At 44.0% G+C, this 72,089-nt stretch overlaps 1 protein-coding gene across 1 annotated transcript; it reads right to left on the bottom strand.

The window, feature by feature from the left end:
* Positions 1 to 54,264: 54,264 nt before the first annotated feature.
* Positions 54,265 to 68,492, bottom strand: LOC138284439 (dispanin subfamily A member 2b-like). Its single transcript, XM_069223204.1, has 2 exons — positions 67,899 to 68,492; positions 54,265 to 55,144 (listed from the first exon to the last, which is right to left on the bottom strand). Exons 1-2 carry the CDS (start codon positions 68,187 to 68,189, stop codon positions 54,998 to 55,000), a joined length of 438 nt encoding a protein of 145 aa, XP_069079305.1. The 5' UTR covers positions 68,190 to 68,492; the 3' UTR covers positions 54,265 to 54,997.
* Positions 68,493 to 72,089: the final 3,597 nt, after the last annotated feature.

Here is a 72,089-nt window from a genome sequence, read left to right as displayed (position 1 = left end):
CCACTGCCAACTAGAGACCCCATTTTTAACACCTCCCTTTACCTCTAAGCGCACATAAAAAAATTAGGTTATTTACAAAAATACTGACCTGCGTGATAAAGTACTGTGTGACAAATGTAGAAATACTTACCCGCGTTGTAAATGGATTCATGTAATGGATGCGTGGTAAATGCTGGTTCCTTGTTTTATATTCTGTTAAAAGTGTGGTATATTAATTTTAGCTAATTCATTTTAGTCCATATCATACCCTTTCAGAATATGTAATAATAATTTCAATATGTAATTTTACTTTTAAAGCAAATCAGCATAAGTTCAGTGCAAGCCATATTCATTTAAACAGGGGTCATATTAATTTAAACATGGCTTTTGATCATTTCGGTATTTGCTTAGTTCATTTTAAAGCATGCTACATTTATCTCACAGCTTCATATTCATTTCAAAAAGTGTCATGTTCATGTTACAGAATGTCATATTAATTTTGATGTGGCCCATATTAATATCACCGGGTGTCATATTCATTTCAAAGTGGCTCATATTCCTTTTTATGAATGTCATTCATTTCATATTTACCTTAACACCTGTCATAATAATTTTAACATGGATCATATCCATTTCAACATAGGTCATATTCATTTCAATATATGCAATATTTATTTTGCTGTGCATCATATCAATTTCAAAGCATAACATACTCATTTTGACAAGTTTCATTTTAATTTCAGCATTGGTCATATTCAGTTTAACACATGCTGAATTCATTTTAGCGGAGCTCATTTTTGTTTTAATGCATGTAATATTCATCTTAGCCTGTGTCATATTTCTTTCAATGGATGTCTCATTCACATTAGCACATCTTAATTTTAACACGAATCATATCCATTGCATCAAATATCATAATCATGTCAATGTATATCATATTACTTTTAATGCAAGCCGTATTCATTGTGATAAAAATCATGTTCATGTTAACATTACTCATATTCATTTCAAAACGTCAAATTAATGTCATTGAAGGTCATATTCATTTCAACTCATGTCATATTCATTTGTAACATGTGTTATTTTCCTTTCAATCAATGTTATATTTATTTCAAAGGATGCCACCTTCATATTAACGCTAGTCATATTAATTTTAAGATGCAACTTATCCATTTTAACATATATCATACTCATTTGAATAAACATCGTATTCATTTCAAGACGTGCCATATTAATTTTAACTAATTTCATGAGAATTTCAGCTTTGGTCATACTCATTTGAAGGCATGTCATCTTCAATTCAATGGGGTTATAAAAATTTCAACACAGCCATATTCATCTTCAATCATCTCCTATTCATTCTATATGTCTCATATTCATTGCCACCTGGGTAATATTCATTTAAACGCAATTCAAATTAATTGCAACATGTTTAATGTTCATGACAGTGCACATTATATTATTTTCAATGTGCATTATTTCTTTTCAGAATATGATATATTAATTTCAGTACCTTATATTCATCTCAATCTGTCATATTCATTTCAATGTTGCCATATTCCTCTTGGCATATGTCAATCATTTCAAGAAATGTCTTATTCTTTTTGATGAAAATTGTGTTTGTTTCAGTGACTGCTTTATTGTTTACAGAACCGGGCCATATTAATATCAGTATTAGTGATATATGTTTCAGTATATCTCTTATTCAATTTGGAGGGTGTGTTATTCATATTAATCTCTAAGTAGCATATTCGCTCTGCCAGGTTTCATATTTGTTTTGGTTCAATTAAGATTCACTCTGCCAGGTATTGTAATTATTTTGGCACAAGTACATTCCTTCTAGTGTGTGTCATATTCATTTTGCAGCATGCTATGCATTTCACAAGGTGTCCTATATGGGGAGCTGTAATTTTCACATGAACGGCTTCCCATACATTACCTTACAGTTGTATGATAAAATAAAATATTGTTACTGGTATATGCTTTATTATGACATAATGTTTAGAGTTAAAAAGCTTTTAGCTCTCCACCTGAAATGACAACTCAAATGTGGTTCGACATGCTAAAAGTTCTGTTTTGTATGTTTATATGTTTACAAAAATTAATAAGACACGTTTTAAAAAGTGGTACAAGATGTATCCCTAAAGTCACAATAGTGGGAGCAGGTGATTGAGATGTACCAAATGAATCATCTTGGGTCTGACTTAATTAAAGCAGAACACAAAGGGGTTGGCTTGTCAAATGCAGGAGTTTTGGCTTCTTAGCACATATTGCAAGAATGCTCTTTGGTGGCTGTTCCAAATCAACTCAGCAGTATGTAGGACCTTGTGAAATCTGCCAACGGACAATGACATGGAAGGAAATATTGCAGTGCTCAAGGACACTAAGTTCTGCTTCTCTCTCCTGTAGTTTATTCCGCTCTTAATGATGCAATTGTTACACCACCACGTCCTCTGACTGTATGTAAGGAAAACAAGTAATGATAGCTTTCTGAAATATCCGCCTTTTGCTCTTTAAACAAACACCCCGCCCACCACCACTTTCCTTAAAAGTAGCAATGCCTACTGTCAGGGAACTGCAAGTGCATTGCTGTTTGTTGCCAACCCCCCCCCCACCCCAACACACACGCAACCTTTTTCGTATTTTCTCATTCCCTTTATGAAATAAGGTTTTATTTCTTAGTGTCATCATTTTTGGATGGACTTAAAAACTAGCAGCTTTAAATCTGGCCACAATCCAGCACCAAGATGACTGAATTTGACTGAATTTGTTTGTAGCGGATAGATCCCTGCATACTTCAAAAGCGTGCTATGAATTTAATACCAATACTTTCACTCACATGGCTGCACACATGCAATTGTGCGTACCAACATACATCAAAAATACAAATTTAACGGACACTATTGACTTATGAAGTTAGACAGGTGTGGCCAAAGTAAATACATTTGGCCTGACACATAAAAGGTGCTTAAAGTAGAATGTTAAAGTAGAATTCCATTAGGTCTACTGTATATACTACAAAAATACAATTGACATACCTACTGCCATGAATCTCCTCCTGTCTTATCTTTTCTGTGCAGTAACCCGCACACATAGGTGAACATTTTAGTAGGAAATGTGGGAGGAACAAGGGGTAGTGGTGGGAAAATATGGAATAATTGTTACTAAATGGAAGTGGTTTAGGGAAACCTAGAACGCATTATTGTAATATAAAACACACACCTACATAAGAGTAAGACCATTGTAATTCACAAAATACACTTGTAACTATAATAAAGCCCTAGAAGTGATACGACAGCAGGCTTAAGTGTACTCTTTCCAAGCCTAGCGTAAGTCAAGCACTACACATGGCCAAACACTAGTACTGCAACACACTCCCATAGAAAACAGCCTGGTAAGATATAATACGAACACCCCACAGGAAATAATGCAAAATAAATCAAATAAATTATAAATTTAATAGCTATGCATATAACGTGTTAAGTTAAAAAACCTAAGAACAACTAATGTTAAAGTTTATTGCTTTTTATTTATTAATTCACTTACATAAAAATTATATTGTTAACATCCTAAAAGGTCTAAAAATTCAATTTAAATTAATTTACAATTTAATGCAAAGTACATTTTATAGGAGGTAGTGTGTTGTATCCTTTTCTTTAAGCACCCAGACGTTAATATTATTTGTTTACACTTATTTTACATTTTTGTTTCACAATACAATTATTGTATTTATTTAATGCTACAGATGGTAACTTCAAGCTAGTAAAGTCAGCTGCAGGGTGTGTCACCCCTCTCATCTGAGAGGCTAATGCCTCTTAAGTCTAGATGTAGGTGTAAATCTCCACTTGGAAAAGGTGAATAGCAAAACAATGGAGATTTACATTAGGTGTAGGAGAAGATCTCTACATGAGTAGATCTAACCAATAAATCTGATTAACAAAGAGATCGTACATTATGGGTATTCCCAGACCCATGTATAGATGACTCATGCAGTATTCAACAATCTTAACAGAATGGCATTCACAAAGCTATATAATTCAGGGCTAGGAAAATCTACTCAACCACCAGTTGTATTTTACAAGGTTGAGCTATTTTTAGATTCCAAGCCCTTATGGCTGGCAAGTGAACAAAGAACAGGTGTTCTGTTCAGTCAGAAACTGAATTAGCAATTAAGAGGCATTTAAATCTTATTCTGTTCACATTTGCTCTCTGTTCAGACACAGAGGTCAAAAGTCAGTTTGTCTTCTTGCAATGCAAATACTTTTCCTTGTGACTGCAGAGTTCCAGGATTTTGTAAGGTGAACTGTTTGACCTATGTGAAGTGAAAGGCATTTGGTATCAGGTTTTTCCTAGCTCACAACATTTCTATAACTAAATCAAATTTACAAACATGTCAAAATATATTTCTGTAGCTGTGAAAGACCATTTTTTGTACTTCTGTGTGATGAACAAAATATTTTAATAGGATGAAAAAAGACAAAACACTTTACTTGGCGATGGGCAAATGATAAATGTTTTCTGAAACCCAATTTTCACAGATCATTGTTACTACACTAAATAGTTTTATGAGTGAAGCTGCAAGTTAGTAGGAAGGTTTTTGGACATTTCTTGGACATTTACTGACTGTAAATGACAGTGTGCTACCACATCATGCTTTAGTAATATATTTATTAAAAGTGAGTGTTTAAACATAAACTGAGAAACACTCCTGCCCTGATGACAAAGCTATTAGTAAACTAAGAGGCAAGTCATGCATGGATCATGTGTACCCTATATGTGGGCTAGATTTACTGTACATGGCAAACGTTTTATTTATTTAATCAAACAAAAGAGGATTTTTTTTTACAGCAGAAATGTTGAACTCGCAAATTTAAAGGTGCACTCAAATGTGAGAATGAAGAAAAAGGCGACTGTAAAATACAATATTTGCCTAGGATCACACAATTTGAGACCCGTTTCTAGGTCAAGTACATTACAATTAGGTCGAGGAGATTATTCAAGCCACTCGGTCTAGTAACTTTTTATGATTTTTCGAGGCCTGCAATTTATGCTATTTTTAACTATTCCTAGATTTGAGGACTTGACATGTGTATTACAGTAACCCCAAGAGTTCAGGAGTAGCTCACATTAACAAAACCTGAAATGTCAGAGAAATAGAATAGGACCATATATAGGGCGCAGCTCAAAATTAATTAGCTTATGATGTTCAGTGTTGTGTGTTATTATCACTCACCCCATTAGCACTCACTTTATCAAACTGATAAGGAAAAAAAGCAAAATCAGTCTTACCAGGATAAAAAAAAATGTCTTACAGGTTACAAACATATCTCTGCAACAGGTGCATTAACCTCCTGTGCTATCTTGCTAGGATTGGAAAATGAACTACGAAGGTTACACAGAGATCTATGCAGCAGATGCTGTGCCTACTGAGCATTCCTGTCAACAATTGCACCCATTCCAAACAGATTATTCTAATTCCGACACTCCCTCTGAGACTGTTCTCACATCCGCATCATCAAAGCAAGAATATGTGACAGAACACTGCTACTCCACCCTCCAATAATTCATAAACTTCCCTTAGAGCTTTACGATCAGTTTTAACTGCTCTATCTACCCTATCCATATTTTAAATGGATGTCCAAATGTGAGCTTTAGGGTCCTTAGCCACCTTCACCTACATCAGCCTGAGTAACAGGGTCTTACTGATTCTCTGCATGGGATTTGTAACCCTTTGCAAAACCCTTGGTGAAGTGACTCCTGTTCCTTTGTCCTGGATCCATCACGTTTGTGTAACAGTTTGTTCCTTACCGCAGTGGTGTCATAAACTCCCAGCTTTGTCCGCTGGAGTGGGGGTGTTATTAGGACCTATTAGGCAAATGAGATTAGTGCAAAGGTTGTCAGACTCACCAGTTCTTTCCAAAGTTCACTCCAACACTAAGCAGTGGCTGTTTGCACAAGGCACAGATGCTCCTTGGGGGATGTAGTCCACAATGTTTTTATTAGGATTTGCCTGCACAGCAATTGTGCTTGCACTGTGCTTGTGATTAGGTTTCGCCTGCACAGCGCTTGTACTGTGTGTGTAAAATCTTTTGTGTTTAAAAAAAAATCTTAAAGGGGATTTAGAACCTACCCATTAATTACCTTGACTTACCGCTGGTTGGCTCCCATGTGGCTCCTACATCACATTACTTAACATTCACTGGCTCACATTTGGTCTCTCCATCGCTCTACTTACCATTGTCTGGCTCCCACATGGCTCTTTGCTGGTCAACGCCTCCATCGTCGTACAGAGAAGACTCACTGCAGACCCATGTACTGCTCTAGGTACCGTCACCTTCCACTTGCGGCATCTAAGTACTTCTTATGGTATTTTTGTTAAAATTCTTCCCCACCCTCGCATTCTTTTATTTTATTATGTACACAGCACTCCATATGAGTGTGTCTGCAGGCCGTGTGAATGAATGTTTCTTATGAAAAAAAAGATGAATGTAAGCATTGTTGCCTTCTTATTATTGTCAACATACAGGTAAACGAAATGCTGCATTTCTTGCTTCAAGAGTAAGGACTTCACAATATGAAATAGTGAATAATCTTTTAAAAATACGCCTTTGTTTTTATTATACAGAACCCAAATTAGCTTTGCAGTTTGCTATTTTGTGGCACCTGGTTGTTCATTCAGTAACAAAGGAGACCCCCTCAGCGCTGAGCCCTTTTTTGGCTATTTGGGGTAGTTCAAGCTTAGGGCTCCATAACGTTTTTTTCCATATAAGCAATCCACACCAAATTTGCGTCCTTTTTTTCTAACTTCCGAGGGATTATAAAGGTCCCCAGAGTTTATGGATTCTGTTTTTTTCCCTGCAAATGACATCAATGAAGGGTTTGCGGTGCTAAAATTACCATCTTCCCAACTTTCAAGAACAGGCAGACTAGAATCAGAAATCCTAATTTTACAACACAGTTTTGGCATTAGACTGGGACATACCCCCTTTTTCCTATTTTTTGTGCTTTCAACCTCCTTTCAGTTAGTGACAGAAATGGGTGTGAAACCAATGGTAGATCCCAGACAGCTATACATTTCTGAAAAGTAGACAACATTCTGAGTTCAGGAACAGTCATTTGTGCATATCCTTCCAGGTTTTCCTGTAGAAAGTAACAGTTGAAATAACAAATATTGAAATGGAGGTGAAAACAACAGCCATTTCTGCCTACATTTTCATCTGTAACTTTTTCCAGCTATGGCAGATTTTCAAAAGCAATATACTGTTACGTCCACTGGACCCTTCTGGTTGTGGGGATATATAGGGCTTGTAGGTTCACCAAGAACCTAAGGTACCAATAGCCAATAAATGAGCTGCATATTGCAAAGGGTTTTCATTGTGTACAGGGTATACAGCAATTCATTTGGTAAAATAGGTATCAAGGAAACCTATGGATTTCTGAAATGGGCACAAGATAGGGAGTTTAGAAGCAGTGGTTATTTGCACATCTCTGAATTGGGGGTCCAAATACTAGCATGTAAATTACAGGGCATTTCCCAAAAGTCTTCTTACACACTGTCTAACATTTGGAAGGCGCAAATGCAAAGAAAGACAATTGGTAATACCTCTGTGTTCTACTATTCTGTGTTTCCCCAAGTCTCCCAATAAAAATGGCACATCACTTGTAGGGTAGACCTAGCGCCTGTGACAGGAAACAAACCAAAATGCAACGTGGACACATCACATTTTACAAATGAAAACTGGTGTGTTTTGTGCAAAGTATCTAGCTGTGGAGTTTGGGCTAAGTTCAGTAAGCACTTAGGGAAACCTAGCAAATCTGTACATTTTTGACACCTAGGGGAATCCAGGATGGGGAGACTTGTGTAACTCTCACCACATACTTCTACCCAGAATCCTTTGCAAACCTCAAGATTTGTCAACAAAACACATTTTCCTCACATTTCGATGAAGCCAAGGTCTGGAATCTGAGGAAAGCCACAAACTTTCTTCCACCAAGCATTCACCCAGCCCCCGTTAAAAATAGTATCTCACTTGTGTGGGTAGGGCAAGTGCCTGCAACAAGGAAGGGCCCAAAATGTATTGTGGTGATAATGATAACTAAGGTGAGTGTACTAGTTAGTCTTGGGATCGGGAAACATTTAGGGACTGCTATCAAACACACACATTTCTGAAAAGTAGATATCAAGGCGAGACCAGGGGGGTATTGCTTGTGTGGATCCCCCAAAGTTTTTTTTTAACCCAAAATACCCTACAAAGGTAAAACATTGAATAAAAATACTATTTTCCTTGCATTTCTGTGACATAAACTACAGGAATTTGCAGTGATCCATAAACTTCTTACCACCCAGTATTCCCCAATTTTCCCCAATAAAAATGCTACCCCACTGGTGTGAGTGAGCCTACTGCCTGTGACAGGAATGGATCACACAAGGTTCAATGGTAGTCCTTGCATGAGGGCAACTGTTGATCCTAAGGTGATCCATTCTTGACGCGGACACTAGGCACACGCACACTATGGGGTAGCGTTTTTATAAGGACAAGTGGGGAAACTCTGGGTGGTAGGAATTTTGTGAATCCCTGCACATTCCAGTAGTTTAGGTGACACAAATGGAAGGAAAAATTGCAGGGTATTCTGGGTAAGAAAACTCTGGGGAATTCACAAAAGCCACACCTCCAAGGACTCCCCCCGGCTGTCTAGTTGACAGATAATCCTGATGTCTCCACAACACATTTTGGGTCCTTTCCTGTTGTGGCCACTTGCCCACCCACAAAAGTTTTTCTCAGGAGTCTTAGGCTAATGCTGGGTGGTAGGGAATCTGTGGCTGCCTGCAGATTCCAGTACTTTCCCTCATGAAAATGCAAAGAAATGTGCTTTTTTAGGCAAAGTTTGTGATTTGCAGGGGATTCTGGGTGAAGAAAAACTGGTGAGAGCCACAAAGTCCTGTACCCTTGGACTCCCCTGATACTAGTATGCTTTTAAATAAGGAATAGCTCTGATGCCTTTTCACCACTCTGTTTGTAATGTAACTTTATTTACTTGCTTTTCGACATGCACTCCAAGAGAGCATATCTCTGCAGTCTCTCTCAATCCTGACTATCCAGTTCCGTCCTCAATAGAATAGTCTTTGACAACCACTCTGCCTTGATGGGCAGGCATAGCTCTATGACAAGATATTATCAGCAGGCTCTCCCCTCTACACTGTATATTTATTTGTATGCTTGAGGTGGCAAGTGAATGTGTTTAAATCAACATTATGCAAAGAATATTTTTTCAGTGATCCATTATGTCTTACACCATGTGAAATCCTGGATCTGCAAATGCTGTGGTCTTGAAAGGATGAGAGTGCAAACTTTGAGAGGAGTGGATATGGCATAACAGCCAGAGGTGCCAGCTTTGTAGCTGTGGAACCAGGTTCAAGCTTTATCTTTGGCTCCCTTGATTCTGGTCAAAGCACTTAGGCCCATATTTATACTTTTTTAGTGCTGCATTTGCGTCGTTTTTTTGATGCAAAATCGGCACAAACTTACAAAATCCAATGGTATTTTGTAAGTTTGCGCAGTTTTTGCGTCAAAAAATGACGCAAATGCGGCGCTAAAAAAGTATAAATATGGGCCTTAATCTCACTGTGCCCAACAGAAAATGAAAGTTTTTTGGTAATGCAACTGTGGCACATGTAAAGTGCTTCAATAACTTTGGGTCGAGGTTGCACTGTTTAAAACTGCAAATAAAGATATACATATTTCTGCATAAAATGCATTATGAGAAAAGCTTGCAATTATGCCACTGTGCCGCTCTCCTTTGCTTCCTTCACACACACCCTCCTTCCACTCTCTGCTGTTTCCTACCGTCCTTCCTCATATTTCTTAAAATCTCTGTGCTGTTTTTTACATATTTCACAGCATGGGTGGCTGCTGTACAACATGCCTTTAGAGGGAAAAAGCGCTATGACACAGTGAGTGCTAGCCGCTTCATAGTGCTTTTTTTAACCCTAAGCCATGTTGCACAGTGGCTTAGGATGCTGTGCAACATGTAAAAAACATACCAGTAATTTACACCAGTTCCCACTTGCTATCTGGAAGAAAGTCCACTTATCGGCCAGCATGAGACAATAATAGGACTATCCATCAGAGCAAAAGACAGCTTTATTAGGACAGGGAAGCAGTTGAACCTCATTAAACATTACATCAATAATCCCCTCCTCTTTAACACACTGAAATAACTATACCCTTTACCCTTATGCCTCAACATGAACCATCCCCTTAACCGCAACAATCCACCATTTAGCACCACCCCTTTCTTCTCACCCATAGCCTTCAACATGTGACACCAGCTGCTCTCATCCATTCCCTGTGCCAAGGTCCCCTCCTCAACAAGGCCCCAAACCCTTTTGGGGTCACTGCTGGAGCCCTATGAATGCCTGCTACCCAGGAAAACCCAGTTACATCAATTTTCCTACCCCACCATTGTACTGCCACTGCAAAAAGGCTATTGCCCAAACAGCCAAAACCCAACTCTAAACAACCAGCAGTGTCTGGGGCTAACCACTCAAATAGCCATACCAGATTAACACCATGGTCTGCCCCTACCCAACTTTGTGGCCAAGCATTCATGCAGCTCCAACGGACAGTACTCATTGCCCAGAAAAGATAGATCTACTCCATCTTGTCTAAACAACACAAACTCTTCTTCCAAGCTGTTCTGATGCTGGATCAACCCAAGACCTTTTCAGAGACAAAAACACTGCATTGCTCTGTTCACCTTATAGCTGGACCTTTCAACCACTCTATGCTTAATCAAGCCTCTCAACTCTATGGGGAACTAACTCAGTCACAAATACATGGGTCTGCAAACACGAACTACTTAACAACAGCAGATCACTCTTCATAGCCTTAATTAAGCTCAACCTAGTCATCTGGATCAAATCATTCTGTGCAAGATATATAACCAAGATGTTCGAGCATGCTCTTTCTTGCTCTAGTTCATTTAAGCAGGGTAAGAGCTGACTGCATTTCATGCCTTTCCATCCCCACCATTCAATACAAATTTCCAATGAAAGAAAACCCAAATTCTTACCAAATGCTCTTTTTCACCTGTTTTGCTGCCCATTTTGTGAACAAATAGCCAATGATCCAAATCTATAAGATTGCCACAGATGGACCTGCCACACATCCTGAAGAGAAGGATGGACAAAAGTAACCAACTCTACCTGCCTGATATATCTTAAACAACACTCTAAAGACCACCTTCCCAGCTTCATGATATCTCCCAAAGAGAAACCCAATCTGTTTGCTTCTGTCGCTTCACCTGTTTGAAAGGAATGCATCCCAAAACACTTCACCTGGGATGCTAATAAAGCCTCATCATTTTCGTGACAGAAGACCAACGCACCTTGTCCACTTCCTGTTCACCTGAACTTAATCCAAGCCTCCAACAGACACAACCCACCTATCCTCTTCAGCAACACTCTTGTACTTTTGCCTGTCATCCATTTTTGTTTGCTGTATCCACAGCCCCAGCCAACTGCTTTCACAGTGAACCTCCTTTGACAGAATACCAACAGTGGTTTTGGTCCCTAACTGCTCAGAAATGTGAAACATGCCAAGGAAAAGTCACAACATACAAAGCTGAAACAGCAAGGCCTCACAAGAAGACCAACATGCTCCTTTAAATACCTTATGATTAGTACCAAATGGGACATCAACAATATGTCACAGGTCCTATTCTTCCTCACTTTTTCTCTAGCCCAACCTTGCAAAAACATCTTTCTAAGTTCACCCTCCAAAGGCTCGTACCCTGAGAAACATTTTTCATTAAAGGTGATACCAGACAATTTACTGCTATCATTGTAGCAGCCATAATGTTTTCAAAATTCTGTATAATTAAACATGTTAAATCATCACTATTTGTGACCCTGTAGTCTATAGTGAACTCCACTCTCTTTAAACTCTTTCCACGCCTGATGATATGCCTCTCTGGCACTGTCAGGTAATGAGTGTTCCACCAATTCAGCCAACCTTATCCACCAAGCTCCCAGAAAGCCTTTGGTACCTCTGTTTTCTGCATATGGGCTCCGGGTGCCAAACCACAGAATCTCTGTCACTGTGAACAAAACAAAGCATCCGCTATATCATTGTTCACACTTGTCACAAGCTGGGCTTTGAATGTGATGTCAAACATCAGACAATCCAACATAAACAATTTTAATAGTGTTTTATCATGCTCTCTCTGACCATTCCCTGAAACAACCACAGTTGTATTGTCCACCTTAAAAACAACAGTCCTGTTGGCTAGCTCCTGCCCCCATAAAGATAACGCCACCAAAAGTGGAAAAAACTCGAGAAAGGCAATACTTCTATCTTCTTCCAGCCAGGCAGCTGGCCAGCACTCTGAGCACCATCTGCCCACCCAAAACAGACCGAATCTGCCTGCACTCGCAGCATCTGAAAATATTTCAATCTTCTAATTAAAATCCTCATCCAAGGACCACTTTCTTATGCCATTGGAATGTTGGAGAAACAAAAGGTCCTACCCGCTCGCACTACTTTGCTTGTAAAGTTCAAATGACCAAGTAAGCACTAGGCCTTTCTCAACTCAACGTTTTGTGCATTAAAGTATTTTCCAACAACTATATAAATTCTTCCATTTTGCTACAAGGAAGTCTTGCTTCCATCATCTCTGTGCCCAAATCAATTCCAAGGAAGACTAACTGTGAATTCAGGCTGTCATTTTTCGTCTGGAACATGTGGCACACCCAATTTCTCATCCAGACTATCAAAATTCTGTAGTGCATCTGCACACATAACTGAGTCTTCCTCCCCAGTGAACAAGTAATCATGTAGGTAGTGCATAACCAAATAATGACCAAATTTAGCAGTAAAACACTGCTGCAAAAAAGTGCTAAACGTTTCAGTTTTCAAGAAATTGCACAGCTCATAGGCAGTACTTTAGCTACAAAAATGTCACCTTCAAAGTGAGTGCCCCAAAATGCAAAATCTGTGGGTGAACTGTCAGTATACGAAGCGCAGACTTTTTGTCGCCTTTTGCCAACAGAGTACCTACATCACAATCTCTAATCAACTTAAAGGCAACATCAATTGAAGCAAATTGCACTGTTGTGTTCTCCTTTTCAATGAAATCATTCACCAAGTGACCTTCAAGGAATTGGAGATGGTGAATCATGAGAAAATCCCCCTGCCTTTTTGGGAACACCTACTGGCGATATCATGACGTTGGCAATGGGTCAATATCTGGTGCTTGTTTGTATGATGTGAGGCATCTCTTCAGGTGATTTTAAATTGTCTGCAAAACGTCAAATTCTAGGACATTGGTAACCTATCTCGAGGCCATCTCATAAACCCCAACATAAAAGCAATGCATCCTCTTTATTGGGATAAATGTCCAACCAAAAATTAAACTGTGACAAATTAATAGATGAAAAAGCTTTTGGGGCAGATTTATGACTTTTTGGCGCAGGGCAGAGCATCAATTCACCTTGCTGTTCTGCTTCAAAGGGAAAGGGCAGGAATGTCCCGCACCTAACCAGTACAGTGCATTCCAGTCGTTTCCCTCTGCTTTGCGCCATTTTAGCTGTCTAGCAGCAATGCAGGCACCCTTGTACCATGGTGCAAGGGTGTATTTGTTGCATGCAGGATTGTGTTTGTGCAGGAAGAGGCACCTTCTTGCACAAAAACAATCCTGAGAGGCTTTTTCTTCTTTCTATATGTGCTGCAGAATTCAGCACACATAGAAAGAGGAAAAAAAGAGGAGAAATAAAGATATTTCTCCTAGTTTCACCTCCCTTGGGGAGTCATAAGGATTTGGCACATCTTCAGCTGTACATGGCCTTGCATATCTGGGGATGCATCAAAATCCATGGGTATTGCATGGGAACACCCACTGCAATGTGCATGGATCGCCTCCTTAACGCAGAGTAAGGCAACGCAGTGATTTGCACTGCCTTGCTTTACTCCATATCTATAAGGTCATTCAAAGCCACACTAAGTGTGGTTGAGTGGGCACTCTACTCCTTCCACTGGCAGGTTGACTGCTGGCAGGCACTTCCCCAAAGCACTGGTATATGGCATGTCTATCCACACATTTGTCAAATTTATGTTTGTACTTACATGGATTTTTGCTGCAGTATCCTCGGTGAATCTCCAACATGCCTGGGACTAAGGGCTTGACCTCTGCCCCATGACACCAACACCCCAAGAGTGGGTCTCCACTGAAATGGCCAGAGCTGTACTGGTAACCCACTAGCATTGTGCAAGGGGGGGAGGGGTGGTCAAGTCGGATACCTCCATTGGAGCAATAATTCATTATCCACTTCACCCAAAGGCTTATCCGGCTTTAAACCCTATCTGTGGCTGCCACCCCAGTCGCTGCTTCTCTGTGAGGTCTTTCAAAACCCATCCAGGCCTGTTCTACTATACCGGGCGTCAAAAGAATCTCCCTGCCTCCCTCCAATAATGGCTACAGGGCTTCCCTCACATAATCAGCCGATCAAGACATTGTGCTTACCCAGCTCTACACAACCTCAGCCCACAACTCAGTACCATTTATAGAACCACTGCCTTTTTTACCCTAATGAAAACCTCACCAGCCTGCACAAAACTACTCACAAAAAACTTCAGCCGCCTAACAGAACCACAGAGCACCTCAACTGTCACCTTGGAGTGTCCCCTACTGTCATTTTTCTCCTGCCCCACTACCTGAACTAACCAATCAAGGACCCACTGAGTCCTTGGATTGTACCAATGGCCGAAGCACCCTAGGGGGGTACACCTTGGAGACTGCTTGACCCCTGGTGCCCCAATATTTGTTGTATGGCCTCTGGTCTGGCAGTTCTTTTCTGTACACTTTGGACCAGATGCACAAAGCCCTTTTGCACTTTTAATGGTCTGAATCGGTATTTCGGGCAATGAAGAAATGCAAAATGGCCTTTTCTTGTGTACAAAGGCCTTTAATAAATCGCAATTGCGATTCCTATCCTGTAGAAATCACAATTTGATATTCCCAGAATAGGAAAACTCAAATAGGGATTTTGTATTTGTGATTCCTATTCTGATGTACAAAGCATTTCCTAAATGTGACTTGGGTCTTTAGTAAATGAATTACCACCGACTCCCAGGTGCAGTTTAAAAAACACACCTCAAGGTGCTATTTTAAATTGCACTAGAACACACACATGGCCCTTGGGCATATGTGTGCTCTACAGGTGCATCCCTATTTTTGGGGTGCACCAAGGGGGGCCTTTTGCCCTTTGCCAACCCTGGTTTTGCATTTCCTAAATAGCAATTACTTAATAAGAAATAGCTATTTACAAAATGCAAACCCGGGCCATTGACTAAAATACAACGGGCTTTCTTAATACCGACTTCCTAATAGCGATTGTAGGAATCGCTATTAGGAAATCTGTATCTCTGTACATAGCATTTTGCATTTCTTAAATTGTGATTTCTATGAAGTCGCTATTTAAGAAATGCAAAATTGCATTTTTGTACATCTATCCCTTTATCTCAGCTGTTAAAGGAGCCTGCTGGAATCTTGGTACGATTTTGTATAAAATCTATTCAATAACACCACAGGAAATCTGGTCGAAGGAACTACATAAATGGGGCCCTGCAGTATATAGGTAAGTACTGTGCAAGAAATATTTAACCTACTGTGAAAAGAAAAATATTGTACAACACCACTATCTACGCAACTCATTCTAGTGAACAGAAATGAGCAAGTGATTACTTCCTTTACTATATTTATTTACTCCCATTTATGCTGCATTTAATATAAGAAATGTGGCAAATTGATTCTGAGTCAAGCATAATTTTATATGTATTAATGGAGAACCTTCTATCTGTTCTACTTTTGCCACAGGTTTGCAACTATTTATAGGTAATTTGCACTGGAACAAACACTGTTCTCTATTCTCTTCTACACAAGGAGGACAAAAAGGGTGAAGAGCTTTTATTCATTTTGTGCATTAATGCCACTGTATGTTTTATAGCTCTGAGGCTCTTGTTTAGAGTAGTGTGGGTAATATAGGTAATATGACAATGCATTAATTAAGTTACTCTGTTTGGGCTCTGTGGTATTAACCCTGATTTATTCTTCTATGAACATTTGCTTATTTACTGCCTGCTTACTACAAGTTTTCTTGTTCATGTTGAAATTACTTACCACATATTTTTGTGATGTTTACTGCCAAAGGTTTGTTCCTCCTATTACCCTGAAAGCCCTGAACTACCACAATAAGGCCCTCATTATGACTTTGGCGGTGTTTTCACAAGACCGCCAAAGCCACGGGTGCCAGAAGACCACCAGTGCTGGTGGTCTTCCGACCACCATATTACGAGTACTGAAGGATTTTCACCACAATTTGGGCAGAAATCCTGCAGTAGTCATGGTGCCAGTCGGAGGCGCTAGGGCGGTTCCACCACCGGCCCCTCCCAGCCAAAAGGACTCCGCCAGCTGTATTACAACCTGTAATATGAACTGACGGTGTCCTGATGGCGGGGCACTGCTGGCGGTAGAAGCGTCTGTTCCCGTTCCCCGCAGGACGACTTCCTCACCAGACAATGTAAGTTGATCGTCTGACAGGGGAGGGGATAGGGGGTGTTGTGTGTGTGTGTGAGGGTGTTGTCTGAGTGTGTGAATGTAAGTGTGTATGCGTGGTTGAATGCATGTGTGTATGCATGTGTGTATGAGTGAATGCGTGTATGATTGTTGAAGTGAGTGTGTGTTGGAATGTTTGTGTGAATGCATGTTGGAATGCTTGTGTGAATGCGTGTATGGATGCATGTGTGTGAATGCATGTATGGATGCGTGTCAGTGAATGCGTGTGTGTAAGTGTTGGTGAATGAGTGTATGTGGGATGCGTGTGGGTGTGTGTGTATGTGGGGGTACTGTTCTGTAAAGGGGGGTGGGAAAGGTGGGTGCTGTTCTGGAAGGGGGTTGGGGTGTTGGTATGGAGGGGGGTTGGGGAGTCATCTGCCAGTGACAGGAAAGAAATTTCCTGTCACCAGTAGCCTTTCTGCCAGGGTTTTCACGACGGTGCTACCGCTGCTGAAACCCTGGCGGAAAGCCAACTCGTGATGCCACCAGCAGTCTTCAGTGGACCACCGGATCAGGGATGCTGATTTCCGGCCCGGCTGTCCAACCGCCCTGGCGGGACAAGCGGGGATGTGGCGGATTGGCAGAGGCCAAACCGTCACACTCATATTGTGGCGGCCGGCGGTGAGACCGCCACCGCGGCCCTGGCGGTCTTTGGACCACCAGGGTCAAAATGAGTGCCATAGTGTTTACTGTCTAAGGGTAAAACTGGCAATGTTGAATGACATTACAATCATCTTTGTGGAATTCAAATGCATATACCTTACATTGTGTTATAAGCAACATTACCAATGATCAATCTTCCATAGCCCCATCAGTTTGCATCTCCGCTGCTGACCCCACCTCCTGCTGTAATATAATCTCTGACCTGTCCCTGATCTTCCTTCCTCCCTGCCCTGTTTCAGTGGTTGTTAATCTGTGTCTCACCCCACATTCCTCATGCATCCACCTCCCAAATTTGTATAGCCAGTGTTTACATTTTGGTAGGCAAGCAATTATCCATTGTACAGCTATACATTTCCTCGCCACCGTTAAACCAGATTCTCATAGTTTGTTCTGCATTTTAGTCTGTTTATTCTTGTTAACCAGACCCAGTAAGCATAGCTGGATCATCAGCCTCAGCGTAAGGTCAGTTACTTCCTTAAGTACCTTCACCACTTTCTCCCAGTAACCCTTTAGCCCAGGAGAAACCACCACATGTGTTTATATTTACCCAGTGATGTCTTACATTTGGGGCAACATTCAGGCTTAGTTTGGTCCACCTGTGAAGCCAGCTTGGTGTAACATAGTCTCTGTGAACACATTTGTAATGGATCAGTTTCAGTTTACCGTTACATGTCACCTTTCTTCAATTACTCAGTATTGACAGCCATTCACTGTCACGTATTTCTTCCCCCATGTCACATTCACATTGTAGTTTCAGTGCATCCATGTGTGAGGCGGTTTGTGGCAATAGCAGGGCATATAGTCGTAAGATCAATTTGCCCTCCCCCCCACATAACTGGTAAAGTCTGATTTAATATGTGTATTTCTAGTTCATGAGGGAACCCCGCACAGGCTTTACGTATCACCGCCGCTAATCCTGCACAGGTCAGAAAGCATCCTCCATCAGCGCCCATTTAGAACGGAATGTTGCATAACCCATACAGATCCCCCAGTGTCTGCGGAGTAGCGCCATCCTCCCTGTGACGCAAGAAGAGTGGCAGCACCTGGCTAATCCCTGTATGCCATATCAATAGGTGTAAGTAAATATAATAATCTCCCGCTCTCCAACTCCACACATCCAGCGCTGTCCTAAACTGTAGTAGCAACCACGCATGTTTTCTTGTGGACGAGGGGTAATGCCAATAGTTTACATGGTGCAAATGGTCCGGCCAAAAGTTCAGTGACTAGGTCAGTGACCGCCTCTCCAAACCACTGCGCCACATGCTGCAGCTGGGAGGCCCTGCAGTATGTTTGAAAACGTGGAGCCTGCAACCCTCCTCCAGTCCAAGGTAAGCGAAGTAACTCCAAGCTGATGCGCGACCTTGCCTCTCCCCAGTAGAGCAGCCGGAGTAACTCATCCAAGAGCTGAAAACAGGCATCTGATATACGCATTGGCATATATTGCAATGTGTACAGGACTGTAGGTAACACAATCATTTTACTTAGCGTTATGCATCCCATTAGAGACATCAGGAGCTTCAACCACCTAGGTATACTTTTCTCCAATGCTGTAATCATGTTCCCCACGTTAAACTCATATACCTCCTTTATATCTGAGCTCAAATATATGCTTAAGTATTTAATTTGGTCATGTGGAAATTTATGTTAGCGAAGTCGCCACCTCTTGCCTGGTCGCACCCCATAGGGTATAACACTGACTTGTCCACATTAAGCCTAAACCTTGAATACATCCCCATTTTTGCAATAATAATATAGACTTTTGGCCAAGTGGTCTCTGGGTTTCAGATGGTCAGCAATATATCATCCGTGTGGAAAGATATAATTTCCCTTTTGACTCCCATTCTCACCCTATCAGCTGCATTCTTAGCTCTGATTATGCGGGCCAGTGGTTCAATAACCAAAGCGAAAATGAGCAGGGAGTGGGGGCATCCCTGTCGGGTGCTCCACTCCACCAGCCAGCAATCAGACACCCTACTTCCCACTTTAACTCTTGCCTTGCTACCGGTGTACTGAAGATGGACCCATTTCAAGTAATCCGTCCCTAGTTCCTGTCGCCGCAACACTTGATTCATGAACAGCCAGTCCACGGTGTCAAAAGCTTTACATGCATCTAGGCTGGCCAAAGTGTAGGGCTCCCCATCCATTCTGGTCTGTTCCACAATTAGAAACGCTCTCCTAATGTTAGTAGTAATGGTACGACCTCCAACAAATCCTGCCTGGTCTGGGTAAGACAGGATCTTACCCAGAATCTTAGCGTCTGTATTAATCACTGATAATGGTCCATATGATTCAAAGTCAGTGGGGTCCCTGCCTTTTTCGTTAAGGATCACTACGCAAGTTTCACTATATTTCTAAATGTGTGTGCTCCTTTTCTCTTTGTCAAGACCATTAACTGCCCTCAGCCTCCCTCCTATGCAGCCTGCCCCAACCTGGCGAGTAAAATTGACACATATAGGGTCTATCCCGCCCCTCAGCATCAAAGAACATTATCCGTGTTACAGCGCATTGTCCCCTATGCTCCCTGTTGAGGGGCACCCCAGGTACAGCTCCACCATGGAACAAACATGTATCAAGAAGCAACCACATGTACAGATCTCTCCCACCCCCCGTCCGACTTATGTAACCTGCTCAATCAACTGTATGGGACCCCCCAGTCCTACGATGCAAATATCGGTGGTTCCTCCCTGCCCCTTCCCCGTTCGGGGTCTTCAAGCGCTCCCCACCTACCACCAGTATTTGGGCTCACTTCAGCCCTGGAGGGGCACTCACCTGTGGCACAGTATTCCACCAGCATCTGTCCTATGCCCCTATTATTTCTTACTATTTCATATCCGGGTCCTCCGATTGGGGTGGAGGTGAGGGGAAGAAGTGTGCGCATGTGGTAATAAACTGCTCTCACCGTTCAGAAGGTTTGCATCCATGCTCCCCGTGTACTTGGCCCACTATGTGTACTGGTAGGCCCCAGTAGCCTCTGCCTGTAGTGCCAATGGGGTTCCTAGTGGCAGAGTCCTTTGCCATTCGATTCACTTATGCGGGCAGTTCCTTACTCTCTGCTTTCAGGTGTCTGCCACACACTGGCACAGCGGGCCTTCAACAGTCCCCCTCACCCGGGCACATCCGTGGCCCTCTGTGTGCTTGGAGAGCCACTCAATCCCCCTTGCCTAAGAATCTAGGCTAAGTTTAGGGTTTACATGACTACTGACTTAGTTCATTAATGGCTGTGTAGCGTGTAGGGAGAGCCATGAATGTTTTTAAAAATTATCACTTATAAGAAACGCAGTGATGTAAACTGATCTACTAAGGTGCTATGCTTCTTCACCTTAAACAAATACACTTTGAATTTTGAAGGGATTATATCATATTTTTACATTATGTTTCTTGCACGATATACTGCCAGGGCAAATAACAACGGGAAGAATGGACAGCCATGCCTGGTTCCTTTTCCCAGTTTCCACAGATCTGAGACTACTCATCCAATCCACACCCTAGCAACTGGTTCCATATACATCAGGCACCCTAGCCCAACAAATGCGGGACCAGCTCCCATGTGTGCCAAGACTTCCCACATATATTGCCATCCAACTGTAGCAAAGGCATTTATTACTGTCTTTTCGAGCTGAGAAGGGTGAAAATATGGCAAGTCATTTAAACCATGAACCTGGCAATGCCAAATACACATCCCCAGAAATCCAAAATGAAGTCATCTGTGCATCTGGAAATTATATACGAACAAATACTTTAGAAAAAGTGAAAAACTCTCCCTTTCAATCTGTTTTAATGGATGAAATGACTGACTGAACCACAGTTGTTTGTGTTTCTACTCATTTAGTATGTCTGAATTTTTCTGCTTTTAGCATCACCTGGTTTTGGACTTTTCACTGTGGCCGAGTTTCACTAAATGTGTCTCACTCACAGTAATCACATGGCAAGTGGACTGTGCATATTTACCACCAGTGTCCGCATTTTCAGATAAGGCTGCTGCCAGGCATTAAAGGGTAAGGGGCACCTATTTGGATACATCTGAACATGTATGCACACATGTGCACACATGCAAGGACTGTTTGTGTGAGACTACTGTTGTGCATAGCATGGTAACTGCGCACAAATAAGGCTCCTGTGAGGCCGCAAGGATAATGGGCACCTATTTGGTTACATGTGAACATGAATGCACGTGTGTGTGTACACATGTGAAGGCTGCTCGTGTGAGACTACTGTCGTGCACAGCATGGTAACTGCGCACAGGTAGTCTGGCACAGAGGGTATTTTTCAGGACTGGATATTGATCTGAGTTAGGCCTTATATAACATTAGTGTACACTCATAACGAAAGTCAGTGTGGCTTAGTGTTTTGTCTGAAGTGACCAATATAAATTTACACATGGGGGAAACTGCCTTAAGAGTGCAGTGTTGTTTCCATTTGGCCTACAAACTCCAGCGACATGTCAAAATGGGGTGGAACATGTGCATCAAAATCAAATCTGAGAGTTTGAAGAAGATAGTCTTACAATTTATGGGTCATCCAGAATTGTCATATTTCTCTGGCTTAGCTCAGGATCATAGCCCAGAGCTTCTTTTCGCCCTGCTGTGTCAAGTTAATTACATTTCTCTCCAGCAACAGGAATAAAGGCTGCCCCACACAAATGGAGTCATAAACAATATTTCTCTCAGCTCCTGAGCAGGAATGGTGGGGATACAAATCTGCATTTGTTAATTGCTTTGCACACTGCAGATAGCTCAGACCCACTGAAGAAAGGCAGAAGCCCAGACAACTGGAGCCAACACAGGAGGAAAGGCCCTTGCAGGGATGTCACCAAGCAGTGGAGTTGAGACCCCAGGAGCAGATGTGACAGTGACTCCTGGATGATGCCATCTTGAACTGTACCAGCATGCTTTCCAGGTGGTGGCACAGGTGTAGAGAGGTGATGTAGCACCCCACTATTGGCTGGGGTTGCCTGGCTTCTAGAACCTTCCATCCCCTTTAAAAACTCTTGCACAAGGGACGGAGCCAAGACCCCAGGAGCAGATGTGACTAGTGACTCCTGGATGATGCCATCTTGAACTGTACCAGCATGCTTTGCAAGGGGGGGTGGGACAGGTGTAGAGAGGTGATGTAGCACCTCAGTATTGGTTAGGGTTGCATGGCTTCTAGAACCTCCCTCACACTTTAAAAACTCTTGCACAAGGGAGAGAGGGGCTATTGATGTTTTTGTACTCTTCACTGTTGGACCTTGGACTGCAACTGCCATGTACAACTGGAAGAAGAAACCCCTGAAAAGGACTAAGGACTCTGCCCCAGCTGAGGGCCAGCCTTACTGGCCCTCTTCAAGGGCCAGTAAGGTTGGCCACCTGATATAGGAAAATACCCTCTTTCTGGCATGGTTACCCCCACTTTTTGCCTGATGTCAGCATGTTTTGACTATGTTCACTGGGATCCTGCTAACCAGGACCCCAGTGACAATGCTCTCTCCCTTGAAACATGGTTGCTTGGACCACAAAGACCCCTCATTTGGCATACAGATGTCCCCATATAAGTCCCTAGTATATGGTACCTAGGTACCCTGGGCATTGGGACATCAGGGGTCCCCCATGGGCTGTAGCATGTATGATGCCACCCATGGGGAGCCCATGCAAAGGTTATCTGCAGGCCTGCCATTGCAGCCTGTGTGAAAGGGTGCATGCACCCTTTTTCACCACAAGTCATGGCACCAGGTCACAGTTAATCACCCCTACGGTAGGCCCTTCTAGCCCAGGGGGCAGGGTGCAGGTAACTGAGTGGGAGGGCACCCCTACATGAGCAGAGATGCCCCCACGAACTCCAGCTCCATTTTCATGGACTTCATGTGTGCGGGGATGCCATTTTACGCATGTACTAGACAGAGGTCACTATCTATGTCCTGCTACATAATGGTAACTCCTAATCTAGGCATGTTTGGTATCAAACATGTTAGAATCATACCCCAATACTGTTGCCAGTGTTGGTAGCATGATTCCATGCACTCTGGGGGCTCCTTTGAGGACCCTCAGCATTGCTCTTACTAGCTTTCCGGGGTTTTCTGGGCAGCTCAAGCGGCTGCCACCCCTCAGATGGGTTTCTGCCCTCCTGCTGCTTGAAGAGCTCAAGCCATGGAAGGCAGAACAAAGGATTTCCTTTGGGAGAGGGAGGCAACACTCTCTCCCTCTGAAAATAGGTGTTTCATGGCTTGAGAGGGGTAGCCTCCTCAAGCCACTGGTATGGTTTTAAGGGAACATTTGGTGCCCTCCTTGCATAAATCAGTCTGCACCAGTTCAGGGACCTCCAGTCCCTGCTCTGGCACGAAACTGGACAGTGGAAAGGGGAGTGACAACTCTCCTGTCCATCACCACCCCAGGGGTTGTGCCCAGAGCTCATCCAGAGGGTCCCTTGGTTCTGCCATCTTGACTCCAAGGTGGGCAGAGGCCTATGGGAGCATCTGAGTGGCAAGGTCAGGCAGGTGACATCAGAGCCCCTCCTGATAGTGGTCACCTGGCTAAGTGACCAATCCCCCTTCCAGGGCTATTTAGGGTCTCCCTCGTGGGTGGGTCCTCGGAATCGAGGTTGCAGCAGGACTCCTCGGCAATGTCTACTTTCACTTCTTGTCACTGGAACCGCAACTGGAGTTCACAGGAACCCACAATCTGCAGCTCCAGCAACAACTTCGCCAACTTTGGTTAAGGTAAGCCCTTGCCTTCCCATGCAGGACAGTACCCCCTTGCACCACATCTCTTGCAGCTACCAAGCCTAGTTGGCATCTCCTCCAAGGGATCTTCAGGCTCTGTGTAGCCCCACACCCAGCACTCTTCCCTGCAACGCACAGCCCTCTGCATTCTTCTCCTGTGGCATGGGACCCTTCTTCGGTTGTGCTGCGTGGGCTCCTTTGTGACTCCTGGGTCCTCTTCTAGTGGGTCTTCTGTGGGGGCTGCCTCTTCTTCTGTGAACTCTCTGCATTGCTGAGGGTCCCCTGAAACGCCACTCCATGGGTTGAGTCACCCTGGACCTTGCTGGTCCCAGGCAGCTCCACTTTTCATCTACAGCGACACTTGCCTTTGCCAAGGCTTGTTGGTGGCATTTCCATGCCACAGACATACTGCAATCTTCCATCCGGCATGTGACGTCGACTGCATTCTCCAGAAACTCTTCACCGACTCCAGGGCTGCATTGCTGACCGTCTTCGTCCTACTGTCGACCAAATCCTGCAACCACAAACGTTAGGGTAGTGGCTCCAGCCACCACCAGACACTTCTACGAGTTCTGGACTTGGTCCCCTTCTTGCAGTCTTGTCTGGGTGGTGCATTATTCTTCATTTCAGTCCTTTTGGTGGTTTGGGGAAAACCTGTAACTTACTCATTTCTTCCTGGTCGCTGGGGGGAAATGTGGCAGCTACCTTTTGGGGCTCCGAGTTCCAACAGCGCCCCTCAAAAGATTCCACTTACCTGAATGGGGGTCCTGCAGTCACATTCAATTTTTTTAGCATATGGTTTGAGCTCCCCCTAGGGTCACTATTGTCTATTGCTATGGCACTGTTTCTATTACCATTTATGCCTATTTCTGATTACTAGTGTACATATTTAATGTGTTTACTTACCTCCGGTTGGGGTATTGCCTATAGAGTATTTTTGGTACTGTATAACTATAATAAAGACCCTTTATTTTTGTGAGTGTTTTCTTTCATGTGTGTAAGTGCTGTATGACTACAGTGGTATTGCACGAGCTTTGCATGTCTCCTAGATAAGCCTTGGCTGCTATGAGAAAGTAGCCTCTTTCTAGTATGGTTACCCCCTTTTTTTGGCATGTTTGTGAGTGTTTGTCAGTGTGTTTTTACTGTCTCACTGGGATCCTGCTAGCCAGGACCCCAGTGCTCATAGTTTAAAACCTATTTGTCAGTGTGTTTTGCCTGTCTCACTGGGATCCTGCTAGCCAGGACCCAAGTGCTCATAGTTTGTGGCATATGTGTGTTGCCAGTATGCTTGTCTGTGTCACTGAAGTTCTGCTAACCAGAAATCCAGTGTTTATGCTCTCTCTACTTCCCAAATTTGTCACTACAGTTTAGTGACTCCATATTCCAATTCTTATTGCCACACTGGACCCCCCCCTTACGAGTCCCTAGTATATGGTACCTAGTTACCCAGGGCATTGCGGTTCCAGGAGATACTTATGGGCTGCAGCATTTCTTTTGCCACCCATAAGGAGCTCATACAAACCTTTTACCTCGACTGCCACTGCAGCCTGAATGAAATAGTGCACACACTATTTCACAACCATTTTACACTGCACTAAGTAACTTATAAGTCACCTATATGTCTAACCTTCATTTACTGAAGGCTAGGCGCAAAGTTATTGTGTGTGAGGGTACCCTTGCACTAGCAAAAGTGCCCCCCGTTGTCCAGGGCCTATTCCCCAGACTTCGTGAATGTGGGTATACCATTATAAGCATGCACTACATATATGTTAATACATATATGTAGCTTCACAATGGTAACTCTGAATACAGCCATGTGAGGTGTCTAAGATCATGGCATTGTCCCTCCAATCCAAATCTGGTATGGGGGGGGGCAATCCCATGCACCCTGGGGGCTCCACCATAGACCCCCAGTACTGCCAAAGCAGCTCTGTGAGGTTTCCACTGCAGCCCCATCTGTTACCACCTCACAGACAGGTTTCTGCCCTCCAGGGGATTGAGCAGATCAATCCCAGGAAGGCACAACAAATAATTTCCTTTAGGAGAGTGGTGTTACACCCTCTCCCATTGGAAATAGGTGTTAAAGGCATGGGAGTGGTAGCCTCCCAGAGCCTCTGGAAATGCTTTGAAGGGCACAAACGGTGCCATCCTTGCATAATCCAGTCTACACCGGTTCAGGGACCCCCAGTCCCTGCTGTGGCGCGAAACTGGACAAAGAAAAGGAGAGTGACCACTCCCCTGTCCATCACCACCCCAGGGGTGGTGCCCAGACCTCCTCCAGAGTGTCCCTGGCATTAGCCATCTTGGATTCCAAGGTGTGCGGACCCTCTGGAGACCTCTGAGTGGCCCGTGCCAGCAGGTGACATCAGAGACCCCTCCTGATAGGTGCATACCTGGGTAGGTAGCCAATCCCCCTCTCAGGGCTATTTAGGGTCTCTCCTCTGGGTGTTTCCTCAGATGCGGTTTGCAAGATTCCGCCAGGACTCCTCTGCATTCTCTGCTTCAGCTTCTGACCGTCGGATCAACCGCAGACTTCTCCAGGACCGCTGTAACTGCAACAAAGTATCCAGGACGACTCCTGTGGCCTGCAACTTCATCTTAAGCCAACATTTGCAACAGTTTCCAAGGTGTGCATGCCCTGAGGACTGCCTATCTTCACCCTGCACCAGAATAACCAAAGGAATCTCCCGTGGAGTGATGGAGTCACTTCCCTGCTTCTGCAGGCACCCTTCTGCGACGACAACTGGTACTCTGGGACTCCTCTCCTGATGACGAGCGTGCTCCCTGGAACACAGGTGTGGACCGAAGTGACCCAGACTGTCCAAAGGTCCAGCTGTCCAAATTTGGTGGAGGTAAGAGCTTGCCTCCCCGTGCTGCGACAGTACCCCTGTGCACCGCGTCTTCTGGAGTTCCTTGGGCTTCTGTGCACTTCTTCCAAATGTTCTTCATGCACAGCATAGCCCAGGTCCCCAGAACTCCATCCTACGACGCACAGCTCCATGAGTTGTTCTACGGCGGCGTGGGACCTTCCAGTGTAGTGCTGCGATGACTACACTTTGCGTCTTCTTTGCCTCTGTGTTCTGGGACTCCCGTGGGTGCTGCCTTGTCTTCGGAGGGCTCTCTGAAGTGCTGAGAGCCCCCTCTGCCTCCTCAGTCTGAGTTGAGACCCCCAGGTCCCTCCTGGGTACAGGCAGCTCCTTTTTGATGCAAACCACATACTTGCTTGAACCAAGGCTTGTTGGTGGAATCCACCGATGCAAACAGCCTGCATCCAACAACTCAACGTGGGACATCTCCTGCACCATGCAGCAACCCGAAGCCATCTTCTTTGGTGCTCTTCTGTACTTTTCTTCTGACAGGAGAATCCACTTTTGAACCTTCCTCTAGGTTGGCAGGGGCTCCGATCCTTCCTGGACTCTTCTTCGACTTCTGGGCTTGGTCTCCTCTCTCCACAGGTCCTCAGGTCCAGGAATCCATCGTTTGTTGCTTGCAGTCTTGCTTGGTTCTTGCAAAATCCTTTATCACGACTTGTAGTGTCCTGAGGAAACTTGCTGTACTTCAGTACATCTTTCCTGGGCTCTGGGGTGGGGTACTTTACTTACCTTTGGTGTTTTCCTACACTCCCAGCACCCCTCTACACACTACCCTTGCCTAGGGGGGAATTCGACATTTGCATTCCACTATTTTAGTATATGATTTGTGTCGCCCCTAGGCCCATTGCAATCTATTGTATTTTCTACTGTTTGCACTATTCTATGACTGTGTACTTACCTGATTTTTGTTACTAGTGTATATATTGTGTATAATACTTACCTCCAGAAGGACTATTGCCTCTAAGATGAGTTTGGCCTAAAAGAAAGTACCTTTATTTTTGGTAACACTGAGTATTGTCTTTTATTGTGTATAAGTACTGTGTAACTATAGTGGTATTGCAGGAGCTTTGCATGTCTCCTAGTTCAGCCTAAGCTGCTCTGCTACAGCTACCTCTAGACAGCCTAAGCTGCAAGAACACTGCCTACATTTCACTAATAAGGAATAACTGGACCTGGTACAAGGTGTAATTATCTTAGGTACCCACTACAAACCAGGCCAGCCTCCTACAGCTGCTCATCCACAGCTACCTCAATAGATCCTGGCTTCTAGACACTATCTACACTTCACTAATAGGGGAACCCTGGACCTGGTATAAGGGGTAACTACCATAGGTACCCACCATACACCAGGCCACCTTCCTACACCGGACACCTCTGAGAATCAGCTGGGATAAAGATCTGCACTTCTGTGTCCAAACACAAAGACTAAAAGGAGAGCTGATTCAGGGAGCCACTGGAACCAGCTCCCTGCAAGGTACACCGCTTTGTAGGCCAGGGGACCTGCTGGAACTAATCTTTTTGGCTAGAGCTCACCACCAGGACTAAAATGTGTCCAAACTGGCCCAGAAGGGCCCAGCTATGGCCATTTTAAGGATGGTGACCTTTGACCCCCAGAGAAACAGAGCCTGTGGTGCTCTGCCAATTACTTTAAAATTACCTCCGGGGTGGGCCAGGGCCCAGGGGTCACTGCAAGGAGTATTCTCAATTTTTCATCTTTGCAAGGAGTTTGTGTGGAAGGTCTTTTCCACAGAGCTCGGAGGGCCTGGGGATACATGCTGGGTTTAATTCATGTTGGCCCAGATCCCCCAATTCCAGCCTCACCACCGCAAAAGAAGCAGGAATGCTTTTGCGCCCCCACAGACAATCCAAGGAGGTGCCCGGTATTATCAACTCTGGGCCCGACATCCAAGAGGAGGAAAGGGGAGCCCCGATACACCTACTCCCCCTCCAGCGTTGGTGGGCCTGGCCCGCACTCCACGCACATGTCTGGGGGAAGCAGGCAGCCACCACCAATGTCAAGTGCCCTGCAGGGAGGAAGAGTTGCCAGCATCCGCAACAACGGGACTGAGAGGCGGCCATGTGGGAGACGGTGGGCAGCCAGAAGTGGCCTCCCTGGGCTGCCAACAAAGTTGGAGGCAGTCTGGGTTGCCCTGGTGGGACTCGGCACCCCCATGAAAAAAAAAGAATGAACAAGAGGTGCATGGCCTCAAAAAGGGAAAGCGGCTCTCCCCGAAGCAGTGGAGAGCAAGTCATTTGATATTCATTGCTCCTGGCAGGAGCGCCCCATAATGCTATGCAGGGCTAACTGACATATGTTTCTCTCTCCTTGTGATGGCCCCATGAGGACAGATTTACCACCAATTAATCCAAAGTGTTGTGGGGACATGTAGGAGTTACAGCAGCCCCCAGAAGTAATGTATGTAAAATGTTTGGGCAGGGCCAAAAAGTCCATAAGGATTTTCTCACAATTTTTAAAAGCACTCCCAAGGCTGGAACTTTTGCTTTGCAGCAAGGCATGCAGCACAAGGCTGGATCTATTGGCCTCTTTTATGTGGCCGAAGGTGTATAAAGAAGATATATAGAATGTAGTGCTCTCGAGGGGCTGAATCTATGGTTGCATTTTGTGATATCAGACAGTGGGGCCCTTCGTGATTGTTATGGGCGAGCACAAAGTGCTCTGTCCATTCTGTAATCTCTCTTTGGGCTTGAAACCACGCCCATGCCACGTCAGTCACTTACATTGGTTTGTGGGCTTGCCTTTTTAAATTCGCTTGCTTTCATTTGTGAAAGGCATGCATAAGTCATGCCTTTTCTGATGTTTTGCCCACCTACACAGCACCGGTAAAGTACAAAAACATACGAGGTTCGATGTTTTCAGCCTGGAGTCTGGACTACTTTATCTGTTTATTTTCCACGCAGCGCGATTGCGCGATTGCGCTGCATTTCACATAGCACGATTGTGCCGCGTTTTTTTTTGCTTTACAACGCTAATTGCTCTAACTCGAACAAATGCGAGACCCGTTGCATTGAAAATGTTTGTTTTTATAATTGCATTTTATATGGCTTGAACGTATATAAAAGACACACAGATGCAGGGTTTGTTCATTTTGAAATGCTTTATTGACATAATAATGTTGATAATGATTATTGACTAAGGTAGATATGCTTCATTAACATTAATAAGTGCATATACCCGTGGTTATTATTGATTATTGCATTTACTCACAAAATTATGGCATTTTTTACATGTGGTTTGTTGATCTTGAACCCTTGATAAAGCCAAGAGGCCTATTTTATCTAAAGTGATACCTCATATTGTGACATGTTATCTGTTATAGGTGTGAGGTACTGTGATTTCGGGTAATGAGTCTTTAGGGGTCAAAGGTGCTTATGTAACGTCATCTATGTTATTTTCAATCAGCCTAATGTTTACACTTTAAAATGATGTGCAGTATATAGTAGTGTGTTTGTGTGTGTAATAAATGTACGTTTCCTTTTTATTAAGAAAAAGTCCTGATTGGACAATCATTTATTGAGTGTTAATATTGCATGCCAGCGAATGGTGATTACTTACCCACACCACCTCCCCTGAATTCACCTTATACTGCACTACTTCGCTACCCTGAGAGAGTCAAGCTCTACAATGGGGTACTTGGTTCCCAGTAAGGGGAATTTGTGGACCTATTACTTGCCCAGGCCTCGAATCATGCACAACTAATAACCCAATTTCCTACAAGCAGGTGTGCATTTGTTCATGTTTCTTGCAATATGAGTTGATTCAGCGTTATGAGGTTTGTGAGGGATTTTTAGGTTTTATTCATGTAGAGTCAACAACTGGGGAATCACTGGCAAATATTTTCCTCTATGTTCTACAAGACATTGGTCTTGGGATTCAGAACCTAAGGGGTCACGGTTATGATGATGCAGCCAACATGAAAGGGAAAATAAAAGGAGTCAGCAGCAGAATTAAAGAAAAACAGCATCTGGCTCATTATAATGCTGTGTCAGGCACATGCTCTACATTTGCACAACATAACACATAATCCAAACAGATGAACGAACTGCATATCAAAAAAGATGAATTAGGGAGCATTACTGAAGTGAAGGATGATAGAAAAACTCTATTAGTTCCATCAAGTGAAACTCCCAGGACAGTTGGTTATGGGGCTGTGACTACCTTCTTGAAAAAATATATAGTCACCCAGGAAGCTTTAACACTTGTGAGAAGTCGTGGCTCGCATCGGTAATGATGAGAGGGGCGGGGGTGGCACACGCGGGGTTGGAGCGCGGGAGCGGTCAAAAAATTAATTAAAAGAGAAGAAAAACGTACACTGCTCAGAGCTGGCTGGGTTCTCCCAGGCAGACTGGGAGCATGTGCAGGCTCTGTCCCCAGCAGCTATGTTGCTGGGCTGGAAAGAGCCTACAGCGCATGTGTGTTTGGCTGGCCCGAGACGGCTGGCCAAACACACATGCGCTCTGAGGGGAGTGCACAGTGCACTCTACTCGGTGCTCGTCAACCCTGTTGCCCCACCCCTTCCACCATGAAACGTAGTTTATTATCCCTTCGTGGTGAAAGACCTGCAGCTTCTGCTGCTGGCGGGGGGCGACACTCCTCCGCCCCTGCTTCTGAGTGAAGGAGACAGTAAACAGTACCTCTTTTAGTTCTCATGTCTTCTTCAGAGTTTGTCAATTCTCTGATGATGCAAATGCATATTTTACATTAAACATCCTCTCTCTCAAATATTCTGAAGCTTCAGCATTGTGATCTCAGAAAAGCACCATTTGAAATCAAGCTTATAATGGATGGCATAAATAAGGAATGAAAAATCAGCAGAAGTAGTTCAGGGTCATCCTTTAAAGCACCCACATATTCCCATAAAAGCTCTTGATAGCAGGGCCGGCGTTAGCGCTGGTGGAGCCCTGTGCGAGTCTTTTTTGGAGCCCCCCCCCCTCCACCCTAGGACCACCTGTGGTGACTGCTTTGCATTATGTTCTCGTGGGGACATAGAACAGCGTGGCATCATCAACATGATGTCACGGTGTTCTATGTTCCTTGTAAGACAGTTGCTTCCCTCTGTGTCCCCATTGCTGGAATTAATCTTGCTCATCTCTTCTATGACAATAAATGAAGAAAAAGGAATCACTTCGTTGAGTTTCATTTCCACTCACTTCAATGGCGACGAGGAGGAAACTCGCAATATGCTAAACCTGGTCTCGAGGCTCCTCGTACTTCGGCTTTGGCGATTATTTATTCAGTCCTGCTAACCCACACGGACTTCTGTGAGTTTGGTGTAGCGTTTAATTTATATTTGGGGGCACAGCTCTGCTTGTTCGTGCTCTTATTTCCTTGGATTTTATGAATTCTGGCACTGTATGCATGAAGACGATTTTGATGAATTCTAGCACAGTGTGTGTGAAAGTGATTTTGGCACACCGTTTATGAAGACGTTGGCACCGACGCGCGCATCCTCGCGCACAAACAAATCGGTCTCCACGGCTGTTGTCATGGTTCCGACACAGCGCGTATGAAGACACCAGCACTGCTGCGTTCCCTCGCGCTCAAGCAAATTTAATGAACGCGTGTTTTATCATTTTTCTTTCTTGCCTTACTGTATCTTGAAGAGACTCTTCTCCAGCGCCTCAGCAGAGTCTGAAACTTCAAAGACTAGAAACAAACAACGGTCTTATGAAAAATAAAAAAACAGAAGACGGACACTTACTTAGAGCCTGATTCTAACTTTGGAGGACGGTGTTAAACCGTCCCAAAAGTGGCGGATATACCATCTACCGTATTATGAGTTCCATAGGATATAATGGACTCGTAATACGGTAGGTGGTATATCCGCCACTTTTGGGACGGTTTAACACCGTCCTCCAAAGTTAGAATCAGGCCCTTAGTGTTTTGTCAGTTCAGCCATCTTTATGTGGGACATTAACATTTGAGTACTACTGATTCTATCTATTTTTTTTTCTAGTACTCCTTTCTTTTGGGGGTACAATATTAAAAGTAACAGTGCTGCACAAGTACAGTACATTACACAACAGTGTAAACATTTTTGTACATTAATATACTGGTCTACCATATTTTCTGTGTGTTCTATAGGCAAACATGCAGAATGTTATACCCCCAGCTCTCTTTCTGCAAGATGCAGGAGATCCACCTCTTGAATGGAAACTTTGGCTATGGTCGTTTAAAGCTTATCTGGGTGCCATTGATGGTCATAAATTCAGACCAGAAAAAAAAAAAAAAGTTCATTGTATTATTATTTGGGAATCGAGGGCCAGAACATATTCGATCATCTTCCAGTTTATGAACTTGCGGAAGATGAGGAGTTAGATGAGTTTGAAATGGCAGTTTCTCAATTGGACAAGTACTTCATTAAAACTAAGAACATTGTTGTCCATCGTTATAAATTCTTCACGAGGTCACAAGGTCCCAGTGAAAGCATTGATACCTTTATTACTGCGTTGAAAGTGCTTGCAGCCAAATGTGAATTCGAGAATTTGACATCGCATCTCATCCGTGATTAGCTGGTTGCCAGGTGTTCTTCAAAAAGAATTCAGGAAAAGTTGCTTACTTGCAAAGATCCTTCATTGGATAAGGCCATCGACATTGCCAAAAGCATTGAGTGTTCCATGGAGGACGCCAAACTATTAGAGGCTTCCATGGCCAGTGCAACCATTTCTGGTGCAGTTGTTAATACGCAAAGTGATAATTACAATAAGCGTTTAGAAAGAAAACAGGACAATTCATTTTTTAGAAGCAGAACCAATCAGAAACTCACATACTACAGATGTGGTTCTTCCACGCACGTATCTTCATTCAAAAACTGTCCAGCTATACAACAACAATGCAGAAACTGCAACAAATTGGGACACTTTGCGAGAGTGTGCAGAAGTGCTAAAAAGAACAATATTCGTTGTGTAATTAGTGGTGATACAGAGAATGTGGTGGAAGAGCAAATGAATGAATATGTGTTGGTGGTTAAAGATTTTGCCAATTTTAACAGAGTTGTTGATGATCCTGATGTCGATGTAATAATTGATGGAAAAAACATTAGGTTATTAGTAGACACAGGAGCTCGTATAACTATAGTGGCTCAGGAAAAGTACATGGAAAGCTGGATTTCTAAAACTCTTTACCCTCCAGATGTTTCCACTGTTGCGTTTGAGGGTAGCAAAATCGATCTGATAGGTTACTTCTGGGCTTCAATAACCATTTTCGACAGAACGCTGCGTTGTAAAATCTATGTAGCAAAAAAAGGGATTAATGTTCTTGGGTTGCTTCATCAGGCCGAATTCAATCTAGCAATCAAGCCGGGCCGAGACAAACCCGTAGTTCTAGATGATGAGAGTTTAAGTCCAGTCAACTTTGTCTCCAATTCAGTGGAGGTATGGCAACGTAAATTTACCTAATTATTTCAGGAGCGACTTGGTAAGATTACTAACTATTCTCACACAATAAAGCTCAAACATAATACTGTCCCAGTCAAGCACAAGCTCTAAGCGTGAGATCTGAATTGTCCAAGTTGCTAAAGGAAATGTGTGAACAGGGTGTGATAGAAAAGGTTGAGGCGACTTTGTGGTTATCCCCCTTAGTCCTGGCTAAGAAAAAATCAGGTGACTTGAGGATGTGTGTGGACTTGAGAAGTTTAAATGAGGGGATTTGGGTGGGTAGTTTTCCTCTCCCAAGAATTGATGATCTGATTGCGAAGACTGGCTCTTCTCGATGGTTCACCAAATTAGACCTAAAGTCAGCATACCACCAAGTAGATTTAGATGTAGATTCTAGATATCTCCCTGCATTCATTACGCCTGATGGTACTTATCAGTTTTGTAGACTACCTTTTGGCTTAGCCTTAGCGGCTGCGGCTTTCCAGGGACTAATGTCCGATATGTTTACAGACAATCCTAATGTAGCAGTCTTTCAAGACGATATTCTTGTGTTTGCTAATAATGAGTCTGAACATGATAAAGTGTTAGAGCAAGTGTTTTACACATTGGAAAACAGAGATGTTACCTTGAGAAAAGATAAGTGTGTTTTCAAAGTTGATGAAATTGAATATCTTGGCCAGTTTTCTCAAAGGATGGCATCAAGCCCAAGCCAAGTCTAGTTAAAAGCATACTAGAAGCACCTCCTCCCAAAACCAAGGACCAGCTACTGTTGTTTCTTGGGTTATGCAAACTTTATACTAAATTTCTGAAGAACTTTGCCAAAAATACTGAATGTTTTAGAACCATATTAAAAAACCTGTGTTCTTTTGGTCCAATTAATGTAATGACATGTTTGAGCAAATCAAACAAGAAATTGTTAGTGTTCCGGCTTTACAACCGTTTTCAGAAAACAAGAACACTATAATTACGGTGGATGCTTGTGAGTATGGGCTTGGTGCTGTCATATCTCAAATTTCCAATGATGGGAAGGAAAGCACTGTGGGTTTCGATTCTAGGACTTTAAGGCAGGTGGAACGTAAGTACTCAATGATCGAAAAATAATTATTAGCCTGTGTCTGGAGTATTGAAAAATTCAAACAGTACTTATGGGGTAGACAATTTGTGTTGAAGACAGATCACAGACCTCTGGTAGGAATTCTATCTGGTAAAAAGGTGAAACGTTCAAAAGCGCAGATTGCAAGGCTATCTGCCAAGCTGTTAGAGTTCACTTTTACAGTAGAGTACATACCTGGTGGGAAAAATAGGAGGGCGGATTGTTTATCTAGGCTATCTATTAATGATAATGATGAACAAGAATGGGAAACTGAAATTGAAGAATGTTTCATTGCCTGTGTGACTGAAAGCACTGTGTCTTTAGATGAAAGAGAATGGGTGAAGGCTGTACAGGATGACAAGACTCTCTGTGAAGTGATACGTTTGGTCAAATCAGGTTGGCCCAAGGAGAGGGGTCTACCACCTGAGTTACAATCACATTGGAAGGTTTCAGATGAGATGTCCTTTGAAGGAGATAAATTGGTCAGAGGCAAAAGGTTGGTTCCACCAGAATGCGTATGGAGAAGGTTGATTGCAGCGTCTCATATGGTCTACAATCACCAAAAGAAAATTAAGATCCGAATTTTGGTGGCCCAAAATGGATACTGAAATTGAAGACTATGTAAAGAATTGCACAAGATGCTGTGACAAGGTGTTGATCACGGAAGGAACTTTGGATACTTTTGTTCCTTCTTCAGCAAGGGCTTGGCAAAAACTCGGTCTACTTTGTTGTTATAATTGATCACTTGTCCAGGTGGGTGGAAGTTGAGCCTGTCAGGTTTCCCACTACTCGCCTAGTAATAGAATGCTTGAAAAGATATTTAGTCGTGAGGGTTTTCCTGAACAAATTCTGACGGACAATGGTGTTCAGTTTGTCTCGGCGAAGATGCTTCAGTTTCTGAATAAGTGTGGTGTGAAACATATCAGAACACCTCTTTACCATCCACAAACTAATGGCATGGTTGAACGTTTTAATCGAGTGCTGGTAGACTGTATTCAAGCCTCACATAGAAATCACCTGTCTACTGACCAAGCTATCAAGGGTTTGGTATGGTCATATCACACCACAACTCACTCTGCCACTGGGAAAATTCCATTTGAACTTATGAGAGGGAGAGTGGCATCTACTGAGTTGTGACCTTTTTGGATGGTAAAGTTGTTCCATGCAGGTTGTGATCTTGAGGAACTCTGGTGGGTTGCTGAGTGTAAATCCAATGTCAGTGGTCTAAAAGGGGGAACTGGTGAAGGCAACAAGGGAAGTAAATTAAAAGTTGGCGATCGGGTGAGGGTGAAAAATCCTGTGTTAGTTAAGAAAGGCTAAGTTTAAGGACGCTCAACAAATACATGAAGGGTGGAAGAATGCTGTCAGGTTGGCTGATGGTGGAACAATTCTCGCATAGCTTTGGATCCTGCTGCACGAAATTATTCTGATGTTGCTGTCACTGACGGTGAAATTATTCCAGGCATCAATGGTGAACACAAATGTAGGAAAAGCACTAGAACATGTCAAACGCCAAAAAAATTAATTTACTTTTTATGTAATTTACTTTTTTGGTGTTTTCATTATTTATTTTATTTGTGTTAATTTTAAAACAAAGGGGAAGATAAATATGGTGACTGCTTTGCATTATGTTCTGGTGGGGACATAGAACAGCGTGGCATCATCAACATGATGTCACGGTGTTCTATGTTCCTTGTAAGACAGTTGCTTCCCTCTGTGCCCCCGTTGCTGGAATGAATCGTGCTCATCTCTTCTATGACAGTAAATGAAGAAAAAGGAATCACTTTGTTGAGTTTCATTTCCCCTCCTTTCACCACCTCCTTGGATTCCCTGCCTACCATCCGGCAAATGTGTCTCTCATCTCTCCATAGCCCCCTTCCACATACATTCATTTGTTTTAAATCGCTTGTAAAGGCCTGCTTTACTAATCCACTCAGCTATCCACAGCAGGCATATTAACCTTCTACCCTACTTTATGGTGAGTCAAAGCTGCCACTAGACAAAGCTCCATCTCTCTACCTAGCAGGAGCATTTATCACAAGGGTTATCTTGACATTTTAATTGCTTCCTGAAGGCTGGACGCACAAGGAACTTTTCAGCAGGTGCTTTTAAATCCCAAGTTTCGGAAATCATTGCTAAACACAGCGCCCCCTGAGGTCAGCGTCCCCCAATCCAGGTCAGTACAGGGTGCAGCCAGACCGCTCGCACTGCCCTAAAGCCGGCCATGCTTGATAGGTCAAGCGCTGAGGCAGCAAATGCAGTTGATTACTATCGCAGCAATCTGTATGTTTATTTTATTGACCATATTTTACAAGAAATCCCTCATAATGTCAGTTCAGCATTGGGACTTGTTTTGTGCTTTCTTACTTATCACTGAGGATATCACAAAATTTGATGAATCTTCAGAGAATGTTGTACTGCATTGTTTCAAAGAAGACCCGCCTAGTTCAGATGCCTTTAATGCTGTAAATAAACGATGGAAAAAGCCCTGTGATCCCACCAGCTTTCCAATGTGTTGAACTGATGCACTAAAGCTAGCTACTGCTGACTTCAATTCAAACCTTAACATTATTTTTTGCATCATTCTTGTTCTTCCAGTAAGCACTACTACAGCAGAATGATAATTTTCAAATCTGAGGCAATCAACAACAGGCTCAGAAACATTATAAAAGAAAACCGACTTTGTGGGCTGGTGCTCATGCATCTTCCCAAACACGAAAACATTGACCTGGTTGAAGGGGCTCGCAACAGGGCTGCAGATTAAAAATAGAAGAAAAGCAGATGTTTTATTTTAAATGCAATTTAAACACAAGGTGCTTATTGTTCATCTGGTGATGAAAGGCCTCGTACTGGTTGAGGTTTAGTAAATTCATTATTTCATGTCCAGGGAATTACAATGCTGCTCGAAAGTTTACTGTTCTTGCTATTACATGCCCTAATATCAATTAGCTGCCTGGGGTGAAATGGCTCAGGTTAATAGAACTTGTCTTGTAATGTTCCATCATCATCGTCAATGAGTGTTTATTCTATTGCATCTTTGTTGCTAACAATAACTATATTTTTACTATTTAAATGCATGTCAAACTTCTAAAGTTATAAAGGACTGACAATGAGAGTATTTTACGGTGGGTCATTTGTTAAACTCAGCATTTACCACCAAAAGACATTTGCATGATTTGAATGCTTTATACATTATTTGTTGAACTTAACATTTTTTTATATAAGCGAATGTTCATCCAATAAACAATACCACCCTTATACAAAATACCCATAATAAGTATTGTGTTTTCTTTACTCATATTCAAGGCAGTTGTATTTTCAGAAATAAGTCTAATATATTTCAGAACATTGTCAAAATCACTCTAAAAAATGTATTACACATCTGAAATTCAACAGCCTTCTAAAATATAGGAACACCTTAATCCTGCCCTCTGCTGAAAGTGTGGTAGCTTGATTATGGCACTTCAGTACAGACCAGCAGGACGTTTGTGAATGGTTAAAGAAAGTTCATGGTAGAAGTGTCTATAGATATGTTAAACACTGAGAAATATGGCAGGACACTCTATCAATTTACAAACCAATACATCATTTTAGCCACCTTCTTAGGGAAATTATGCTGTAAAAACACTGTTTGAGCCCATTTACTCCTGGGTGGAAATCCCCGAAAACCACTGGGGAAAGTCAATCTAAATAAACATACCCTGTTTTCAGATTATTTCCTGAGAGTCTTTCTAGAAATTCTTAGAAAATGTGTTGCTTCTTGTCCAAATGTTTTGGAAATTTTGCTGCAAAATGCACCAATGAAGTCAATTTTGTAAATAATGTAATGCTGGAAAAACATCTGCCCACAGCACCTGTCGTACATTCGAGCTCACTGCTTTGCTTGCTTGTGTTATTCACTTTGGGATATGGGTTCAAAGTGGGTGGTACTTCTTTTTCCTGTCTTCTTCCTTGTACCACAGAACAAGAATAGACGATAAAAGGGGGGTGGTGGGTAGTACATTGCTTTGCACGCAATTCACCCAGAGGCACAGTGTTAAATGCAGTGCATGGCAACACTCACTTTAGTTGAAACTCTTTAATATTTACCAATATTGGTTTAGCCAGTGCTGGTTATCTCTTGACGTGTGTTTCAGAATGTTTGTCCTTTTTCAGTAGAGAATTACACCCTAACTCTGGGGGTGCTGACAATGCTGCTCAGAATGAAACATACCTAATACATTTAAAAATGCCTTCATTTCCACTCATTTAAACACACCCCTTAAATTGTTTTCAGTGGAGCTCCCAATATCCCAATGTTCTAATAACATTTAATGAAACGCAACACAACACAGCAAGACAACTTGCTGGACTGCATCAAATAAAGAGATCAGGAATGTGCTGCATTTACTTACATACAGCACACTCCTTCGCTTTCGCTGTGCACTTAATGCTGCCTAGTGCCAATGCAGGCACACTTGTGCCATGGTGCAAGGGTGCATGTGTTACGGGCAGGATTGTTTTTGTGCAAGAAAGGATACCTTCCTGCACAAAAACAATCTTTAGAGGCATTTTCATTTTTCTAAGTATGCTGTAGAATACCATGGAGAAGTAAACATATTTCTTTTTTTTATGCCTTGGTTGGGATGGTGTAGCATTTTGACACATTCACAGCTTTACCACCTGAGTAAATCTGGAAATGCACCAAAATCCATGAATGGATGCATAGGAATGTCCACACTCCACACATGGAACGCCTTTCCAATGGAGAGTAACGCAAGGCAGCTATGTGCCCTGCCTTGTGTTACTCTGGATTTACTAAGCCACACAGAGCCACACAAGGTGGCCTGGCGTGGCTTAGTAAGTATCACTTAAGCCCTTCCCTTGCCTTGTGTCGCCTTGTGTGATGCAATGGCAACACAAGGGCTTGGTAAATCTGGGCCTTAGTATCTCAGGTAATTGCACCAAAAATATGAACTGTTTGAAACGGTCGGTGCAGAAGTAATGCAAGTGGCAGAAGAGCTCTCTTTTGCAAATGCAGTTTTGTTCCCAAGGAATGTGTTTGGGTTCCTGTATCGTGCATGAATGACAACTTTGTGTTTAGCCCATATAAGGCATTTGGGCATGACAGAGACAAAAAACACATTTGCGTGCCGACCACTGGTGTTCTGCCATGGACGGGTATGATGAAGAGAGAATTGAACATTGTGCTGAGTGCAATAGCAGTATTAAGTGTTTCCAGGAAATTTATGGAAATTGGAGGAAATAGCATTTTTTAGAAGGCCGTGGAATAAAGATATTGTTGATCACGTGCCTCAGTTACACGTGTTGCCTGCACACATTATATATTCTTTGGGTTTGGTTGGCTACTACTGCAAGTGGGTAGATAAGGTTTGCATTTTAGGCTGACATAAAGAATAAACTCAGTTTTTTATAGCTGTTTGTCAAATGGGTTTCGACAAAGAAGGGCTAACTTACATTGGAGAACAATTCACTTAATTTAAGCTGATGAAGAATTGAAGCCACTGTCAGATTTTGAATAACAGGTTAGCTCTGTATCATCCCTAGGTGAATGGACTTGTGGAGAGTATGAAAGTGATAATCTCCAGTGGGTGGTAGCTTGAAGGTAACCACTGGCTGAGGCTATTCCTGCCATGTTGTGGGCAGCCCGCAATCCTACACTTACCATGATGAGGCACATACTTTTTGAACTTCTGATGGACAGGTATCAAACTCCTCTCTGTGCAGGGCTTGGATGATGAAGTGTGACAAGAGATGACTGGATGTGAACAAGCTCTGTGAGCGAGTGTCAGCAAACCAGGAAGAATTCCTGATAGTCTGAGAGGTAGTATGATGTTATGAAGAACTATGAAAAGGTGCTGCCCCACTGATGAAACTTGTGCCAAGGACTCAAGTTTAACAAAGTTTTCTGTGCTGAGGATGTATTAGGGCAAGTCAAATGAAAAAAAAAAACATGGCCATGAAGATTTGGTTAGTAGACATGGGGACATATTTACAACAAATTAGCGTAGGGAAGCAACGCAAGTATTTTTGCTGTGCTGCCCTATGCCAATTTGAAATGGCAGAAATGCACCATATTGCATTGATATTGATATGGTGCATTTCTGTCCTTTCCCCCTGCGCTGGCGCACAATTTGCTTACAAGAGCCAGCAAAGGCATCAAAGGCGCTTGCATTGCATGCAGGAACGGGCATCTTCCAGCATACAAACAATCCATGGAGGCATTCTCTTCTTTCTATGTGCGCTGCAGAGACATTTAGTACTTAGACTCTGTACAATAATATATGTTTTGACATGAGTAAAATTGTGACTTTAACTGTGCTTTCTGTCACATGGGGTATGCCTGAGCAATTATGATTTATGATTTATAACATGTTTTTGTTTTCTCACTACACTGTTTTCTTACTTTCGTTTGGAATATACTGATTTATTGCATGTTTTCCATAGACTTCATTGTGATTCTATGTGATATTTGAATCTATAGTCCTTTTATTTAAGGGACCATTAGCTACAAGATATGGCGCATTTCTGTCCTCTCCACTTGCACTGGTGCACACTGGGCTGCATAGCGCAGACGTAGGCACCCCTGCACCATGGTGCAAAGATACCTGCGTCGCAGACACCTTCCTGCACAAAAATAATCCATGGAGGTTTATTCCTTTTTCTGTGTGTGCTGCAGAATAGAAAGAAGAATAAACTAGGAGAAATAAAGCTGTCTCCTGGTACACCTTCCTGCACAAAAAGAATCCATGGAGGCTGTTGGACATGGCCCTTCTTACAGGATTAGCCTGAAACATTTTGCTTTTCCTGCCAGTTTTTTTGCTGACTCTCTTTGCGCGGCCTTAGGACTTTGGGCACTTTACCAATGTACTGTGTCAGGAAGGGGCTGTAACCAGGAGTCCCATGTAGAAAGGTGCACCACATAGGTGCAGGTATGACCCAGCTACCAGTGGGACGGTGCACAGAATGTGCCACCCACCAGGTTATCCTACCAACCACGTAACAGACCTGCCAATGCAGGCCTGGGAAGGCACGGTTGCGCTGGTGCTTAGGGGTGGCATTTCTTACTCCTTGGGCACCACTGAGTGGGCCTTACACTACACCTAGAGCACCGCCCTGAAGGGCGGTGCAGGTGGGAGGCAGAAGGCAGGGCAGGTACACCTGGGTGTTCCATGCCCCTGTAGCGAATAACCCACACATTGGTTTTCCCTACCTAGAAGATTGACCGATTTCATAGATTTTGCTGATTCCCCTTTAGTGGCCTTAGACCACTAAAAGTACAGTGTGAAAGTGCACACGCCCTTCCTACATATATTAGGAAGTGGTGCTAATCACTGTGTCTCACCTGCCATTGCAGGCTCGTTTGTGCACACTTACACACTAGTATCTTCACATGTGTCCCGCCTGCCATCGCAGGTTCGTGTGTGCACAATTGCTCCACAGTGTTTTATAGCATGTGTCCCGCCTGCAATCGCAGGCTCCTGTGTGCGCACTTGCACAATAGGCTTTTTACATATATCCACCTGTCACTGCAGGCTCATGAGATGCTTCTAAACGTAGTTAAGAATACCCATGTGTGTTCTCACTATCTTTGAGGGTCGCTCTCCCCATGGGCTAACACAGAGGAATGATTGAAATCACTGCAGTAGTGGATTGTAGTGGAGCAGCCTCATGATGTTTCCTATCATTGGATTTGCAGTGATAAGTCCCTTCCTATGGTAAAGTTGATTTTGACAATAATAACTGAGAAATGCCACTTCTGGAATGTGGGTTTTTCTCTGCTCTAAAGTTCGTTGTGTGCCTTCCTACCTGGATCAAATCGACACTGAAGGTTGGGGAGCACATCTGTGCATTCCCCAGTGACAGCTATAAATACTGGACATGCAACTGGAACGACAGACCTCTGCCATTTGAGGGCCTAGCTGGATAGATTGGAGGGAGAGGGTTTGACACTTGGCCTATCTTTATTATGTCCTTAATAAAGATTAAGATGTGCATTTCATGGCCCCATGGCAGACAGGACTGAAATTTAAGGGAAATATCTGTGGTTCAAAGAAAGAATCTTTGAACCACCCCCAACTTCAAATGCACACTACAGTATAAATACTGGTACCATACTGCAGCAGGGTAGAGATACACTTGCAGAGATGCGGGACCAGAGATGCTGGACTGCATGGTGTACACTGCCAGAGGAACCTATTGTGCACAAGGATGATTACTGCCGTTGGAAGGGACCGTGCACCCTTCTTGAATCATGGCTGGCCTGGGTAGACTGCTTGCTGCTATCTGGCACCCAAGAGTGTGCTCTCCAAGGGCTTGTTGGCTTGCCCCTGTTCTCTTGTGCTGGTTCCCGTGAGGGACCCAAACATTCTGCTTGTGACACCTGGAGAGCGGTGTCTTCATAAGTGCCCACATCGTTTGCTGGATTCAAGCTGACAGGGCAGAAATCGTGAACCTAAGAATTGTGCCTGGAGATCAGATTGCCTGGAATGGTAGCCTCAAAAGCATTGCTGCATCTAAGGAATGTGGCCCCTGTATTGTGGGGCCTAAGCACACATAGGCTGATGAACGGATGGTGGTGAATGGATTTACAGTATGGCCCACTCCATCCATCTTGCCGCAGCTCCCTCTTGTATCATGCCGACTGCATGCTCATTGCGTGCAGTGTCCACTTCACAGGTTGCGACCCTTAGAGGGGGGGCTTAATAGTAGTAGTGCACTACTGAACTTCTGCCTGTGTGTAGGACCGGAATTGTCTGGTATGACCAGTATCAACGCACACCAGACATTGTGCCTCATTTCCAGCGAGGTACTGAATTTGCATTTCTTCGATTGTATGTGAACTGCCTAGTGCGAGTCATATCACCACCCGCCAGGCATTGTGCCTCATTTCTCAGGAGGCAGGGGACTGGCAACTCTTCATCATAAGCAATCGGAACATTCTGGTGCAACATGTATCAACGCGCACAAGACACTGTGCCTCATTTCCAGGGGGGCACGGAATTTACAACTCACTGTTGTGTGTGTGAAGCGAAATTGTCTGGATGATCATGCACAAGACGTTGTGCCCGGATTTCCTGGGTGCAACTTTGACCAACATCTACCTTCCAAGAGGCTCCCTTGCTACATTCTCCTTGTTATTGATCATTCTTTTTGGGCCCTTTTTCCGGAAAGCTACCTGTCCTCTACTCACCTGGCCCCCATCAAAATTGTGTGCCAGGTAGTATTGCCTGGACCAGGCTGGGGTGATGAAAGTAACTGACTGGGTTAAAGACATACTTCTGAGAAGTATTGGAAGTGGGTCAAGAGACTGCATAACCCTTTCTTTCCTTGCTGGTGCTTTGCATAGCTGTGCTGGTGCCAGAAGGCACAATACTGAATCCTTCAATTGAACAATCTATTGCCCTCAGCCGCTTCTGCTCCGCATCCTGTGGGTGAACTTCCTGAGTGGTGGCCAACCCCCTTTGTTTGTCAACGGCCTCATAATCAATCCTTCTATCTACCCCCCACCCTCTTTCCTGGGAACTCAACTAAGTGTGACTCAGGCCGGGAGTGGTCTCATCTCAAGGGGGGGGTGATCTTTTTCTAACACATGGGTGTGGGTATTGGGGGTGGGATGGGGGGTTGGGGAGAGTTTGGGCCATGGGGTCTGCATTGTGCTACCAAGTGACCTGCTGGATTTCAGTTGCACCGAATTACAGTGCTGCGTGCGTGTGTGTTTGTAAGTGTGTTCCATTCAAACTGGCCTGATACCCGTAGCACCGTGCAGGGGTGCTGAGTGAACATGTGGGAATGCTAGCATGAAGACTGGCTGCTAGTGAGTACACCGACCAGTGGTGATGCTTTACATTTAGATTTTTTGCCAACTGGATACTACTTTTGAAATTGGTTCTACCCATGCAGCCTTGGTGCACGGTGCTGCTAAAGGTGTTGTTAACTGTGTGTTTGATATTCTTGAGATCGTTGTGATCTGGGGTGCATCCTGTGACTGTGTGGTATTTAATTATATAAATTGCCACGGTGGGCCTAGTTCTTACAATGTTCTGCACTGCATAAGGGTGCTGGGGAGGGTAACATAGGATTTCTCCCACGTGCATGCTACTGATGTCATTTTACCACAGTTGGGTCTAGTACTGCTAGTAATATTACCAAGTGTGTTTTATGCCCAGAGGTTCATGATTTTTGTTATGTTAATTAATGTTTGTATTGAATACAAACTGTATTTACCTACCACACATGTGAAGTTTCTTTTGTGACGCTCAGTGTATTTATTGCATGAGAGCACTGTGCCAATGCTTTACAATTGTCTCTATGATAAGCCTGACTGCTCAGTGCCAAGATACCCATTGGTGAGTGCAGGTTATACAGTGACTCTAATCACCCATCCCTGATGGGAGTGGTAGGTTCTGCCTGGCTGAGGCCCCGCCACTGCCAACCAGAACATGCCACCTCCAACAGAGGCTATTTCCTCTTTCTATTTGTGCTTTAGAACCGAAAGAGGAAAAAACTAGGATAAATAATTATATTTCTCCTGGTTTTGCCTCCCCCGGGAAGGCGTAAGATTTTGACACATTCTCAGGTTTACAATGCCTTTTAAATCTGGGAATGCGCCAAAGCCCATTGGTCTTGCGTGGGAAAATCCACTGCAACACTCATGGAATGCCTCCCTAATGCAGTGTAGGCAACGCAGTGACTTGCACTACGTTGCTTTACACCATCTCTACAAAGCCATGAAGAGCCACACAAAGTGGATTTGTGTGGCTTTGTAGATATGATCCTGCACAGAAAGTGACGCACAGCAGCAGAGGAGGCTTGTAAATTAGCCCTAGAGTGTAGAATTCGTATGTTGACTTTATTGGAGATTTAGTCTAGAACCCACGGTCCTACCAGCACACGGCAGACACAGTGGGTGGGCTGTACTACTAAGTGGTCGACGCAGGTGGTGGAGCCAGATGCCTGTACTTTATATTTATTTTTCTGCTGCACTGCAAACAGGACACGTGTCACTGTCTGGACATGTGGGGTGGGACTGGTTGCGCTGGCTAGGAGGTGGATTGAGGGAGTTGCCTGGGTCAGCATGTTTTGTGAAACGGGCACAATGCAGAGTGGCCTCTCAAGGAGCCCGTGAATTAAATGTAACAATAGATTTGCAGATAGACCATCCCGCCATCTACTGGTTCTAGCTGAAAAGTACACCTTCCTTTTTGACATTCCAGTTCCTGTTTGACATTAAATTCAAGGACATAAACACTTTGCAGCAAGGACACGGGGGGGACTGGGAGGGGGTGACTTCGGGCAAGTGGCACAGCCACAAAGATAGAGGACGGTAATATGTGAAAGTTAGAGGTACGTGGTTACCGTAGAGGGGTATAAAAGGTGAGGAGTTCAATGGTATAGTCTCTTGCGGGCTTCATAACCATTGGGCAAGCAGGAAAGTTTGAGGTAGGCGTTTTTTTAAGGGGCAGAGAAAAGGCATTATATAGTTTTCCTCACCTGTAAATAAAGGTGATGGCTAAATACAGTGGGGAGGCAGAAAAGCGCTTCGCTTACTTTGCATGGCACGTCGCGAAGACTTAATTAAGCCTCCCATTTTAGGCCAAGCATGGGTTTGCATTTGGGAGGCCGCAGTGGCAAGCGTCTAGTGAAGTGGCAACAGTAGTAGCAGCCTGCTTGCTACCACATGGTGGAATAGGGGTGTAGAGGTAGTGGCCGAAATACTGCTAGACGCAGTGGCCCACCCGGCATAAAATAATGAAGGCATGAGCAAAGAGCTTACCGGCTAAGGCACCAGGGGCCATTTTTTAAGAGTCCCTAGCGCCATCTTACTGGCATCAAAGCGTCATTTTTTTACTCCAAGGCAGAGCTAAAGTGTTTTTTTCCCACGCCATATTTACAAAGTGGCTCAATGGATGCATTGCACTACTTTGTAAACCCTTGTGCCACATTATGCCCGCGCCAGGCATAATGTATGCAAGGGGTGCAGTCCAGCACAAGGAGGTCCACAAAAATGGTGCAATGAAATCTACAAGATTTAGTTGCGCCATTTTTGGCTGAAAGCAGACGTTAAAAGGACACACTCATTGTAATCAATGGGCCTCCTTGCACTTTGCTCCACTAGCGTCAAAACATTTTGTGCTAGTGGAGCAAAGCGCCACAATAGCATCAAAATTTCTGACGCTATTTTTCCTAATACTGCCATAGTGAGCCGCATTGATGAAGCACCTCTTTTCTTAAATTCGGCCTCTAGTGTTGGGTGACGTGTTGGATAATCCACGAAAGGCACGTTCTGAGCGGGAGCCAGGAAAGGGATGTTACCCATGAGGTGAGCATGCTGGGAAGCAGGCTACAGGAGAGAGGCCAGGATTCTGGAACCGAGGAATGAACATCAGCCCTGCCTTGTTACAAGCTTTGCCTAGCAGCGCCCTTGTGAAAGGTGCCTGTAGAACGTGTGCACGACAGGAGTTTGCAGATGCCAGCAGAGCAAGCAGCTCTTTGATGTTGGTCTCAAGAGATGAAAAAGTTTACACTCAGCAATCACTCTATACATAGCAATGGAAGGAAAAATTATGGGGGAGTGTGTGATGGGGTGTGCCTGTGAATGAAGCGCTTTGGGGTGTGTGATGTACTGGAGTTTAGATAATGGGTCTGAGTGATGATTTGAAAGAATAAAGAAGCGAGAGGTGGAGTCAGCATGAATGAGACTGAGTGTCCAGGAGGGAGAAATGTGGGAGATCTAACCGAAAGTAAGAGCTTACAGCCATCTTTAGTGGATCGAGTATACACTGTGGAGCATGGAAGAAAAGAAAAGAGAAGCTTATCTGAAAATAGAGAGGAGCACATGGGGATGAGGAAGCTATAAGGAGGTAGGGACGAATGGTGGCCGGTGTGGGATATAAAGGCTAAGGATGCAGATAAGGGTAAAAAGATCCAGTCAAGTAGGGGATGGGTTCTGGAAATGAAAAACAAAATTGGTTTCACACAGAGGAGAAAAGGGCAAAAAGATGAACAACATAAGCAGGAGAGTAAAAAAGTGAAACAAAGATGACACATGACAAAGAAATTCAGAGTGAAGGCACCAAGGATAAAGACAAAGAGGCGAACAACAGCATAAGAAAAGGTTACCATATAAAGGGATTGCAAAGCCGTTAAAGTCACATCTATCAAACAAAACAACAACAAAGTTTGGAAACATGAGTTTGTAGATGTTTTTAAGTTGTTACATAGGGACATACAGGTGACTGAAGAGTGAAAGTAAGAACAATGCGTGTTGACAAGGCATCCAAATGTACCTATGACCATCGAGAACTGGATGTACATCTGCCTCCATGATTTACTGTTAGAAACATTATTTATTGTGAGAAACATTCAGACAGAGCAGTGGCTCCCTTTAAATATAATGATATTATCAGGAAGAAGCAAACGCATTTAAGAGGGTAGGCTTAGTTGCGGTACGATGAGGAATTTAGAGCAAGGATAAAATTTAATCAGACAAACCATGGGGGGATGTAGATTTCAAGCTATGGCTCCAATGCATTATGTCTTTTACGCATCCCCTAGCAAATGGCTTGCCGGTGACTTATTGGTCCTTTCTGTATCGTCCCATCCAGCAAGGGACAGGTTCATATGACAGAGAGCAGGAACTTACAACAGGTGCCTGTTTGGGGATTTAATAAAGGATTCTGCCCATAGCAATTCTGCCACAACAAATACAAGTGTTCAAAACACAGAGGTAGACATCGCTCATCCATTGTTTTGCGGCAACAACCTACAAGGATCAGTGGAGGTTAGTGAGGGGAAGAGGACAACAGGCACAGCCTATGCCAACGGGCACACACTCCAGGTAAAGTTTAATTTTTACAGCACTGGCTACAGTACTATCCAGACAAAGAGGCTGCTGACAAACTTTTTGAGATTTCAAGGATGGTTTTAGATCTGCTTAACAAAGTCCCAGGGTGCAAAGATGTGCTGATAATTTAAAGGGGAGGGTAACAGAAAAGCTGGCAAAATGTAACATACAGTCAGCATTTCAACTGCGTACTGGGCACCCTGCATATTTTGCTTTATTGAGCATGCAATTCGTTGAAGCAATGTATTTGAAGAACATTTTACCTATGGGTTGTGTCATATCTTGTGCACTTTTTGAAGCATGTAGCACCTTTGCAAGAGTAACCACTTGGCAGAGGGACCATTAATTGGTGTGCCACTATCTAGATGTTTTTATATTTCTCGAGCAGAAAGGAACACTAAAATCTCAGCTAGTTTTACTTTTGCGAAACAGTTTTTGGAACTGGGAGTCCCATTGGCCCCTGAAACAACAGAGGGCCCTGATTCTACACTGACATTTCTGGCAGTAAATTAAAAACAGAAAGCATGGTGGCAAGGTTACCTGGGAGTAAAGTACAAGAGATTCAAGAGTTTTTGGAAATGGTAATTTAAGCAAAATACTTGAGCTGAGAAAGTATAGAAGTTATTCGGTTACTTGCATTTTGACTGTAAAGAGGTACTTGCAGATAGAACATTTTGTAGGAGGCTAGGTTTAGCAATGTCAGGTGCCTCAGTAACACACCAAAGGTTGAGTATTGCTTGAACAGTGAATGCGGACCTACACATTTGAATGACATTCTCTGAGAGTTCTAATAGAGTTTCTATGTATTGTTTGAAAGAAAACACAATTTGACAAGTGCAGATATTTTTAGATGCAGCAGTAGCAGAAGGGTTTGGACTCTCTTTCGAAGGAGGGTGGTGTGCGGAACGTTGTTCTGAATGGTGGGTGCGGCAGGGGTGCAGTGTAGCCTTTTTAGAATTCTTTCCAGAGCTAGTAGCATTGATGGTCTGGTGATATGAATTAAGAGGCAGAGCAGTACTGTTTAATGTGAATGACGTGACAGTGGTGGACCTTGTAAACAAACAAAAGGCGAGAGACTTAAAAGGTGTTGAGACTAATTAGACAGCTTATGCTGAGGTGTTTATAGCTAAATATTGTCTTTAAAGCAATACTTGTGCCTGAAGCGAACATTAATATAGCAGATGCTTTATCTTTTTTGCAGTGGCAGAGGATTTGAAGGTTGGCCCCTGGAGCAGAAGAAGAGAAGACAACTACTGCCAACCATTTGGGAGTCAGGGGAATGATGGTAGTTGAGTTGGTAGAAAAATCATTAGGGCCATCCACACAAAGATGTTATCTGACGTTGTGGGACTTTCAGGTGTTTGGTAATACTAAGCATGCAGGGGAGTATCAAGGACAAGAGGAGAAAATGAAGGACATGTTGAACTTAGGGTAAAGCGAGAGGTTTCAGAACAAATCTTGAGAGAGACAGTGTAAGTAACTTTACTTGAGAAGTTAGTATTGATTGTACCAGTTTGTTCAAATGTTCAGTTCTTTTTGCCAATGATCACTATGCTCATTCACCCCAATCAATGTGGGTTCATGGCACAGTGTAGCTCTCTTTGTTGCATCCATAAAGTGCATACAGAGCTTGCACGCCACCTCACGGACACAGCCACCCTCTTACTTCTTGACTTTGAAAAAACATTCGACTCCCTAGACAGAAAGTTCTTGTTCCAAGTCATTGGAGCTTTGGCCTTGCTTTCTTTCCATTGTCAGTGCACCCAAAGCCTGCCCAACCCTGAGCGCAAGTGATAGTCAATGGCGTTCCCTCCCCCGAATTTGCTATTGGCGTGGGAACCAGGCAAGGATGCCCTCGCTCGCCACTACTGTTGGTCTTGGCAATTGAGCCACTGGCGACTTGGATGCACAGATCTGTGTGTTCTGTTGGGAAGATGACTTTGAAGATCGAATCACCCTATGTGTAGACAATCTCCTTCTCTTTATGTGCCACCTGCACATCTCCCGCACTCCCAATCCTCCAAATACTATATCCTGATCCGTCACCTCAGTTTTAAATATTTAGGGATCCTTAATGCCCTGGAAATGGGACTGACCTGTAGCCTCAACCCATGCTCATTAACAGCCCAAGCCCCATGTGATCTGACCAAGTGGGCATACCTGCCATTTAACGTACTTGAATAAGTAGCCCTCTTTGAAATGAAAATCCTGCCCTGGCTTCTCTATGCTCTGCGGAATTTCCCCACTCCTCATCCCACGAACTTGTTTTAAAAGTCTTACAGTGAAGACAGAACTTTTCTCTGGGGAATCAAACTCCCCAAGATCACTTTTCACAAATGTACACAGTCCACATACGAGGGAGGAATTGCATTGGCAGACCTGCAACTCTATCACTGAGCTTCCCACATCCAAGTGATCAATGGCTGGCTCTTCAGAGAACATGAAGACCCTGCCTCTAGGCTTGAGGTATCCCTAATCGGCCACCAATGCTTAGAAGGACTGTTATATAGAGATCCTCTTCCTGCGGTAACGTTAGTGCCCATCCTGTATTGGCTGGATCCGATGTGACCATATACTCATGCTGGAAACCCCCTTCTGGAACAGCAGCCGGTTTCTACAGACAGCCCAACCACAGGGCTTTGACTGTTGGAACCTTATTGGCAGTTCCAAGCTAGATGACATCTGAAACAGTTCACAGGTGGCAGCTTTTGCGTAGCTACAGACAGACTTTGCACTTCACAAGTCTCACTTTTTAAAATATGTACAATTACGCCATGCCCTCTCAACCCACTGCCCCATCTTCACCAACTTTCTGGACTATACTCTTTGGAACCCAAAATTACTCTGGGCCTGTTGTGCTGGGGTGGCATCCCAATACTATACAGATCCTAATAGTCAATGCTCAAGAACAACTTACGGACCTGAGAGTGCAATGGGAAGGCTGTATAAACCCCTAGGATAGGAGTTACTGGTAAGATGTGAAAATGGCCCTGAGAGAGTTAGTCATTCTTTCCTGCCTACACCTCATCATACTAATGTAGCCACTTGGCTAACCTCACCTCCAGACGTCTTGAGAGAATCAAAGCGCTTACCAGAGCTAAATGACCTGGATGTGGAATAGACAACTGTATTTTCTTCCATATGTTCTGTGAATGCCCTAATATTGCTCGCTACTGGGCTATGATGTTCTCCACACTCTCCCAAATAACAGACCATCAGGTTGACCACTTTCCCCGATGAACCTTGCTGGGAAACCTACACAATTTAGGTGGTCCCTGTGGGTATCTGTGTCACTATGGCTAGGAGAGACAATGGAAATCCTCCCAGACCAAATGACTGGTACATTAAACTAGAAGAGCTGGTTACACTGCAAGGGGATGCCCCCACAAACCCAGAAAGATCTTGGAGAGATGGCGGGCTTACTACAACATCATAGTGCCTTAAATGATGTGTCATCATTTTTCTTTTCTACATGACCCACCGTTCTTATCTGTCGACAAATGTACTGTGTACCTGATGTGTATGTGTTGTTCCTTGTTTTTTCTTTTCCTCTCTAATAGTCCCTGTATAAAATCAATAACGTGGTTATCAAAAAAATATTCAGTTTGTGTATATTATGGATGTTTTCATGTGTATTTCGGGGATTGAGTTCATGGGTGTGAAAGGAACAGTTGGAGTGAGACTTAATTAAGTGTTGTTTGAGAATCTGAGACTAAGGATTTGAACAAGAGCATTGAAAATGGATCAGTTGGGAAGAGGGAAATGGATTTGGTTGAATAGAAGTAGTCAAGTATACATATGTCTGACAGAAGAAGAGTTAGGTTTCCTGAAGTGGCATGTACAAAAGGTACAGATTATCTTCAAGATGAATCCAGAATTACGGTATTGAACTTGTTAGCAGTGATGCTTTTAGCTGTGAGAGGATTGGGGTTACAGCAGGACCAGTAGGGAACCCATTCATGTAGAATTGGGGCTGAAATAGAAGGTGCCAGACTGGAATGTTCATGAGCTGAGATTAAACAGATTTGGAGATAAAAGCAAAAATGTTGTGAAAAATATGTAAGGAAATGAGAAGAGAGTGGGGTTTGAGGTGTGTTTAAGTTGGGCTGTCTGGCATTTTTTCTTTTTTTAAACTACAGGTTGTGTTAAGGGTCAATTCAAGTAAGAAGAGTATATGGATTGTCGGTCATTCCTTTGTAAAATGGGCAGTGAAATATGCGGACCTGAAGATCTACAGCCACTCCCTAAATCTTCCCAGCAGCAGACACAAGGTGGCATGGTGGGCATCATCGTGAGGTCTACTGGTACCGATGGAACTTATATCAATTCAGAGGGAACCGGACATGCTGGTAATTCACTTAGGAGAAAATGACTTAGTACTCTTGTTAGAATTTACTCTAATAAAACAAATGTAGGAGGATGGAGTTTTTTACATAGAGGCCATTAGAGAAGGGCATTTGAACAAGCAGCAGAGGATAAAACGAGGTGGAAATTGAATAAAGCAATGAGGGTGTTTTGTACTTCAATGGGTATCTCACAGAGGCATAAAAGAAGAAGCTTATATTTTTCTAGATAATGGGGTTCATTACTCCAAGTTTGGTCATGTGAAATATATAATGGAAATGAGACATATGTCGGCAAAATTATCGAACGAAAAGTTGTGCAAGGTCTTAGCTTAAGCGTGGACTTTGGGTGGCTTGAATGGGGCAGGAAAAACACCTAGAAAGGTTTTCCTGGAAGGAGGCAGTTTGCAGAGATGGTGAGTCTGGTGCGGGCGTGTCCATCCCTCAGGAGAAGGGGGAGCAAAGGGGAGGGGAAGAGCGAGTTTGGGGCCTTTGAAAAAATACTAGAGGAGTTCGCATGGGGATGCTTGCTGGGGTGTGAGAGAGAGAGATTGGAGAGTGCAAGGAAAAGGCTACTAATGGTGGAAGAGAGAGAGAAAGGGACATAATGCATGGGGAGTTATGGCAATGTTTACAAGTTGGGAATTTTTGGGAGGGGGTTGACAAGAATTTTAATGTATTTGTGAGGTTTGGGTTTATGATGTATTTGGTAATGGTAATTAACTGATAATCTGTAAACCTGTTTAAAGTAGACTTTGTATCCAATAAAAGGTTGTGGTATGTGTTTTTATTGCACAAAGGTTTGACAAAGTAGATATATCTAAGAATCACATTTTTTGCAGTTACAACAGGAAGGATGGAATGTCATAATTGCTAAAAGAGCTGAATGACTGAGTAAGCATTTAGTCTGCGGATCCACCGAAAACACTGTTTAGAAAGGGGTTGGAATCAACTGTAGTCTGAAACAACATGGCGAGGAGTGGATGTCTTGCTTCCCCCACAAGTTCCTCGTCCTCTACATCACCTGGGTTAACTCGAGGCAGGAGCCACCAAAGGGCCGGCAGTGGTGGAGGAGAGTTAATTACATGCCACCGGGGCTTTTGTAATGCAGCGAGGGCAGAAGAGGAGTAAGTCAAGTTTGACAAGTCTCTGAATGGCTGCTAGAGTTATCTCATACCTAGCTCAACTCCGCAAGGCAGTGGGGCAAGGGCGGACAGTCACTTGAAAGGTTAACACAACAAATGGCCATGAAAAGACAATAGTGCTGCAGAAAGGCAGATACGAATGGGACAAATTCAATCGTACGGCATTCACGTGCTAGTCTCTTCGGACTGGAGGCAGTACAGGAACCTGGTGTTTCAAGGCTTGTCTGGCATGCACAAAGATGTTGACAGGTACACACCAGGTGTCTCTGTTTCAAACTGGCAGTATGGTAGCGATAGTTGGTCTCACGTGCTCCCCAGCATGGGAAAATGTACTCAGATCAAATGCTCAAAGCTTCTATGATCTCCATTGTAAGGCGACTCTCAGTATGAAGAAGGTGATCGTGATGATGCCCACTGTGACAGTGGCGAGATTCAGCCTCCTGGCACTGTTGCCATATCGGCGGGCGGCAGCAACATCCTTCATGACCATGCGATCTCGCGACTGAAAAAGACAAAAGAAAATCAGGACTTAATATGTGAAGTAAAGGCACTGTGAGACTCAAGCTGCAGCGCAAGACTCTCTAGCCAAGTGGCATCTTTATATTCTGTAGGACCTGGGCACAAGGGTATGTATGCTGCCAGGAGTGCAACGACCAAGAGGGCTTAAGCCCCCCTTCGTGGCTGCCACGGGCTGGGCTGAGATTGCTGGACTGGAGTTCAGCCTCATGTGAAACATTCTGCTGCCCCCTGCAGGCCACTCACTGCTTGATGATGCTGTGTTTAGTCTGTCATTGCTTTCAGTGCTACCCATCCCGCTCTCGCGGCCCGATCTACGCTCTTGCAAGGTAACCATCAGCAGCAAGTGAAAAGAGGACATCACAGATGAAAGACCAGTGGGCAGCAGGGGTGTCCTGCTCCGGCAGACAACTACAAAAGTAAGAGATACAAGCTCGTCACAGTGTAACTTAGAATGATAAGACAAACAATCAGAGTCAGTACATACTGGGGCTGCAGGCAGCAGTAAGCAATAGTTCCAGGACTTGAATGCCGTTGAACCTACAAACTTGCATGTTTTAAGGATTTTCAACAGCTCTTTTCTAATCTTTTCCAATAAATAGAAAGGTTGGAAATGTACTTCTGACAATGGCAGAAGCATACGTTCTTCCAGGGTTGGGAAAAAAGTGGTTGCAGGGAAAGTGAACTTGTAAACGCTCAATAGATTTTCACATGTGCAAATCTACACATGCATATTTGCTTGTGATAAAATACAGTTCACAAATATTTTCTAGGAGTACTATTTCCTGTTCTACTTCTGTAAGTTCTTGTGAATTCATGAAAACCACCAATTAAAAGAAATGTACCCTGGGTGCACTTTTGTGACTTTCTTTAAGAATTGGGTCCCTAATTAGGTCTGGTGTAAACAAAGACATTTTGCTTTTATTAAACTTCTATTTCTCTCTCTATCGTCTGGATTTATTGTGAGTGATTGCATTCACAAGGAGCATATTGGCCCACAAAGTAGTTTTGTTCAGTGCCAAAAACTACTGTAGAAATCAGTGGCGTAATGAAACTGGAAGGGGTCCCCTGCAAGGAACATGGATGTCCCTCCTCAGACACATTGAGGGCAGGTGCTGTCCCTTGGAGGTGGGCTGCGGGCCTTTGTTATGCCACTGGTGGCAATGTGCATTTTTTGAGACCAAAAACCTTTTTTTTTCTTTATTCCAGTGTTTGTTACAATGGTGAGGGCCTGGCAGCTCCCACAACAATTAAGTGTTACAAAAGCCATGTCAAAACAAGACACGTATTGACAAAACCAAAAGACTCACAAAAGAATGTCGGTTCAGTTGGCTTTGCCAGTGCTTGTTTATTTTTATGCATAATCTTGTTGAAAATGGTTACACCGATTTTTCTTTAGGAGTATTCTTTGGAAATATTAGCATGATTCAATACATTTTACTAAATGGCACTTCAAAGAAATAGCATAGTAGCAAAACTTTTCTTTTCCTACTTGCATTTTTTTCTGAACATTTTATTTTGAAAGCAAAGATTCATCACTCTTCCTTACAAGCTTCTGCAAACACCTGCATATAATCAGAGAGCATTCTGGGAGCATTATACTGACCCTCATATTGTTAAACTTTTCAAATGTGTATACACTTTTTTTTTACTGGAACCACTGTGCAGTGTGACCTTAAAACGTTTATTTACAGCACTCTCCTTAATATTTAAGGCTTTTCATTAATGTACCATAAATACAAGTGTGAACAGCACTAACTTATGGACACACATTAACTCAACTGCAGGCAGTTCCCTCCTCTGTAAACTGGCAGGCAAAGGGTTTGTGCTGTAGGGAGTTGGCCTACTTGTCCCAAGGGCAAAATAAACATGAAAAATTGTTGCCCTTGACCCCAAACAATGTGTCTGGTGATAGGGATTTCACATGCCTGACTCTCATGGAATGCTGATAGCAAAAGAAAAGGTTGTTTCCCTAAATGTGAGAAGTGGAAGTATACAAGTCAATCAAACAAAAGGATAATAGGAAAGAGACAAACACAAGAAGAGAAAGGCAAGCCATAAAATAAGAAGGAAGCAAATGAGAGTGACAATAAAGCCAACTAATGGTACGCAAACGGTGGGCAATAAGCCCACTGTAAGTTCACAACAGGTCTTTCGCAACCGGACAGTTTGCAGTGTCTGGTAGGCAAGACCTAAAAAAACAGAAGGTAAGGAGCTAACTTTTATTTTGCATTCCAGAAATCTGCCAAGTGGCACTATGACATATGAAACCATCAGCTATTCCTGGCTTTTGAGCCAGCAGCAGGCGCTTGCAGTTTTGCTTTTAACACTGTCATTATGGGCTCAAAACCGAGCATATAAAGTGATGTTGGATAAAATGCCAGAATTGATGAAAGGTGCTATACATGACATAGAACCATACTATATTAAAAGTTGTCTTCGCCACTTCAAAAAACCTTCTTGTTTCACATAAACAGCAAATGTAAACTTTGCTCACATATTTTGTGAAGGTTCAGTCTTTCATTTACACTGTGCACTGTACAAACAAGCACTGCCAATCCAATGAGTTTTGCATTTTGCGTAGTAAAACATTTGACAACAAGCTTCACAACACAAAAATGCACAAAATGGGTGGCATTGCCATCTTCCCCAATCTAAAGAATAAGTCAAGAAAACGGCAGTAGCACGAGGAAAACCACCAGATTCTCTCACACATACAGTACAGGTACAACACATGCAGTTAACATACATTATAGAGAGACAGAAGGGAGTTAAAGGACTTTTATACACTCTTTGGAGACATGCTCTCCTTCAGAATTACCATACAATGATGTACATGTATATGATGATGAACCCTCGCCTAACTAGTGTAGTATGTTTTAACAGTGGATTACACATCTAGTTTTGGGAAGTATCCAAGAGTATTACGGTTCACTGGTGTACAGTGACCTAGTAATAGTGTCCATAGTTATGTCAAGATATATATTTGTACTTTGTTAAACTATCAGACCTTTGATAAAATTCTGTGTGGGTCAGATAAAATGATTTTTGCTGGTGTCTCACTACCAACAGATAAAAAAACAAAGGGTTGAGCAATAGACCGTGCTTCTGCTTCCTATCAACATGTTTGGGCACATGAGTAATTCCTATATGGGGTCAGGAGCATTCCTCAGGACTTTCGGTATCGGTATCCCACATCAAGTATTGTGAAGCAGTCTGGTTCACAAGGTATAGTATGCATGTGAATTCAATAGATTCTTTGGTTTCCACAAGATGGGGTAACAGCAGCGTGAAACCCCTTCTATGAACAGATACACCTTGACCGGAAACAGTGCATGCGTCCCTCCTTCAGAGCACAGGTACAGCTAGAGCAGCAGCTGCACATGCTTTCCTATTACAGTAAGGCACAAATCAGGCAGCAGCAGGGCAACCTTTGCCTTAGGATGGCAGTAGCATAGCAGGCTTCCCTCTCTCACAGAAGGTAGAACCCCCATTTTCAATTCCCGGCAGAACATATTCAGGAGGGCAGACTAGTACAAGCTTGCAGCACTCACAGAACTTGCACAGTTGAGACACGAGTGGCATGTATGTTCCAGACGGATCACTGGAGGGGGTCCTTACACTGAGATAAATGTAAAAGGAGACGGTGAGTGAATATGTTATTTCTGACATCATCCTCCCTGAGGTGATATTCCACGCCGGCATCTTGAAAGCCCTGCTGCAATCACTCGAGGTCCTGCTGCCTGTGTTGATTCTTTCCATGTGCTGAGCAGAGCTAGTATCTATTAGGCTGTTGTTATTCGGAACAGCCGAGCACCAGATACTTCAGACAGGCAAGACACGGGCACACAGGTTCAACCTCTTTGCAAAGGTTTTGAATACAGGCGCACCAAGTGCTGTGCAATGCCAGCCTCTACTCCGCACCCTTGTTAAGGGCCAACACTGTGTACAAAGCTGCTATTCCCTTTCTCTTTTATTTCATTGTCACTTAGAAACTCATGGGGAAATATCAATGGCTGACATTTAAGCAACGATTAGTTAACCTTCATACATGTGGACTCTTTACACTAACAGACGTTACGGCATGTATTCTTCTCATCTCTTGAACCCATGGTGCACGACACGGCTTTGTATCCCTCGCTTTCTACAGGTGAATGCTTCGCTAATCTACATAATCTCACAGGATGAGACGAAAGTTCGTCACCTACAAGAGCACGAGGCCGCTGTTGTGGTGTTTTAGGAGCATGCACAAAGCACAAGTGTCTTGTTTGCCGCACAAAGCGCGAGTGTCTTGCTCGTCGGCAGTGCTCAAAAAGCACAAGTGTAGGAAGTTGGCTCTGTATGTACTATTTCAAAGTAAGAAAGTGTGTGCACAGAGTCCAAGGGTTCCCCTTAGAGGTAAGATAGTGGCAAAATTAGATAATTAGAATGCACTATTTTGTGGTAGTGTGGTCGAGCAGTAGGCTTATCAGAGGGTAGTGTTAAGCATTTGTTGTACACACACAGGCAATAAATGAGGAACACACACTCAAAGACTCACTCCAGGCCATATAGGTTTTTATATAGAAAAATATATTTTCTTAATTTATTTTAAGAACCACAAGTTCAAGATTTGAAGTAAATACATACAATGCAAGGTACTCCACACAGGTAAGTTAGGAACTTTGAATAAGAGCAATAACATACAGTTTTTTTTTAAATGGCAAAACGCTATTTTAAAAGTAGACAGTGCATAATCAACAGTTCCTGGGGGAGGTAAGTATTGGTTAGATTGTGAGGTAAGTAAGACACTTACAAGTCTCAGTTCCAGGGCATGGGCTGCCCACTGTGGGGGTTCAAGGCAACCCCAAAGTTACCACACCAGCAGCTGAGGGCCGGTCAGGTGCAGAGGTTAAAGAGGTGCCCAAAACAAATAGGCACCTATGGAGAACAGGGGTGCTCCAGTTCCAGTCTGCCAGCAGGTAAGTACCTGCGTCCTTGGGGAGCAGACCAGGGGGTTTTTGTAGAGCACTGGGGGGGGACAAGTAGGCACACAAAACACACCCTCAGCGGCACAGGGGCGGCCGGGTGCAGTGTGAAAAGCAGGCATCGGGTTTTGTGTAGGTTTCAATGGAGGGACCCGGGGGTCACTCTAAGCGATGCAGGCAGGCACAGGGGGGGGCTTCTCGGAACAGCCACCACCTGGGCTAGGCAGAGGGTCGCCTGGGGGTCACTCCTGCACTGAAGTTCGGTTCCTTCTGGTCCTGGGGGCTGCGGTGCAGTGCTTGGTCCAGGCGTCGGGTCCATTGTTACAGGCAGTCGCGGTCAGGGGGAGCCTCTGGATTCTCTCTGCAGGCGTAGCTGTGGGGGGCCAGGGGAGTCATCTTGAATTACTCACGGGGTCGCAGTCACCGGGGAGTCCTCCCTGTGGTGTTGGTTCTCTGGATCTCAAGCCGGGGGCGTCAGGTGCAGAGTGTGAAGTCTCACGCTTCTGGTGGGAAGAGTGAGTTCTTGGAAAGTTGCTTCTTTGTTGAAAAGATGTTGCTGTTGTTGAGCAGAGCCGCTGCTCATGGGAGTTTCTTGGTCCTGGGGGTCAGGGCAGTCCTCTGAGGCTTCAGAGGTCGCTGGTCCCTGTTGGATGCGTCACAGGTTGCAGGTTTTTGACTCCGGAGACAGGCCGGTAGGGCTGGGGCCAAAGCAGTTGTCGTCATCCGTCTTCTCTGCAGGCTTGTAGGTCAGCAGTCCTTCTTTGTAGTTCACGTTGCAGGAATCTGATTTCCTGGGTTATGGGGTGCCCCTAAATACTAAACTTAGGGGTGTGTTTAGGTCTGGGAGGGCAGTAGCTAATGGCTACTGTCCTGGAGGGTGGCTGCATCCTCTTTGTGCCTCCTCCCTGTGGGGAGGGGGGCACATCCCTAATCCTATTGGGGGAATCCTCCAAAACTAAGATGGAGGATTTCTAAAGGCAGGGGTCACCTCAGCTCAGGGCACATTAGGGGCTGTCCTGACTGGTGGGTGACTCCTCCTTATTTTTCTAATAATCCCCTCCAGCCTTGCCGCCAAAAGTGGGGGCAGTGGCCGGAGGGGCGGGCATCTCCACTAGCTGGGATGCCCTGTGGTGCTTTAAGGCTCACTGCCAGGTGTTACAGTACCTGCAGGGGGTGGAGAGAAGCATCTCCACCCAGTGCAGGCTTTGTTCCTGTCCACAGAGTGACAAAGGCACTATCCCCATGTGGCCAGCAATTTGTCTGGTTGCGGCAGGCTAGCAGAAACTGGTCAGCCCCACACTAGAAGTCTGATTGGTATTCAGGGGGCATCTCTAAGATGCCCTCTGGGTGCAGGTTACAATAAATTGCACACTGGCATCAGTGTGCATTTACTGTGCTCAGAAGTTTGATACCAAACTTCCAGATTTCAGTGTAGCCATTATGGAACTGTGGAGTTCGTGTTTGACAGACTCCCAGACCATATACTCTTATGGCTACCCTGCACTTACAATGTCTAAGGTTTTGCTTAGACACTGGAGGGGCATAGTGCTCATGCACATATGCCCTCACCTGTGGTATAGTGCACCCTGCCTTGGGCTGTAAGGCCTGCTAGAGGGGTGACTTACCAATGCCACGGGCAGTGTGAGGCTAGCATGGCACTCTGAGGGGAGTCTTTTTCTCTCACCCAGCACACACAAGCTGTGAGGCAGTGTGCATGTGCTGAGTGAGGGGTCCCCAGGGTAGCATAAGACATGCTGCAGCCCTTAGAGACCTTCCTTGGCATCAGAGCCCTTGATACCAGGGGTACCAGTTACAAGGGACTTATCTGAGTGCCAGGGCTGTGCCAATTGTGGAAGCAAAGGTACAGGTTAGGGAAAGAACACTGCTGCTGCAGCCTGGACAGCAGGGTCCCAGCACACTTTCAATCAAAACTTAGCATCAGCAAAGGCAAAATGTCAGGGGGTAACCATGCCAAGGAGGCATTTCTTTACAGGAAGTGTTTTGTGTGTTGGCAGTAGGCACAAGCACAAGTGTTTTGTGTGTTGGCAGTAGGCACAAAGAATAAGTGTTTTGTGTGCAAGCAGTGTGTACAAAGCACAAGTGTTGTGTAGTGTTTTGTGTGCAAGCAGTGCGCACAAAGCACTAGTGTCATGTGTACAAGCAGTGCGCACAAAGCACAAGTGTTTTGTAGTGTTTTGTATGCAAGCAGTGCGCACAAAGCACTAGTGTTATGTGTACAAGCAGTGCGCACAAAGCACAAGTGTTTTGTAGTTTTTTGTGTGTCACCAGTGCGCACAAAGCACTAGAGTTACGTGTGCAAGCAGTGCGCACAGAGCACTAGTGTTTTGTGGTGTTTTGTGTTCCGCCAGTGTGCACAAAGCACAAGTGGTTTGTGTGTCGCCAGTGCGCACAAAGCACTAGCGATGCACAAAGCACAAGTGTTTTGTGTGCAAGCAGTGCGCACAAAGCACAAGTGTTTTGTAGTGTTTTGTGTGTCGCCAGTGCGCACAAAGCACTAGCGACTCACAAAGCACTAGTGCTATGTGTGCAAGCAGTGCGCTCAAAGCACATATATTTTGTAGTGTTTTGTGTGTCACCAGTGCACACAAAGCACTAGCGACGCACAAAGCACTAGTTTTATGTGTGCAAGCAGTGCGCACAAAGCACAAGTGTTTTGCTCTTGGACAGTTCTGTCATGTTACCGACACACAACAGATATGCTAAACATTTTTAATTTGGAATTTTAATCCTATAATCTTCTTCACCTGTCTATGTTTGAAGGGCATAAGTATTCTTTGCGCTTTGTTTTGTGCTCTAGGGACTGGTGCCATAAGCAAACCTCACAACACTCGAGTTTTTTTTTGTAAAACACAATCCAAAATAACACTTTGAAATGACAATATCCAATATGAAAGGAATTAAAGAATGAGAGAATCTAATGAGAGAATCTAAGCTTGCTTGTAATCATCTGTACTCGAGTTTGACTACTTTTACATGCACGGTGGAAACAGCGAGCTGTGGACTAGGTATCAGACTTTGAGCTCTACTGTGAAAGTGATCCTGTGAAACACCTTTTCTTAGGACGATTATAGACTCCCTTCATTAATTGCTAATCATGGTAAAAAAGACGAATTTTCCATCCTAGATGGCAACAATATTAATGACTGACCGCATCTAGCAGATAGTTGGTGATCAAAATCCTTGCTCATCTAAAACAGGTGAATGTTGATCCCTTTTGTGATTTAACCAATGAGCATAATTATTAACATGAATGGATTAATGGGGCACGTAAGCTTTACCGGGGTTTTATGCGCATACTTCAACCTGGACACTCCACCACGGACTGTTGAAGTTTGATCTGACCAAAACTAAGGGCATTCGTCTGCACTGTGAAAGAGTCCACACAAAACAGATAAACAGCAAAACATGTGTCCGCATATTAACAACTAATAAAGGCCTTTGATCTTCGAGCCTGCCCTACCTTGATAGAAACTCTTCCTGTCCCCGAGTTAGTGCTATCATTTCTGGCTCCTAAAATCAATTCTGTACATCTCCCCTCAGTTTCTGAGCCAATCTTCAAGTTTTAAAAAAAATTCTATCCCTGGTAAAGATGCTTACACTACTTCTGGCCTCCTCTGCCTACCACACAAGTTGTCTGTGAGCAGGTGTAGTTAATTTAAAGCACTATCTTGCTTAAAGGGCTTGAGGTGTCATTGACCCAACTCAACCCAGGCAACTTCTGTGCTTTCCCAGTGAGGTTCTTGTGGAAGTCGTTTTTCTTATGCGGAATCTTTGGAATTTTCTCTTGCTTGCTCTTTGCTACACCACAGATGATATTAAATTTGGCAAACAGCTTAAACCTGACTTTTTCTGCTCCTTAACACTGCCTTTCTTTTTGGGTGCATACCAGTTTATTATGCTTAGTACCAAGAAACCATTTTTGGATGTCTGTGTGCCCTGCAAGTTACAGTAAAAAACAACTTCCGCCTCTCCCAGAAACTAATAAAAATGAGATGTTGATGTAATTACATCAGTGTTAAAGACACCAATTTGTTTTCAATACAGAATATTGGCTGGGGAGACGATGGTCGACATGAGGATTAAGGCAGACTGAATAGAAGTATGATAACCATCTTTATAGAACTGACCTCCTCCTTCCAGTCTCACTCCTTCCACACATAAACTAATCTCAATTGCAACACACGCATTCCCCTGACCACGAACGAGCTCCATACAATAAAATGTCCTCTCCGTATTCAAAGAATACTGTAATACCTAAATGCACCAGGAGAGAGCGCCAAATTACAAGGAATGGTCATGAGATGCGCGAATACAGTAAAGTTTTGCTTTTGTTGGCAAACAAGAACTACGTAACACGCCCAAACATACAGTTAACAAGCCCTGGCAAAGCTACTAGGGCAGTGGTCTTCAATCTTTTTAATGCCGCGCACCCCCAGTTGAAAAATAAAAATCATTGGGCCCCCCCTCAGGATTTCTCACAATTATTTTAGAAATATGGCAATGTTTAAATAGGTCTAAACCTATTTAAACATTGCAGTTAAGTACTGTTACCTTTTTAAAACTGCAATAACATGCTTCTGCTTAAAACAAAGGCATGTTATCTGTATAATATTTCTTTTGGCCAGAGCTTGGCGCCCCCCCTGGGATCACTTGAGGCCCCACAAGGGGGGCCCACCCCCCAGTTTGAAGACCTCTGTACTAGGGTAATCTCCCAGCCTGCTTGGTTTGTATGGATTTTATGGGTTTTGTAATGGCAAAGCTGATATGCCTCGACGCCGTCAAGTATTTTTCTTGGCCTCAAGAGCAACCACCACTGTAGTAGCCGTTTGAACTAGAGGCAGTTAATTTGTGTGTGGATGTGCTCCTTGTGAAAGGGCAAAATGCGGTCACTTACACCAATGGCTGAAATGGGTTGAGCCATTGCTCCATGCTGTAGTGAGCTCAGGAAAAATGTGACTGTGCTCATGCCCACTGGCTTTCTAACTAAGGGCCGTGATCACTTTTTTCAAACGTTTCTGTTTGCAGTATGCACATGTCAAAATGCGATCTCAGTAATGCAACTCACCATTTTTTTATATTGCCCAATGTGCTCATAATCATTGTTTTGCCTGTATTTCTTTTTAACCCACGTGATTGAGCATTATATGATAATGATGGCTTCTCAGTGGTCCCAACAACTTGTTTATATTGCTCTTATGTGCTTGTGATCTTTGTTTTGCTGGCATTTTTAGGACTGATATGACAGTGCAACTGTAGCCAGACCTTGTTTAATTTCCGGAAAAGGCGTTTAAAAGCTGTATCGAGAGAAGAATGTAGGTTCCGCAAACATGTTATTCTCTATGAGCCTTTGACTTGGCAGCAGGTGAATGCTTCTACTGAAAGAGTGTTTAGATTGCTTGGACTGAGGTCAATCTAGTATGTCTGGGTTAATTATGATGACAAGATAATGATCAAGGCTGCAGGCCTCATCTCTGACAAACTTTATGTCCGATGCCACAGTCTGATCAGTTCATCAAACGTTGCAACAAAAACAGTAGCCCTAACTTGTTTACTGTGAGAAGCACAAGATAAAGCCAATAGGCCTGTAAGAGTGGATTGTTATTAGAGTGTGTGACACCTTGTAGGCAGGTATTTTGTTACATGGAGTTTCGCAGATTACCAAATTGCTTTATACGGTATACAGGGAGTGCAGAATTATTAGGCAAGTTGTATTTTTGAGGATTAATTTTATTATTGAACAACAACCATGTTCTCAATGAACCCAAAAAACTCATTAATATCAAAACTGAATATTTTTGGAAGTAGTTTTTAGTTTGTTTTTAGTTTTAGCTATGTTAGGGGGATATCTGTGTGTGCAGGTGACTATCACTGTGCATAATTATTAGGCAACTTAACAAAAAAAAATATATACCCATTTCAATTATTTATCATTACCAGTGAAACCAATATAACATCTCAACATTCACAAATATACATTTCTGACATTCAAAAACAAAACAAAAACAAATCAGTGACCAATAAAGCCACCTATCTTTGCAAGGACACTCAAAAGCCTGCCATCCATGGATTCTGTCAGTGTTTTGATCTGTTCACCATCAACATTGCGTGCAGCAGCAACCACAGCCTCCCAGACACTGTTCAGAGAGGTGTACTGTTTTCCCTCCTTGTAAATCTCACATTTGATGATGGACCACAGGTTCTCAATGGGGTTCAGATCAGGTGAACAAGGAGGCCATGTCATTAGATTTCCTTCTTTTATACCCTTTCTTGCCAGCCACGCTGTGGAGTACTTGGACGCGTGTGATGGAGCATTGTCCTGCATGAAAATCATGTTTTTCTTGAAGGATGCAGACTTCTTCCTGTACCACTGCTTGAAGAAGGTGTCTTCCAGGAACTGGCAGTAGGACTGGGAGTTGAGCTTGACTCCATCCTCAACCTGAAAAGGCCCCACAAGCTCATCTTTGATGATACCAGCCCAAACCAGTACTCCACCTCCACCTTGCTGGCGTCTGAGTCGGACTGGAGCTCTCTGCCCTTTACCAATCCAGCCACGGGCCCATCCATCTGGCCCATCAAGACTCACTCTCATTTCATCAGTCCATAAAACCTTAGAAAAATTAGTCTTGAGATATTTCTTGGCCCAGTCTTGACGTTTCAGCTTGTGTGTCTTGTTCAGTGGTGGTCGTCTTTCAGCCTTTCTTACCTTGGCCATGTCTCTGAGTATTGCACACCTTGTGCTTTTGGGCACTCCAGTGATGTTGCAGCTCTGAAATATGGCCAAACTGGTGGCAAGTGGCATCGTGGCAGCTGCACGCTTGACTTTTCTCAGTTCATGGGCAGTTATTTTGTGCCTTGGTTTTTCCACACGCTTCTTGCGACCCTGTTGACTATTTTGAATGAAACGCTTGATTGTTCGATGATCACGCTTCAGAAGCTTTGCAATTTTAAGAGTGCTGCATCCCTCTGCAAGATATCTCACTATTTTTGACTTTTCTGAGCCTGTCAAGTCCTTCTTTTGACCCATTTTGCCAAAGGAAAGGAAGTTGCCTAATAATTATGCACACCTGATATAGGGTGTTGATGTCATTAGACCACACCCCTTCTCATTACAGAGATGCACATCACCTAATATGCTTAATTGGTAGTAGGCTTTCGAGCCTATACAGCTTGGAGTAAGACAACATGCATAAAGAGGATGATGTGGTCAAAATACTCATTTGCCTAATAATTCTGCACTCCCTGTAATGTACATCAGGGGTACTTTATCCCATATATTATATACAAGATAAGGAGGGAAAGAGAGTGAGGGTGAAGCAAGAGAGAAGCGAAGCGAGAGTGGGAGAACATCAGACTGAAACAGGGCATCGGACCAACAGGAGTAGAGAAAAAGAGGAATGGGAAGAAAATGAGAGTGAGAATTTAAGAGCAAACACGGAATAGTAAGAAAGTAAAGGAGATTAAGAAAGTCACAGGGAGAAAATAATGGAAAGTTAGAGAGTGAGAAAGTGGCATAGAGAAAAATAAGTGAGACAATAACAGGAGTAAGGGTGTAAGAAACTGACGCGTGTGGGAAAGTGGGAAAGTAAGAGCGAGAGAGTAAAAGAGGGAACGTGAGTCTGAGAAAATAACAAGTAGTAAGAAAGTGACGCTGAGTAATTAAATGAGAAGGCAAGACTGCCGTGACTGATGGAAACCGAGCGCGTGGAAAAGAGCTGGCGCGCAGGAGTCCGCGCTCGCCACGGCCAGACTCACCTTGACGGAGAAGACGAGCGCCGCGAAGCCCAGGCAGTAGAAGTTGCAGAGCATGGCATTGAAGAGAGACCAGAGCACGTAGTCTCCGGGCGGCGGGGCGGTGGGCACCGTTAGCTGCACGGTGTCTAGCTGGCAGGCGCTCACCGCCGGGCAGGGCTGCAAGACATACGGCGAAGCCGGTGGCCCCGCTACAGGGGGCCCCGGGTAGGGCGGCGGAGGGTCTTGCCCCTTCGGGTGGTCTTCGGGGTTCATGGGCACGGCCACGTAGCCCTTGTCTGCGGAGTCAGCCATCTGGTCCCGCTCGCGTGAGCCGCGTCCGGGCAGAGCGAGTAAGGCTTGGGGCTTGTGCCTTGACTGAAGTCCCTGTGAGGGCAGCGGCCCTCTCCGGCTCCAGAGGAGGGGCCTGCCTCAGCACCAGCGGGAAGAGCGGGCCCAGGGCCCGGAGACGGACACAAGTCCTGGTCGACAGCCCTGGGGGTGACGAAATAGGAAGGGGAGCCGTCCCCACACCCCAAAAAGGGAGGGGCGCAAATATAAAGATCCTCTCAAAATATGGCGGAACCCATCCCCGCACGTGCACCGACCCTAAGCTTTCGACACACGTCACTTCACTCAGTGCTCTGCCTCGGCCCCAACCCCACAACCATTCAGAGATGACCCCGATGTGTAATCTCTCGCTGTCGCACCCGAATCAGCCTTTCACAAACACCACTTCTCACCAGGTTTGCAATATTTATAATAATGGGTGAGTACCAGTGCTTTGAATGGGCCGGTACTGAGTACCGGCACTTTTTTATTTTGAGAGGGGGAGTACCTGCACTTCTCAAGAAACGCGTAATACGTTTCACTGGAGAGTACCGGCACTTCTCAGAATCAAGCAGGTACTCTGGTACAGAGCGCCTACACTTCTATTTTTCAATTTCAAGCACTGGTTAGTACTGGCACTTCTCAGTACCAAACGAGTACTCTGTGACAGCGAGTACGTCTGCTTCTACATTTTAATTTCAAGGACTGCCCCCCCCCCCCCCCCCCCCCCGGGCTTGCCGATAAAGCTTTAAGAGGTAAGGCTGACATCGGGTAAGGTAGGGTTCAGCCGGGTGAGTGACGCCTCTGCTGGTCTCCAGTTTGCTCCTTTTTATCAGAACGTGCACACTCACCCGCTCACCCGTGTTTGTCTCTTATTGTCATTCCTAGTTTAACGTTGGCTGCCCCCAGTGCTTGGTTCTGGTCTCCAGCTTTGCCCTTGTTTTCTCAGTAGTATTGCCCCCTTGGCTACCCATCTTTCCTCTTCCATTCCTAGCGGTATTGCTCACCAGTAGCAGTTTCCCGGCTCCATCGTTCTACGGTCTAGCATTTTCCATATATTTTTTCCAGGCTTTTAAATGAGCAGGTACTGACCGGTACTGAGCACGTGCACTTTAATTTGACAGGGAGAGTCTGTGCTTCTCAGCACTGCAGCAATACATTTAGTGGGAGAGTACCGGTACTTCTCAGGACGAAACAGGTACTCTAAATAGTGAAAACCTGCACTACTTTTTTCCATTAAAACACTGATTTTATCACTGCTGTCAGGTGTTGGTCTTCAGCTTTACACTCCCTTTAAAAGCCCTCCCACACTCTGTCCCAGTGCCCTTGCTTTGACAGCACAAGAGTTATCTGTCTGTCCGCGGTCTCCAGCTTTACTCTCGCCTCTTCCTCCCAGTGCCGCTCTCCGTGTTTATGCCACATTCGCGCTAGTCTCCAACATTGCCCATGTCAAGTGTTAGTTGGCTGTAGTAGGGTGACCACCTGGCATTGAGGCAAATTCTGGACAGGACTGTAAAAAATTCAGGACAAAGGGTCAAAATTCAGGACAGAAATTCAGGACAAAGGGTCAAAATTCAGGACAAAAATTCAAGAACAAACGCCATGCCTCACTATGTTGTCAGTGCATTTATTTACTCTTTTCTAACATAGCACTATTTATTAATTGTGGTCTTTTTGTGATTGCCTCCTGGTATGCTACATTCTGCTGTCGCATTACGTCCTTGTTCAGTTGTAAATTAATGCCCTTCAGTACTGCGACAAGGTCATCACCCCTACCCAAACCTACCCAATCTTTCTTGAAGAGAAAGCAACAGCAACATTTTGATTATGTTTCTGAACATTTTAAAACCCCTGGAAAAGAGTGTGGGAAACGTTAAGGTAGTAACCTTATGCTAGTTTGAACAAAAACATCTGGCATACCCCAATCGCCCATGGACTTTCATCCTAGAAAAAAATTAAAGAGGCAGGGCAGATGGTGTAGGCAACAGTCTCACACCTAATGTCGGGATGTGAGGTACCTACAACATGTCTATAGTCTCACAGCACTAGAGTGTATGTCTGGGACTCTACAGTTATCTCAGAAATAGGAGCCTGGACTACCAATCAAAGATAATAAAGGAGGAGGCAAACTCTTCTGGTGCAATGGTCCACTTTTCATGCCTATGAAGGGTGAGCAGGGCCAGACCCCTTGCAAGGTTGTGCAAGGCAATTGCCTGCTCTGTCCATGTCTTTAAATGGTTTTGAAACTGAGCAAAAACCAAACTAGTGATCTGGGTTATCCCTAAGTGTCAAGTACACATAGAATCTTCAAAATATTTGAGATGTAAATTGCACGTACAAAATGTAAGAATTTGAAAATGTAATTAGTGTTTCAATAACATATGGCACTGTTTCCCCTTAATATACAATTAGATCTCAGATTGAACTGGGAACCAGTTACCTTTTGATTCCTTAGTGAATAATATCTCCCATTCTCCCACTGATTTGCAGGATGGAAATCTCGGCAGAGCGTCACTGTCCCTCCAAGCCCAGTTTGCTTTTTGGTCTTCTCTTCTGCTTTCTGTAGGGGGCCACATGACACTAGTGAAGATGGTGTTCTACCCCAATGATAGTTTTATTTTGCAAACCATCCCCTGCTCATCCTTCATTCCTTCTTCAGACAAGCCACACATCTGATTTGGTCGCTGAGGTGCAGTCGTGTAGCTCTTTCCATTCTGAAGCTACCCGTGACTGCAGGTGGATTAGGTCTTCTGAACTTAGAATGCTATTATTCAGCTGCCCAGGTCCAAGGGGTGGCTCGCTGGATTTCTGCCCACCTCCCTGCATGAGATGGGGTTTACTAGTAAAGACTTTTAAGGAGGGCTTATTGCACTGCTCATTGTTTCCTACTGGCCATTCTACGGATTTCCATCCGGGGTTATCATGCACAGCTTTCTCTTGCCTTGCTAGAACCTGTAAACTCACTGACACAAAGAAACCCCATGCTCCTGCTTTACCTATGCTAAGCCTTCCCACTCGCACAAGATAGGTGTGCTCAGAGCAACTCCATCAGTGGCACGCTGCAGGTATCTTAAAATTGGGGGATTTGTTTCTGGACGGCGAGCTACTAAATTTCCAAACTCTTGTGACAGACTACCATCTTCACCCCGGTCAACTCCTTATTTACAACCACCTCAAATAATCATTAAATGCCCTATTTCATGTCTGTCACCTAGCACTAACCCTACAAGAGGTGTGTCAGAAGCTCTACGCCATAGGAACTGGTGGAAACTGATAGAATGGGTGTACAGACCTTTCCTGCAACATAGAAACCACTCCAGGTCTTCTTGTCAGACTACCTGGGTGATTGATGCGGCCATACCTCTGCAAGATATGGACTGGACTAAAATAATGGACTTTCCCCACAGAGTGTCCCACGGATGGCACTTTAAGTACATTCATAGTGCTTCCTTGTTAACGCATTCCACCCTTTGCTTGCCATTGGCCTTGCGGTTTGTAACTCACATTTTGTTGCTTTCAATTTGCTGGCTTTATTTGTTTTAGGCTATGCAGCTTCAGTTCATCCCTTCCCTTGCCAAAAGCTTATTTACAGTATCCTTCCGAGTGCTCCCTTTCTATAAACAGGCCTGTAAATCTTGTTCTTATCTCATCACATTTGCTGTGCATTAAAAGAGAAAAGTCCAATATCAGGCTCTGTCTTTGGTGGGAACTTAGGGGGTGATTCCGACCCTGGCGGTAAAAACCGCCAGGGCCGGGGTCCGCGGGAGCACCCCCAACAGGCTGGCGGTGCTCCTTTGGGCATTCTGACCGCGGCGGTACAGCCGCGGCCAGAAACGGAAAGTCGGCGGTGTACCACCGACTTTCCGCTGCCCATGGGAATCCTCC

The sequence above is a fragment of the Pleurodeles waltl genome, chromosome 3_1 (assembly GCF_031143425.1).
Source record: "Pleurodeles waltl isolate 20211129_DDA chromosome 3_1, aPleWal1.hap1.20221129, whole genome shotgun sequence".
Lineage (NCBI taxonomy): Eukaryota > Metazoa > Chordata > Amphibia > Caudata > Salamandridae > Pleurodeles > Pleurodeles waltl.
This window is presented reverse-complemented; position numbering and strand designations above follow the sequence as displayed.

Coding starts and splice junctions, on each gene's coding strand:
- LOC138284439 (XM_069223204.1), bottom strand. CDS start 68,189: ATGGCTGACTCCGCAGACAAGGGCTACGTGGCCGTGCCCATGAACCCC. Junction 55,145..67,898: donor CGCTCGTCTTCTCCGTCAAG/GTGAGTCTGGCC, acceptor TGTCTTTTTCAG/TCGCGAGATCGCATGGTCAT.